The 71,492-nt window shown below is 47.5% G+C and overlaps 1 protein-coding gene and 1 long non-coding RNA gene across 4 annotated transcripts; one reads left to right on the plus strand and one right to left on the minus strand.

Annotated features, from left to right (window-relative positions):
• Window positions 1–5,253: 5,253 nt before the first annotated feature.
• Window positions 5,254–37,878, minus strand: Bend4 (BEN domain containing 4). 2 transcript variants are annotated; one of them, XM_052735061.1, is made up of 5 exons: window positions 37,246–37,878; window positions 27,970–28,536; window positions 18,739–18,827; window positions 12,940–13,180; window positions 5,254–11,263 (listed from the first exon to the last, which is right to left on the minus strand). In XM_052735061.1, exons 1-5 carry the CDS (start codon window positions 37,775–37,777, stop codon window positions 11,046–11,048), a joined length of 1,647 nt encoding a protein of 548 aa, XP_052591021.1. In that variant the 5' UTR covers window positions 37,778–37,878; the 3' UTR covers window positions 5,254–11,045. The 2 variants fall into 2 exon arrangements, with proteins under 2 accessions (XP_052591021.1, XP_052591022.1); XM_052735062.1 differs by having other exon boundaries at window positions 11,146–11,263; window positions 13,011–13,180.
• Window positions 37,879–37,952: 74 nt separating this feature from the next.
• LOC128108487 (uncharacterized) lies at window positions 37,953–51,374 on the plus strand. Of its 2 annotated transcripts, none has more exons than XR_008217488.1 (4): window positions 37,953–38,066; window positions 45,355–45,490; window positions 47,650–47,826; window positions 49,257–51,374. It is a non-coding gene; the product is annotated as an uncharacterized LOC128108487 (long non-coding RNA). The 2 variants fall into 2 exon arrangements; XR_008217487.1 differs by lacking the exon at window positions 37,953–38,066 and adding an exon at window positions 38,322–38,816.
• Window positions 51,375–71,492: the final 20,118 nt, after the last annotated feature.

Here is a 71,492-nt window from a genome sequence, read left to right on the forward strand (position 1 = left end):
TAGAATTGGACGGAAGCGAACGTGCCTTAAGCCTCACTATGAAGACTAAATCTCTGATAATGAGAAATATCCATTGTACAGTTCCACTGGTTTTGTTCTTCCTGCTTCCACCCACTCCATCCCATGTGCGTTAGTGATACCAATGTTGAGGCAGTCTCTTTGGCACAGGCTGTCCTCGAACTCGCCATGTATGGGAGGAGGATGCTGAGCTTCTGATCCACCTGCCTCCACCTCCTCAGTGCTGGATTGCAGGCATGTACCATGAAGCCCCAAGTATGCAGTGCTGGAGCTCAAACCCAGGGCTCCCTGCATGCCGGGTGAGTACTCTGAGTGCACCCTAGTCCCTCATTAGTGGGATTCTTAAACATTCCTGTGTTTTGACAAATATTTATTTTTATACCAAGAACAGGGAGGGGAAATGCCATGAAACAAAATTAATCTCCATTCCTTTGTGTGCGTGAAAGGAGGATGAATGTGGACATCAAAGCTGTGGCTTGAAACCATGATTTAACCCAATTTGTTAAACATTGACAACTGTTAAGTACAAGGATTAAGGCACTTTATTCCAGGCATGTTTTATCCCACCCTGCTTATTTAATCAAAGATGTAAGCATGCCCCCTTTCCATAACAACTTTACTTACTTGCATTTTTAATTGACAAAACAATGCAAGCCTGATGTTTTGTGTGCATGTGTTCCTGTCTGTGGAGACGGGAGGTCAGCCTTAGATGTTGTTCCTCAGGTGCCTGCTCTTGTTTTGAGACAGGTAGGGTCTGTCACTGGCTTGGAGCTTGCCAAGTGGATTAGGCTGGCCTGCGAGCCCTGGGAATCACCTATCTTTGCCTCTCCAGTGCTGAGATTACAAGCATACTCCCCCATGCTTGCCTTTAAAAGTATTTTATTTTTGTCCGGCAGTGGTGGCGCACGCCTTTAATCCCAGTACTCGGGAGGCAGAGGCAGGCAGATCTCTGTGAGTTCAAGGCCAGCCAGAGTGAGTTCCAGGACAGGCTCCAAAGCTACACAGAGAAACCCTGTCTCAAAAAAACAAATACACACACACACACACACACACACACACACACACACACACACACACACACACACACCGAGTTTTAAAAAGCATGTGTATATGATTGTGTCCATGAGTGGGTGTGTAAGAGCTGTGCCCACAGAGCATATCAGATCTCTTGGAGCTGGAGTTACAGGTGACTGTGAGTGGCCTGATGTGGGTACTGGGAACTAAACTTGAGTCCTCTCCAAGAGCAGCAAGCACTTTCAACATCTTTCCAGTTCTGTCCCACCCCCAACCCCCTAAAGGCAGGGTCTCACCATGTTGTATGGCATATTTCTTTAACATTGTTAGAGTTTCTATTGCTGTGAAGAGATACCATGACCACAACAACTCTAAAAAAGGAAAACATTTACTTGAGGGGGTGGCTTACATTTTCAGAGGGTTAGTCCATTATCATCATGGTGGGACATGGTGGCATGCAGGCAGACATGGTGCTGGAGTTGAGCGTCCTACATATTGATATGCAGGTAACAGGAAGTGGTCTGAGACACTGGGAGTGGCTTTAGCATATGAGATCTCAAAGCCCGCCTCCACAGTGACACACTTCCTCCATCAGCCATACCTTCTAATAATGCCACTCCTTTTGGGGACCATTTTCTCTCAAACCACCCCAAACATGAAGGCTACTTCTTTCCTTGGCCTCCTGGTATGAACACAGACTGCCTATGAACAATGACCTCCGCAATACTCATACACGTTTGGGATTTTTGAGGTCCAGCCTTGGGGGTCACAGAGAAAGACGCATTCTTGTTGGATCGGCCAGAGCTGGGGAGACTTCCAGGTAGGTATTGTTTCACCGGCCTCATAATCACCACACCCTCACCTCAAGTGATGAAAGTCTTAAAGAGACTATCGTTGAGGACTGAGAGGCCAAAAGCAGCCAAGCAGAATCAGTCTCCTACCTCTTCACACTGGAGCTCCTCCAAGCACCAGCTCCCTCATCCACACAACGGGACTGGGACATGAATTAGGAAGACTGAAGGAAGGAAGATCATAGAATCCTTAACCCAGTGATCCGTAAAAGTCAACCATTCCAATGACTACAGGCCAAGCGACTCTCAGGTGCAGAAACCTTTGAGTCACCTGCCTCGCCTCTTATCTGTGTCTTTTTCCTCTGCCTCCCTGTGTTGGGGGGGGGCAGGCACAGGGAGGGTGGGGCGCTGGCTGGATACAGTGGGCTGTTCACACCGTGAGGCTTCCAGTGTGTTCAATTAGAGATGGGAAAGAAAAGGGTGGTTGCAAGTTGATCCCCAATCTGGCTCCTTCCTTGCCATCGTGCTCCTCAGATGGCATGGAGATCGGATTTCCCAGCAGGGAGCCCTCTACAATTTCAGCCCCACTGCCAGCCTCGCCCCTTCCAGCTGCCAGTGCCCTCCCAGTCTGGCCAGCGAGTTATGAGGAGTTTCAGGCCACCCTGCGCTCACCCTCTACTAAAGTCCTGGGTTCAAATGTTCTCTGCAGCTGCCGGCTGAACACCAGGCGTGGTATCACTAAGACAGGCTAGGTGAGGTCTGACCAACAGACTTTGAAGTGGAGAGAGAAAGGTGAGGAGAAAGTGACCCAGCCAGCATTTGGTAGCACACCACACCATACAGGAAGTGATGATGTAAGTGACCGGGCTGTGGCCATGTTGGTCAAACTTGGCTTGTGTCTGACAGTCACAGACTTTTATGATTTCCCCTGCTCAGGACAATTTCACCTCTGGAAACAAGTTGCCAGTGGACCATGGGGTTTTTCTCATCATTAGTCGATCCTCATCATTAACAGTTACCCAGCCATCGGCTTACAGCACAGTTTGCCAAGAACTAGGTAGGCCACTCCTGAGGCACATCAGGCTGCAGACAAACACGCTGCGTGAGTGTGTAACCAATTTCAAAGGGACTGTTTTACATCGGGTTCCTTAATTGGGCCAATGGTGTCCTGAGAAGCACTAGGCTGTGCCTGTCCGGAATTTTGACTATTCTGGGCATTTCATGGAAGTGTAATTGTGCAAGAGCTGGTCTTCTGTGTCTGACTTTGCTCACTTACTGTATTTTGAAGGTTTATCCATGTAGTACAGTGCCGTCAGCGCTCAGCCTTTAACAGTCAATGTATGGAGATACACACATTACCCGCGTCACTTGGGCGTGTGTATTATTTCCACTTTTAACCACGGCATACCTAACACTATGTACACCTGAGAACCTATTTGATTTTCTTGGGTTCTGTGATGGTTCCTATCAACTAGAAACACCAAGGGAACTAGGTTCTGGGCATACCCTTTCAGGGAGTGCTGAGCTCCCCTCCAGGGGTTAGATACTGGATCCCAATTCATCTCTGCAGGAGGTGGCTATCCCGTTTGTCCATGTCACTTGCTTCAAAGGCTCTTCTTCCAAGGAACCATTTCAACATGTTAATTGACAATTACCATAAATGTAGCCCTCATTCTGTTGGGGACGGAGGGGGGCTTTCTGTTCCCATGAATCCTAGGACCCCTTGGCAGTTAGCCTGGCAGCAGCTGCCTGCTACTTACTGACCAGAGCTGGGATCACTGCATCCTAACAGTCCACTCCTTTATTGAACCTTTAAGTCTTAAAGTTTCCTGATTTATAGTTTGCAGTGTTCAGTATATATATATATATATATATATATATATATATATATATATATATATATATATATATATATATATATGTTGTTGTTGTTGTTTTTCGAGACAGGGTTTCTCTGTGTAGTTTTGGTGCCTGTCCTGGATCTCGCTTTGTAGACCAGGCTGGCCTCGGACTCACAGAAATCTACCTGCCTCTGCCTCGAGTGCTGGGATTAAAGGCTTGAGCCACCACCACCTGGCATGTTTGGAATTTATTTTGTTTAAGTTTCAAGTATACTATTCTTCTGCTGCTACTGTAAGGGGAACTGCTTCATTTTTTTCTTAGACTGCCTATTGCTTGTGCATAGAAATAACGCGTATTTGTACTGGATTGTTTTCTTTTAATCAGGTTTATCCACAAATGTGCCGTTATCTTCCATCCTTTCAGTGCTAGAGAGCATCTTTCACTCCATTTTGACCCATGTTCTAATTCTAACCAAAATTACTTCGACTGAAGCATTGTTTTTCAGACAAAATTATTGGCTAAAATTTTGAAACTTGAGGGCAAAAATAAAAGACCTTTGTATTTCCTTGAAAATGAAACTTTAGCTTTTGACGTCATCTGGCTCATGAAATAACATTTGTCCAATCTTGTATTTCTGTAATGGTGGTCAGGCATACTTTCTGCGGTAATTAAGGGGGAAGCCACAACCATGTCCCTATCTGGCCACAGCCAATTTGCTTCTGTGCTTCGCACACTGTTCAAATACCATACACAGGCAATATCTGCGGATTCGGAGTTGTGAGTTTCAGCTCTATGGGCTTCCTGATGGCGCATGTTCTTTCAAATCACACGTCACTTCCTCCCTGCTGTCCCACTTAGTAGGTCAGATGAATTTCTAGTTACTTTCCTGGCATAACAGACTAGGGGACTTTTTAAAATGACATTTGTTTATTTAATGTGTGTGGATATGCATATGCTATGGTATGCATGGAGGCCAGAGGATAGAGACCATATGCAGGTCTTCATGCAGGTCTAGAGGATCAAACTGGATGTTTTTAGGCTTGGCACCAGCCACCTTTACCCGCCAAGCCATCCTGCTGGCTTTTATCTGGGTGTTCAGCATAGGACATTCCTTACATTTAGAGACAAGCAGGACAGCCTTAGCTTCAGGGGGAAAGGACTCTCAACAGGCAACCAGGAACATTTAGAACAAAACAAAATGAACTGTCAAAAGAGGCAAACAGCAAGCCAGGGGCTGGGAGGTGGGATGGCTCAGTGGCCAGAACATTTGCTGTGCAAGCAGAAGGATCTGAGTTTAGATCCCCAGACTTCAACACAAATGTTGTGTGTGTGGTGGCTTACCTGGAATTCCAGGTCTGGAAGGCAGGGGTAGGGGATTCGTAACAGCAATGGCCAGCAGGTAGGCCATATCAATGTGCTCTGGGATTGACTGTGAAACCCTGCCTCAAAAATAATATGGTAGACCCAGAGGAGGATTCTTAAGACGCATACAACGTGCACACATGCCCACACACGAGGATGCCTACACACATGCAAAAATACTATGCACACACAGCCGAAAAGAAAAAAAAAAGCAAGTTAAAACATCTAACAGATAACCTGACATTTATTGTGCAATTTTATCCCCAACAGAACATGTGGCATTCTAGAGGTATATGAGGTAAGAAAATCAATATTCCAATTAGAACACCTGAAATAATTAGCTCTAGTAACAAATGTCTCTTATAATTAAAAATATTGAATGCTTAAAAAACTCTTATAACATTTTAGGTTCCTAAAAGAAATGGCCTAACACTTAAAAAACAACTTACTCTTCTATATAAATTGTTCACAAAAGATTTTTGCTATCCTATATTATACTATGCATTTTTAGCTTTATTCACATATCCCTAGTGTGTGTGAATTCTACACAGTACAATCCAATAGAAAGTATTCAGAGAAGCCACAGGACTCCAACAATAAAAATATTAGGATCAATGGATTTATCACAGTTTCTCCACAAGTATTCATCATAGAAAATAGAGTAAAGGCAACTGGCCCCAGGGTTAGCTGCTACATGCCATTCTGCAGAGGAGCCACATGGAGGTGAGGCTTGGCCTGGGCAGGGTCAGGCCGAACAGTGACCGAGTCCCTGCCCACCTCCAGCAGGCCTTGCTCCCAAGAGGCAGAAGCCGGGCCCCTCGTGGCTTTGGCATGCTCTCAGAGGATGTTAAAGCTAAAACTACGGGGGCAGACTCAACAGGTCACTATATTCTTGACACAGTCTCTACAGTTCTCACAGTGGCATCGTCAGTTAAAGCCGCCCGTCCCACGGAATCACCGAGTGTCCCCAGGAGGCTGCGAAACCAGTCACACACAGAGATGGGAACGCTGGCCGATACCCAGGGCCATCACCAGGCGCTCCCCAAGATGCTCTAGTGTGTATGGGGCACCTAGAACACCAGTGGAAAGGAGCCAGACTTCTGATGTGTCCATTTCCTTTAAGTTTCCGGTCTCCCTCACAGGATGTCACCCCGGCCACGTCTCATGCCAGCCCTGTAAGAACTCCTGGAGGCCTGGGCTCCACATACTTGTTATTTAAGCACCTGCATGCTTCCAATGTAGATTTAGTGATATAAATACCAGCTTTTCCTCGATAGCATCAGGAAAAAAAAGTTCACTCCAAAGTGTTGGCACACATTGAGAGCGATGCTTGATTAGGGCAAACAGAAAGGGCCATTCTGCTTACTGAGCTCAAAGTGACCTCCAGTGAGCACCCTGGGCAGCTGTGCAGGTTATAAGGAAGGATGCATTAAAGTGCTTATCGAAGCTACTAGCACACAGGAAATCAAGAGTTACACTTAGGTTGCTGTAGTTAACTATTGCCATGGGAGTGCTTTCCAATGGGACCCAACCGTTCTGCAACATGTGGAGGGAGGCACATCGGGCCACCTGTACTGGTGCTACTATTCAGAGTGACCCAGGTTTGAGAATGGGTCTCGCTAGCAGATATCCTTTCGTTGCCATTTGGGAAACTGTGATTCAATAAAAGCACAGCCCTTACAGCAGCCATGGAAGCTCAGAAGCAAAGTTTTTGGTAATTTACTGCCTTCAATAGTCAAGGGTGACAAAGCCAGTCACTAAATATGAGAATTCCAGTTCTCACTATTTCCCAAAATTCAATATACTATGGAGAGTGTGCAAGAGACCTCTAATGTGTAAATGCATCAGCTAAAGTTTTAAACTTCACTTTTAAAAAAGCGGTGATGAGTATTATTTTTGTCCTCCACATTGCCGATGTCAATTCTTCCCTCTCCTGTAAAACACACACACACACACACACACACACACACACACACACACACACACACACACACACGCACACGCCCCCTGGCGGATAATGCAAAGTAGCTTTGTGATCAGCTAAGTGACATTTCCCTCCAGTGTTTCAAGTGTTATTTTTATCCAGTACTTATACGACTGACAGAAGTCACCACTGTGTTTACAAAAATACATCATAATGACACACACTGCTGTTTCGACACATTTGCACTGGAGTTGTGACTCAAGCATCCCTCCTGACGTGTTTGCCAAGCAGCTTTGGCAAGCGTCGCCACAATAAACACACACCAGCAAGACTCACTCCGTATGTGCAAAACCATTTTCTATGACATTTCTCCAGATTCACATGTGAAAGCTGTCACAAATGAACACAGACCTGTACTGTGAGATGGTACAGCACTGTCAGAGGAAACTATACATTTAAAACCTTTTCTAAAAAGTCACCAAAAAAGGACCTTCAAACCAAAAAAGGGAACTACTGTCTATACAGAAACTAAGGAGGTAGTCAGTGGGTGTCAGGGTTAGACGAGCACAGACTGAATGTTTAACCCCCTTCACCAAAAGAAAGAAAAATAAAAAAAAAAAAAAGAAACAGAACTCAAATGAGTGAACGCTTGTGTTCTGGACATGGTTCACATCTTCCCACGAGCTCCATCCACTTTCTCAGAGGTGAGAAAAGAGGCACAAGTCATTAAATGGCAGAGATATGTAGAAACCACAAACCTGCAGATTCCTAAGTCTGAGTTATTGTTTAGACTTTGTGTAAACATCTAATATTTCAAGAATCACTACTGGACTGAGTAATAATAAAGTCCTATTGCTATCCGTGACCATAACCTAATGCCATGTAGAGTAGTTGTGTCAAATACAATCGTAATTACATGTCTCCTTACCATCCTGATAGGGTCAGGGATGACACATGGACCACCCACTGTGACATGCATCCCTCAACACCTGACCAAGAGCTGACAGCACTCTTGTGCTCCTATGCTCTCGGCTACCTTCTTAGGGAAGTCTTATGAAACACATGGTCAAAGTCCCCCAAATGCTGTGATGGACGAGGAATAGGGCTAAGGCCTGGCACACACACTTTCAAGCAAGGAAAAAAAAAAAAAGCTACAAATTGAAACGCTTCAGTTTTTTTTTTTTTGATACCATGAGAGGCTGAACAGTACACCCACAAAGAGGCTGGTGAGACATGTGACCTTATCAAATCCTTGTTGAACACTGTTCCCTTCTACAGGTTCCTGGTCCCAGTCCCTGACAGGTCATCCCAGGGTCAGCCTCCTCTTGGCAAGATCTGTGCCCGGGGCATCAATCACCGAGAGGCAGGCATTTTAATTTGGAAAATGAAGAATACACCATGACGATGTCACTATTAACTATGGAACTTCTGATAGCCGGGACACTGGACCTACCTAATCACTGACAGAAAACGTCACATTTAGTCACGCCAGCCTGGCAACCACATTTTTCTCACCGATGAAACGGCACAGCTGCATCCCGAGCTGTTTTTAACTCAAGTCTCCTTCAAACCAACACTAAATGACTCAGGGTAATTCTAAGAGTTGACAGAGGGCTAAGTTTTGTGTTGGGAGAGCAATGTGTCTGACTGCCAGAATGACGTGGAAAATCAAACCAAGTTGACAAGACAACATCCTCAGACCTCCAAACACTAAATCAAAGGCTTGTGGAGAAATGAGAGCAGTCTGATCCATGGTGAGTTCTGAATTCCTGCCAGAGATGGCACCTTTTGCAGGCTGATTTAACACTCAGGTGACCACCCAGGAAACCATCATGACCTGAGTAGCACCCCAGCCTTAAATGGAAGAAGCCAGCAGAGTATTGAGACAGGTCTAAGGGATCACCTGTTGGTATCAGGTAGTGGACTAAGCTAAAGAAAACAGCAGTTGCATAGAGAGGCAGGAAAAACGGACACCTGACTGGGGCTGAAGACCGCAGGTCCTGGGCCCAGGATACACATGGAAACTGGCTGCAGATGCCGAGGAGGTCAGCGCTGCGGTTCTTAGCGTCCTCATGCGTACAATGGCCAGCATCACGCCACTGTTTCAGAACTGGTTACTTGTGGGCAACTGCTGACAGAGCGTTCACTGGGAGAAGGGAGCAGCTCAGGAGAAGGGCGGTGGCCGGCCTAGCAGCAAGGGCGCCCTTTCAGGCGGCAGAAACAACAGCCTGTCTGGAGGTTCCAGTCCCGGCCCCACAGCTGCAGTCAGACAAAGGCTCAGAGGTGCCCCAAATGCTCCTGTCACCCCTAGTGACAACCTGCACCACAGCGGGCTCCAAGAGGGTGCACAGAAGGTGTGTGCAGACACCTCAAACTCACAGGGGAAAGCTACAGCCTGCAAGTCTGCATTCCTTAAAAGCACCTGCTAACCATGGCTGCTGTAGCAAGGACCATGTACCCAGGAGGAAGAGGAACTGAAGCCCAGTGCAAAGGGGAGATGGGAAGGCAGATGAGGCGATGGCGGGCTCCCCCAAGGCTTTATGGCATTGGGAGTTTCCTAGGACAGACTTCCCAGACCTCTGATCACACATTAAGAAATACCCACTTCTCTTGGACTGCCAAAGACACTGCTCTCATCCACTGTAAATGACAGCTCACTTACTCAGTTTCTTTTACTTCTAAACTGCTCAGCTGATTTGTTCAAAGTCTGATGCTAAATATTGAATATAAAAGATATGTGATTTATTTTGGCAAAAACAGCCTCACCAAAAGTCCTTTTCTAAATGGATACAGACTGAATTTCTATCCCATTTTCAAAGTTGTTCACTGTGTTTGTAGTTGACATTCACAATCTTCAGTGAATGCTGCCCATTTAGCTCTTGGGTCCACAAAGAACATTAATCTTGACTTGTTTGGTAGAGTGAGTCTCATCCTTATCAGAAAGGATTATAGCACCTCTGTAGCCTCTGCTGGGAAGTGGTTCCCAGGGTACCACTAACCTCACGTACATTTCCACAGATTAACCAGGGAAGCAGAACAGTAACTCAGAGCTTAGGCTGCAGAGGACTTGTGGGGAGAGGAGAGGCACAGCTGGATGAGGCGTTTTCATCCATGACAATGGAAACAGAAGTTTCACCTATTCTAAAGCTCCACTCAGTCCAGACAGGTCCTCAAGTTTCAGAGAAATCCCCAACAAGCCATTGCAGTTGTCAGAACGGCCTTGAAGCTGCATGTCCACAATGCCAGACCCCTGACCAGCAGCAGATGCCATCAGTCATGCCCTGTGCTTGAAGATCTTACCAAACAGCTAGCTAGTGCGCATTCTCACTGAACCCTATGCTACCCTGGCATTTTGTTGACCAAGTATGACTTAAGGCTATGGATGCTGTGCATCAAGGAACTTATGAAAGGAGGCATGTGAAAATGGTTTAGATCCCGTTTCCTAAAGATATAAAGAAAATCTGCTTGTAAACCACAGAAACCAGGCTGCCTTTCTGATCAACACAGTGAGTTTTGTCTATAACAGAAAAATAGCTGACCTCCACTTAACCATCCATAGACATGGCCTCTGTTCTCTGGCTTCTAATCAGTAAGTTGTAATATATGGAAGCTTACAGTGTCACCAATCCTGTGTCTTTGGAAAATTGAAACAAGACTTACTTGAACTAAGTAAGAAAATGCTTGCTGCTTGTCCCTTAAAACAACTCTGTCTTCCCTTCCCCCATGCGCAGGAACACTAACTGAACCTTCCCAGGAGACCAGCTCTGCTCAGGAGGCCAGGCTGACCTGAAGACTCGGGACAGAAGACATCCTCAATGTCTAGCTAGTAAAGACTTTATGTCAACTGAACCTTTGCCTCTGTGATATAATACACCCCAAATCTACTGCCGGTGCCAGAGACTTCCCAAAGACCCCTCAGCTGGATTTCTATTTGGGAACCGTGGCAGTGGGTCACAGTCTTAAGCTCGAGAATTGTGAAGTATGACAGAGTAACATGCTTTGGACGCTAAGGTAACAAGGAAGAGCACATTCACAACTGGAACTCTGAAACAGAACAAAACAGAACGCCGCTGCGTGGGTGGGAAGACTGTCCGCTAGTCCCCCGATCCATCCTGGGAACTCTTGTTGAAGACCTCATCTTGGGAAGCCTGGTGATCCATTCCTTCATAAAACGAGCCGCCGTTGTGCAGGAAAGTCCCCACTGCCCGCCCCTGCCGGGCGTGACCCACGGCGTCGCTGAACACTTTGTTTATTTGCTCCTCCGAGGGCATCCACCAATCGGGGTTGGAGGTACAGTGCATCCTAATGAACTCTGTGGGGAAACAAACAACAGTAAGAGAGAAAAGAGCTGGCTCCTCTGTTGACAGATGCTGACGGACAGAAAGGCTGCTCTATCTACCAGACATGTTACGTGGGGTCCAGGGCAATGCCACGACTGTCACTCGCTACAACCAACCTACAACACCCCCACCCCTGTCCCCCGCCAGTGCTCCCCTGTGTAAGAGCAAAAGCCACCCTAAACCTCTAGGGAGTATCTGCTGCTGAAGACAAAGGTGTCTTCCTTAACTGCTCTTTGCCCAGCTTTTGATACGGATCCCGGGGATGAACTCAGCCCCTCGGGCTCATGCGGCAAGCGTTTTCCCCCCTGAGAACCATTTCCCCCGAAGGGATATGGTTGACTGAGTTTTCATCACTTTGGCTGCACAAGTAAGGAGCCCAAGCCCAACGCTGCCGCTGCGTGAGCAATGCTACCACCTTTGATGATGCTGGGGAATCAGGGGAATTATGATCGATTAGCTAAATAACAGAGATTCTAGAAATTTCCATCAGCTGGTCACGCTAAGTAAGTGGAATTTTCCTACTAAAGCCCACCGATCGCTTTACAGCACTGATACTCGTTAATGGTGGTGTTCTCGTGGCAGTGACTTCCCCAAGCAGGGGGCACCTGCATAAGAGTCATGTAGGATGACTGAGAGCCATGCATGCACCAACCCTTCAGTCCCTGCCCAACAGGAATCTGTGGGGTAAGCTAAAGATGCCTAGCTGCTTCCCAACAGGACATGTATACTTCCACAGCAGGGATTACAGAGCTCCAATGTCTAAGAGAAGGCTGTGTCCTGGGGTGAGAAGAGGCAAGCCTTCCAATCGTTAAAGCCTTAAGAGTGATCTATACCTACCTACCTACCTACCATCTACCTACCTACCTACCTAATAAATTGTGACTTTCACTAGGAAAAATTTAGATTCCTATCCAGATTAAATCAACATGTCTTTCTAGTCAATAAAATGAGTACTCAGCTGTGAAGGGTCTTCTGGTGTGTTTTTGGCTTTGTGTTCCAGGACAAGCAGTGTTCTGGGGACCCTATCATGTTCCTACTTGTCTGTGTCTGCTGAAACCTGTCCCATAAACTGCTAGTTCCCCAACCTTTGCCTGACCTGCAACTGTGGAGACCAAAGCAGTCACCCAAAATACTGACAAAACTGTGTCAGCGAAGCAGAATTTTAACATAGACGCTCTTTTTTTTTTTTTAAACCTAAAAAGGGTTTATGGGTAAAGTCTACTTCCGGTATACTTTGCATGTATTACTAAAGAAGCAAGCCAGATGATGGCCCATGGAAGCAAAATACCCTATAGCCAATTACAAAATGGCCCCTCTTCTCTCCCTGTGCCTGTCTTCCTATGCTCCAGTTTTGCTGAATGTGGCCTTCTCTGGCAGCAAAGCAAATCTGAACGGAAAGCGTGAAACATGAGGTGCTATGTGATGCCTTTGTACCATTATGTGAAGACGAGGCGAAAGGAAAGAGCCGTTCACAGAGCTTTTCAACACCAAGGAGATGGGCCACATGAAGCTTAGAAGGTCTTGGTGCAAAGATTTAAAAAAAAAAAAATCAAAATACAGTAAGGGCTGCACACTTGTGTGGGGAGCCACAGCCAATGCAGTGAAATGGGGTCACGGATGATGGACACTGAGGGGAAGGATGCGGTACCTCGGAGGCACGTGACTTTAACTGGATCCAGAGGGCGTCTTTCAGGACCTGTCTCTCCTGACTGCACTGACCTTTTCCTTTTCCCAAGGCCGCATGAGTACTTAAGCTCATCGGTTGTGAAAACAAATCTGATGAGGTATCGGAGGAGCCGTCTCCCATCTTTCTTGGAAGAATTTACAGCCTCGTCCCACTGTTTGCTCGTTATGTAGACAGGATAGTTGTTCAACAGCTGCTTGCTTCCCTGGAAAAGGAAAATATTTTCTCATTACCTACTGAGCCAGCCAGCCAGAAGCCAAATGATCTCCATTTCAAAGGCAAACACGCTTTTAAAGCAAGTGGCTATGCCGACAATGAACCGGGCACTGAAGAGCACGAGTAATTGCTCACACTCAGAACGGGCACTTTTCAAATTACATTTGCATTTTCTATAACAAGAGCCAATGAGGTATAATGAACACCTTTGAAAGAGGAGCTATTTATAACTCGCCTTTTAACAGGTAGGTTAAAATGTGTCAAGATCCAATGACAGGGAGCACTCTTTAAATATAACCTGTAACTTTCCCTTTCAATCTATTAGATATGCAGAAATGACTTTGAAGAGTGTGATCAAACAGGCCCCTGCATCCTCTGGCTGCCAGTTCTGTTCCTAGAGAAACGGTGCCGAGCAGTCTATTTCGATAGGCGTGACTTGTGTCTGAGGCACCGAACACACACACACACACACACACACACACACACACACACACACACACACACACACACACACACGACTGTCGTGGTATAACAGAGCAAACATGAAAAGAGTGGGTTTAAAAGGAGGAAACTGGAAAAAAATAAATGCAAAACAGCTTTTCTCAAATTGTAGCTTCTGCAAATGCCAACGTGTCAACTAAAAATTTTCTTACTTTTCACCTTCATAATTTATGTCTGCTGTAAAATTCCCAAGCTAAATGGCTGCAGTGGGACTAATTACGGGGACTTCTGTAACATTTATAAGCCGTGTTTAGTCAATTGCACCCACGCAACCATTACTTTAGTTCTGGCTGTCCATAAAATTCTACAGTCCAGGACAAATTAATTAACCCATGATCTCAGTTTTAATAAACTTCTTCCCCAGTAATTAAGGTGTACAAAATGAAAAAAAAAAAAAAAGGGAAACCCATTCAGTTTTACAACTCTGAAAATTTACTGCGGGTTATAAATTTCGTACTGTTTGAGTCTGGCAGGGTTGTATTTCAAAAACTGCTTGCTTAGTTAAGCATGGAGCAGGTATTGGGAAGAACACCAGAGCAGGACAGCGAGGATACATCTGACTTGGAAGCAGGCACTGGACAGTGCACACAGAAACTCATCTCTTCAACGTTCTCCTGCCGTGACAGTGAGACTTAGTTCCCTTTAAGGAAGGCAGCTGAGGTCACGGTTTGTGCACCGAATTTAGAAGACAGGCGAGCTTTAAAATGAACTGGGTTCCATGGCTTACTAACTTTGACAAAGCTACCTGAACTTGTTGGAGTGGCCATAGGTAGTCAACAGGTGGTAGCATCCAAAACCCTGGGCTCTGGGACCTTGTGCACACGTGTGATCAGAAATCAGGAGCCCAGGGCTCGTGGGTTCTTTCTGCTGCCCTTCAGTAGGAGGAGGTGAGAATTCGACATGAAGGAATGGGGGAGCCAGGCCAGCAGTGTGGTTAGCCAGCCTGTAGACCACAGAGTCCTACTTGAGGGAAAGGGTGGTGAGCCGCATGGCCGATGCAGAAGGGAGAATAATCCACTGCTCCTCATGGACACAGGAAGGGGCTTAGTGGATCTCCAGCAAATGACCTTTCCACCCAGGCAGTTGGCGGAGCTTGAGGCGGGTGGACTCCCAACTGGCCCAGGACCACTCCTCCTAAAGCATTTTACAGAAGTCCCTTACGAACAGCTGCACTACTTACTGAACAAACAATTAACCATCAGTCTAAGGCACGGCCCCAGGCAGTGCAATTGGAGAGGAGGGGCAGGGAGGGACTGGCACTGGAGAGATGGCTCAGATGTTAAGAATACCAATTGCTCTTCCAGAGGGCCTGGGTTCAATTCACATGGCGGCTCACAACCATTTGTAATTCGAGCCCCGGGGCCTGAGGGGACTAGGTAAACACATGGTCCACATACACAGGTGAAAACAAAACACCCATTAGCGGAACCAAACCCAAACAACGCAATTATAAAGTTGGGCCATGGGTTCAGCCCTGGAGAGACTATTCTCAACTTCAGTTCTTTACTGTCAAAAGGGGGTCAACAATACCACATTCACCAAACATGATGGCCATTCACATCTGTAACCCCAGCACTCTAGAGTCTGAGGCAGGGGATCTGTTCAGAGTTCAAGGCCAGTTTCAGTTATATAGTGAACTCTAGGGCAGTTTTGTGAACAGAGTGAGATCCTGTCTCAAAAGAGATAAGAAAACAAAGGGACAATTGCAGATTCCCAGTTTCTGTTGAGGTGTGTCCATCCATCTCCCACCACAGACTCCGAGGGCCGGGACGTGTGTGCTCCATGCAGTAACCTCTCCGAGTCACGAAGCAGGTGCAGTACACTGGCCAAGTGAGTGATGTGGCCCAAGATTACTGACGTGACCAGCACAAAGCAGATGCCTGGCAACAGTGGATGTAGTTAAGAGTTTAAAGCCAGGGGCTGGAGAGATGGCCCAGTGGTGCAGAGCAGTGGCTGCTCTTCCACAGGACCTGCACTCAATTCCCAGCACCCACATGGTGGCTCACAAGCATCTGTTGCTCCAGTCCCAGGGAATCTAATGCCCTCTTCTGGCCTCTATGGGCCCTGTATGCACACAGTGCAGACATATGCAGGCAAAATACCCACACATGAAAAATAAAAATGAAGGTTAAGAAAAAAAATCAAAACCCCTCCTCTTACAGTCCCTGTGAACACATTCATCATTAACCTTAGAAGAAAACTCCACAGCTACTTCTTGAACTCTTTATTTTCTATCATCATCATCCTCACCATCATCCTCACCACCATCATCATCACCATCATCCGCACCACCATCATCATCACCATCATCCGCACCACCATCGCCATCACCACCATCACCACCACCACCATCATCACCACTATGACGATTATCATCATCATCCTAATATACCTGTTTCCCTGGGGTTGGGGTGCTTACCCTCAAGGAAAAGTTATGGCTATTTTACCAAGGTTGTATCCTTCCCCAAAGAGTCACAAGTTCTTAAGTGAGGTGGGATGGGGGAAGGCTGAGTTTTTCACTCATCCCTTAATACTGAGCTGTGCCCCTAAACTGTGTCCATTTCAAGATGAGGGTGTTCGTGATTAGGGAGCTGGTAATCAAATCTTTGAGAAAATCATAGCAGAGTCCTATGCAACTCCAAACCACAGCAGCTCAACATAAAACATGGATCTCATAAAATGCAGAATTACCATTTGGAGGTAATTTTATCAAGAAACAGAAGAAAGAGAACCAGTAATTTATAGCCCCAAACACAACCTAGGAAGCCCTGTGGGTTATGGATGAGAGTTATAATCCTGTTTTAGCATAGTTAAAAGGAATAAAATGTGATAAATAATAAAAATGAGAAAATTCTCAGGTGCCTGAGATGACAATAAAAACAGTATAGTAATAATGATGATGACAGGCAATGAAGTTTAAATGGCCCTATGCAAGGGAAACACAGGCAATCCTCTGTCCTTACCTATTTGTGTGGGGGTATGCATGCACTTCTATGCCTATACACGGGGAGGGCACGGTTCGATGTTGGGGTTTTCTTTAAATGACTCCCCACCCTAACTTCATTTCTTTTCTTTCTTCTTTGAGGCAGAGTCTCACTCTGTAGCCTCGGCTGTTCTGGAACTCACTCTGTAGACCAGGCTGGCCTCTGCCTCATGAGTGCTGGGATTAAAGGCTTACAGATGCGTGCTACCTTGCCCAGCCTTTCCACCTGTATTTGGAGACAGGGTCTCTCACTGAACCTGGAGCTCACAGACTGGCAAGGCTGCCAGGCTAGCAAACCTGCCCCCCACCTCCCAAGTGCGGTGGGTTACAGCTGCACGCCCTGACCACACCTGCTTTCCATGTGGGTGCTGGAGCATCCCACCTGCACTTCATCAGCTGAGCCACTCTCCCAGCCCCTCCTTCTGTTTTGGGGGGTTGATCGTGCACTTCAGTTAGCCATGGTTACTAACCCTCACCTATGGAGTCACGCTGAAAACAGCCCTCACTGTACAGGTTTACAATGTGCTCTGAGCACAGGCAGGGAGGGGCGGCCAGAGACACTTCCTGGACAAAGTACATATTTCACTTGTGTTTTATACCATAAAATGTCAGGTTAACAAATGCAGTCTTCAATTATGGATTTTAATTTAGGCTTGGTCTTTAATTGAGAAAGATAACTTCGTTTTGTGCAAAGAAGAGAGAGGTAAGAAGTGCTAAGACCAGAAAGGAGAAAATGAACACGGAATGTTGGGAATAAGACGAAACCCAGGGACAGGGAGGAGCTTCTGCCTGGGTTTGGTGAGGCCTTTCCAGAAGGAAAATGCAAGGACGGCTGGGGACTGGAGCAGGTGGTGCGGAGTGAGGAGGGTGTGGGCCGCCCACCGCCAGCCCAAGCAGATGTGGACTTGAGCTGTGGGACCTTTTAGACTTCAAGTGGCAGAGAAGGGGGAGGGGGGGAGGAGGTGGAGGAGGAAGAGCACCCCACAAACTGACTGAGACAGTAGAGAGGAAGGAAGGAACCCAGGAACAACGGATGACAAAGTCAGGGGCATCAAGGACAGCCAGCCAGACGATGGCCCTGACACAACGCCCAGGAGGGAAGCGCGAGCTTGAGCAACCAGGCTTGAAAAGGGCTCCTGGACCAGACACCCAGGAAAGGCACAGGGGTGGGGGTGAGGGGGTCCCTGCAGATCACTGGGGAGCAGTGAGGGGAGTGAGATTATAGGGTAGAAGGGTAATGAAAACAGAGTGGAGATCACTGAACAGTTCTTAGACATGTTTAATCATTTTAAAGTGAGTCATCATTCAGAAAGCATCAACTGAGAATCCAGGGTTCTCAGAATCCAAGAGGCACTAGGGTGCTAATGGGGATGAGGAGTGTGTAGGAGATGTGTGGCCGTGTGGCATGGGAGTGCTGGCAGAGGGTGCTTTGGGAGCATGCTCTGATGGAAGACGGAAGGAGGTACAGTAACTGAGGAAGGCAAGGAGACTCAAAGCCATGTTCTAAAGTCTGAAAACAGGAAGGTAGGAACATTCTCCAGACCGAGCTTTGAAAATTTGGTAAATACGTAGTCTGTTAAACACCCTAGCATCAAGGGACCACTGTCCTATACAATGGGGGACTGGTTGCTTCTACTGTGGCTCAGAGAAAGAAAACAGCTTGTGTGTGCTGTCTGGGATATAACGTCAAAGCCCCAGAGAATGTCAGACACCCCAGAGCAAGACACATGGAGAGCAGGGCTCTACCTGAAGGCATGCTGGATGCTGTCTCCATTTCCGACTTCCCTGCTCCAAAGGAATGGGGAGACTTGCCTATGCAATGTAAGCTGCTGGCTCCCCTTCCTTTCCAAGTGCAGATGACTCTTTGTCAATTAAGTCCGCACGTGGTCTTTCTCCAGAGTATGCGCCCACGGTAACAGGCCCACCAACTCCCCGCAGGCAGCAATGTGCTTGGTCAGCCATCTGCTCCAGAGAGACTGGAAGCTGTGAGCAGGCTTCCCCCCCCCCCCCCGGGGGAATTCCACCTGCAAGCCTGCGCCCCTCTTCCCCGCGGCGACTCCTACCTCGGTGGGCTGGTCGGCGGGCTGCGGCAGGAGCTGGTTGTGGTGCAGGAGCACTGTCTTTAGGTAATCTAGGACGGTCTGGCAGGGCACTGTGGGGAGGAACAGCAACGGCACACATTAGCTGGCTTTCAACATGGGGGCGAAAACCTGGGAAAGGGGAAATCCTTTTTCTCCAATGGAGGCTCAGTGGGTATACCAACCAACACAAACAAACCCCATGTTTTTTTTCTTTTTTTTTTTGGTTTTTCGAGACAGGGTTTTTCTGTGTAGCTTTGCGCCTTTTCCTGGAACTCACTTGGTAGCCCAGGCTGGCCTCGAACTCACAGAGATCCGCCTGGCTCTGCCTCCCGAGTGCTGGGATTAAAGGCGTGCGCCACCACCACCCGGCCCATTTTTTTTTTTTTAAATGGACTTGCTGTCTCATTTTGTTTTTTTGTCTTACTGGTCTTTTGCTTGTTTGTTTTGATATTTGTTTACTTACTTTTGGGGGGGATTGAGAGCACAAAGCTGGGGAGGTTCTGGGAGGAGTTAGGGGAGGGGAAATGATCAACACAGACTGTATGCTCATCACATAATCTGAAGACAGACAAGGTGGAAAGGGAAAAGGATGGTTTGGGACAACAGGAAAGAGACCCCTGCCTACCCCTAGTCTCTAAGGGAAAACAGCTAAATACCCAGTCAGGGTCCTTCCCACACTGGAAGACTTCTACAGTAGCCCTTGGGCACTGCTGTTTCAGGTGTGCCGATTCTGACCTGATTTATGCAACCCCGGGCAAGTTACCTGACCTCTCTGAGCTCCCGTGCTCAAGCCTGTCCGACTGGAATGATTACTCCACATAGTTACTGTGAGGAACAACTGAGGTAATGACGTGAAGCAGAAGCAAAGCCAACTGGGAGCTACCAGCTTTTCAAGTGCCGCAGTCCAGTGAGTGCCTCAGAGGCCTCCTAACTCGGCTGCGACCTCAGTGCCTGGACTGGGTAAGCCACTTTCACGTAAGCCTCTTCTAAAGAAACTGTTAGTTTCGGTTTTCCCATATTAAGGCCGAGCGGGTCTTCAGCTAACAGTTTCAGTGTACCAATAGTATTAGCCATGTAGCCTCGGCTGGCCTGGAGCTCGCCATGCTCTTGCCTCAGCTTCCTGAATGACTGGATTACAGGCCCATGCTACCACACCCAGCTGAAATCTTGGTCAGTTTATCTCCTCTCCTCAAGCACTATTTTGTCTGTCTTCTTAGTCAAAGACTTCAAACTCCTCAAAATATTACTCAATAGTTTTACTGGAAAGTTGAATTTTTTTTAATTGCTGACAACCCTGGCTGTTATGTTTAATAATCTTCATGTAGCCTCACCATATTTATTTTAGTAACATATAATAAGTTCCTCAATAGAAATATCTCAAACCAAATGGTCAGCACTAAGTATTAGCCTCCTACAGCTGCATGGTTGGAGTTCAGATAAAGACAATGCCCTGTTTCAACAGGGACAGGGACATCAAGATGATAGGTGTCCTCTCTGCCCTCAAGCACTGTATAGCCCCTTATCAGGACACTTACTCAAGGTAAACACAGGCTTGAAAACAACTTTAACAGAGGTATGTATGGTGTGCTTGGAGGTTAAGAAAGGTCTCTCACAAGGAGGAATGTCTTGTTTCAACTGGGCACTGAAGAATGCACAGGAGTTTCTCAAGAAAAAGACAGCACATTTTGGGGGTGGAAAGAACTGGGGTCAGATAAAGTGTCTGGTTGCCCAGAAGTCCCAACTGTCGAGTGAAGTTGGACATTTGGTGTACTGTGGGCACTGAGGGTTGAAAAGTCTCTAAGAATGTTCAGGAAGAAAGTCACGCACAGTGGTGCCCGGCCTGTAATCTCAACTCTCGTGAGAAGCAGGCAGGAGGACCACCTTCAGCTACACAGGTAGTCATGGGACCCTATCTCCCCCGGACAGGACCCCAGAGAAGTGAAGACTGACTACAAGCAGCAGACACCAACCTGAGGCCTGCTGGCCTCTTTCTGAAGTCAGACACCGCTTCTAATCTGGAAAAGCACTGGCAGTCTCTGTCCTGCTAGGCACACAAGTTTCACGCTTCCTTTCTTGGTTAAGATGGGGGCTCACTACATATCTGTCGCACAAGGGTCTTGGACTCTCTCATGTCCAAGCCTTTTTGGCTCTTGGATTACAGACTTGCTCTACCAACATCTAGAAACGATTTTTCTTTCTTCTTCTAAGATTTGTTTTATGTGTCTGAGTGTTTTGCCTGCTTGTCTGTATGCACACCATGTGCATGCCTGGTGTCTGTGGACGTCCGGAGAGGATACTGGACCCCCTGGAACTGGAGTTATGATGTTTGTGGGCCACCACGTGGGTCCTCTGGAAGAGAAACAAGTGCTCTTAACTGCTGAGCCATGCCTACGGCGTCAGGAACAATTTTTCTTAGAGGTGATGCTGTGTTCATGAGAAGACGTACTGAGTCAAACACTCGCTAGTCCTATAATTGTGTTATTTTTGCCTTAGAGAAGGGCCACTGAGGCTCAGCACGGGCAAATGACGGTCAGGATCACAGCCATCAAGCAGCACCCGTCTACAGATGCAGCTACTCTTGGGGGCTTTAGTGTGCTCACAATCCCTTCACCCCTAACTGGTAGTACTGGTTACCCGTTTAATGACCCAGGGAACTAGTGGGGTTAGCTCTGCGCCTGCAGCTCAGTGAGTCACAACTCCTTCTTGGATTCTGTATTCGCAAGTCTGTGAAGTTGCTTGCTAAGGTATGCTTGGAACTCCCCAAACCGGAACTTTCACAAGCCATTTGCCGACTCGTGCAAAAATGTTTGGAATTTGAGTCGCCTGACAAATGTCCCAGCTGTGACGGTCTTGTTTCAGTTTTTATGCTGGAAGCAAGTGTCCCTGTCGTGGTTTATTTAGGGATGTCCCTTATATTTCTGTTTGGGAATTCCTTTTTAAAATGGCCCTCCACCGTGGTGCCGAAGTGCCAACAGCCAGCGCACAGAAGAAACAAGGTCGCACACTTCTTACTTGACGGCACTGTACAGAAGGCCCTCAGAGGCCTAAGCTTTGTATTTCTGCCAGAAGTAATGCCAGTGTTCACTAACTCCTTGGCTAATTCATACGGTGATCAGACAACGTTAACTACCCTGGCAGTGAGAACTCACTCCAGGCTGGAGGGTTACAAACTGGACACCCAGTCAGAAAGCCTGGACTACGTAACTTCCCATCTACAGCTGCTCTCCCGTCTACTATACCCCAACTTCCTTGTCTGTAAGATGAAGTGGACGGGTGGTGTGAGCCTGGAGTTAGAAGAATACATCATAATGACAGAACTTCGGCAGGGGCAATGGCCTGTGCCTATAAACCTAGCCCTCAGGCGGGGAAGGCAGAAAAATCAGAAATTTGAGGGCTATATACTAAGACCTTGTCTCAAAAAGGATGAAAGTAAGTTTTTCTTTTGTTCACATAAAGACAGGATCTCATTATGAAGCCTGGGCTAGCCTGGACCTCCATCTATAGATCAGGCTGGGCCTGAACTAAGAGGTCCATCTGCCTCTGCTTCTCCAGTGCTGGCAATAAAGGTGTGTGCCAGCATGCCTGGGAGAAGTAGAGGCTTTTATAAAAATACTGGCAATATTAATCCTGGGAAAAACTGAATTTTCTTCCATATTTTTTAAAGGCTTATTTTTGTTTTGTGCATGTGTATGCACCTGAGTGAGTAAGCACATGTGTGTGCTGCAATGTCTGGGTGCCATGTGGGTGTGGGCTGCAGGTCAGGAGGGTGTTGGACCCCTGGAAGTGGAGTCACAGACAGTTGTGAGCGGCCCCAACGTGGGTGCTGGGAACTGAACCTGCGTCCTCTGCAAGAGCGCCAAGTGTTCTTAACCTTTGTATGACACATCTCTCCAGCCCCGGAAACTGAATTAAGAAATTAGACTGAAAACTTATATACAAAAATCAACCACCGATTCATAAAAGACCGTAAATATTAAAAACTACAGAGGAGGCCTAAATAAATGTAAGACCAGAAACCATAAAATTCCTACCAGAGGAGGCAGCCAGGTCAAGGAAATGTTTTCCTTACAAGCATGAGGACCCGGCTGCAGCTCTGGCTCCCATGTGAAGGGCTGGGTGAGGTGTCGAAAGAAGGATCCCTGGGCTGGTGGGCTGGCCAGCCTAGCCTAAATATGAGCTACCGGCCAGTGAGAACCCCTCCCTCTCCCTTCCCTGCCCCGACCCCCTCCACATAACCCAGGCAGGAGCCAGGCACAGTGGTACACACATATAATCTGGGGACTTGGGGGCTGACTGTTTCAAAGAGGGCAGCAGGTGGGGACCCAACATGTTTCTCCCAAGACATAAAAATGGTCAAAATGCAGTCAATGAAAGGTGCTCGGAAGTCATTAACAAGGAAAACAAAACACAAACCCACTGCCAGGCCATCTCATAACGTTTGGAATGGACATCATCAAGTCCAAAGGTGATACACGTGGATGAGGGGGTGGAGAGAAGCAGCCCTTGTTCACTGTTAGTGACAGTGACTACTGTCCTCTCTATGCAGACTAGGGGGGTTTCTAAAGAAATTCAGCACAACACACCATATGACTTGGAATCAATCTCCCTTCTTTGAACACATTAAAAGGAAATAAAATTGCCACCCTGTGAAGACATCCACTCTGTGTTTACTCCGAAACGGAAACGACTTGACTTTCCAGCAACAGAAGAACAGGCCGAGGGAAGTGTTCAGGGGGCATTACTCATGTCTGGTCCAGTCTGTCTGTCTGAATTTTTACTCTGTATGTGTTCGCCTTCATTCGTGTGTACCACACGTGTTCCTGGTGCCCATGAGGCCCGAAGAGGGAGTCCAGTCCTCTGGAACAGCAGTTACACTTGGCTGTGAGCTGCCACGTAGGTGCCAGGAACCAAACCTGGGTACTGTCTGGTTCCAAAGCAGTGAGTGCTGTTCACTGCAGAACCACTTCCCCAGCCCGTCCGACCTAGCCAATGCGTGGCATCTTAAAGAAACCAAATAAGCCAGGCATGGTGGCACACACCTTTAATCCCAGCACATCTGAGGCAGAAGCAGGCGGAGCTCCGAGTTCAAGGCCAGCCTGGTCTACAGAGCAAGTGGCCAGCCAGGGACATACAAGGAAACCCGTCTCAGTGAATCCATTAATTTAAAGTTACTTTAAGTGGTGCACTTGGTGATCTTAGGACAGCTTTTCAGGCTGAGGATACAGTGCTTGCCTAGCACATGGGAAGCCCTGGGTTTATTCTCCAGCACCACATATAACTGGAGGAGAAAACAACCCTGAAAGCACCTCCCAGTACTCCAGGGGCAGGAAGAAGGAATTCAAGACTATCAGTGGCTACACAGCGAACTGGTAGTCGGCCTGAAAACCAGATTGTCTTAAAAAAATAAAATAAAATCCAAATACACACCCCACCATAGGTTTTCTTATTTTGATATCTATGGGCTTTGTATTAAAAAATAATTGTAACAGACAACTGTGATGTATGGTGCTACTTCTTCTCATTGGGGCATAAGGATGGGTATGGTTTACATTTCTTTCTTTCTTTCTTTTTGCTTTTTTTTTGGGTTTTTCAAGACAGAGTTTCTCTGTGTAGCTTTGCGCCTTTCCTGGAACTCACTCTGTAGCCCAGGCTGGCCTCCAACTCACGGAGATTAGCCTAGCTCTGCCTCCCGGGTGCTGGGATTAAAGGTATGTGCCACCACCGCCCGGCTTACATTTCTTGGCATGTCAGATTAATATGGAATTTTTATATTCATTCCCCATGAGCACTCTTAATTACTGTGACTGGGAGCTCAGTAGACGATACCCCACCTGACCCCCTCTCCATTGAGAAGCTCCACCCATCAGTGCTTCCTAATTTCCTCCCAAGCACTTCATATGCCTGGTCCAAGTGGCTCTATTTATTTATTGTAGTTTCTTCTTTTTAACCTGTTTTCATCTCTTACTAAAAAACTGAAAAAACTGGGACAAACTTCCAAATTCCTAGCGGAATGATCCAATACAAAAGGAAAAGTGCCAACGTCACTTCCTTGGGGTGAGCTGCCGGCACCCGAAAGGACCTCTCTGGGAGTGTGAGCACCTCCCAGCTTCTGGCTGGCAGACGCTTCACCAGCAACACACAGCACTGGTGGACGGCCCTCCCTCAACTGCTCTGGGTTGGATCGAACACCTTCCCTTCCTCTTGTGACCCCAAGTGAACGATGATGGGCCCGCCCCCTTTAGTTCACTTCTGCTCCAGGCTTTACTTCAGGGGAGACAACGAAGCAAGAACCTCCGCGTCCCGGCAGGGGACCCTGAAGACACTTGCTGCGTTCCCACTGGGCTATCTGCAGCACCTGCTCAACTGCTCCCCACCTTCCTCCTTCTCTGCTGTCTTCTCCTCTGTGCTGTCTGTCCCGGATGTCCGCTGTCACACACTGACTGTCAAATAGGGTAGTCTACAACACGGCCCCAGGTCCTCCTATGGGAACGCACTGTCTCTAGGACGGTGGGGTCCCCCTGGGCCCATTAGGGAGCAGGGACAAATAGAGTCACTGCTTGACAACACACATGGAACCACCTATCACTTTGTACTTTTCTTCAAGTGGGTGTCTAGAGGCGAGTTTTCCTAAAACTGCAGTCACTGAGAGTCAAGGACGGGTTCTTGAATGATCCCCAACTTGTTGCTCACCCAATGGAGGCTGGGAGGAAGGCAAGAGGGCAGTGCCACCCTTGCCTTTTGGTCAAGTTTCTATCTTTAGGTGACACTTGCAATCTCTTTCTCTTGATAGTGACCACATTCGACAGGTCATCACCAATCAGCTTGATGGTCTTCATTTATCTGTACATAATTCATACCTTGATTCTTCATGTGTATTGCTGGGTTTCCACAGACATAAGGATGACAGGGTCTCACGTAGCCCACGGCAGCCTCAAACTTGCTATGTACTTGAAGATGGCCCTGAACATTGACCCTCTGGCTTCTGCCTCAGTGCTGGGATTGATGTACCACCATGCCCAGCTCTCCATACATGTCTAAAGTAATCACAGTTCTGTGTGAAATGGCTGTTGGTTCGAGGTTCATGGAAAGTTCCTCAACAAGCCCGGGGTAGCCACAGTAACTCTAGTGACCATTAGACTACCTCAGCCAGCGTCATTCGGTATCTGATCATCAAGGGTGCTCAAGAAATTGTAGCATTTTCGCCTTTCTGGGAAGTTCAGTGACTAGCAGGCCACCAGCACCTGATCTGGATGAACCCCAAATTTGACAGGTCAAGAACATGTCCACATATTTATGACTAGAAATGACTAATATTCTGGACATTTATGTCACCTCTTCCTACACTCTGGAACGTGTAACCCAGGAGGCTGCTCTGAGTGGCTAGCTATGGTTCTGAACGGCTGATGTCAACCTCCACAGAGGCCCATCTCTACGACATGCTTTTCTCTCTGCCCTGAAGAGGGATGGGAATAAGATAAATGCTGGAGGTAAACTTCTAGTGAGTGGACCGTATCTGCAGGGCTGGCAGTGTGTAAAACCACAGTGAGCTAGCTGTGACCCCTCTCCCTGACCCGGGGATACAAGCGACAGTGTGGCTTCACACAGCTTCCCAGGTTCTTCTGGGGTCTCCTGAAGGCATGACAGCCGGCTGGGAAGATCAGGAAGACTGACTTCCCTGGCCTCTCCTTCCAAGACAAACACACAGTCAGATCCCACAACGTTCTGAGCCCAACCTCTGCTCCATTGGGAGAAGTCCTTTAAGAAACAGGGAAGGGAATCTTTAATTTTTAACTTGGCTCTCTCTATGCATATGTGTGTGTGTTCATTTTCCAGACAGATTTTCATGTAGCTCATGCTGGCCTCAAATTCCCATAGCCAAGGATGACCCTGAACTCCTGATCCTTCTGGCTCCACCTCCCAAGTTGTGGTACTGCAGGTACTCTGTTCTGTGTCCTAACAAACTGATGGGAGCTGTCCTCAGCATTTCCCTCTTTCTACACGAGCTACCAGTAACATGGCACATACACACACACACATACAAAAAGCCAGGCTTTAACGGAAGGCATAACCAGTTTACATGTATTTTGTATTTTCAACATATGAGTATAGCTGTTTGAGTACACAGTTAACCATAAACGTGAAGATTGTGGGGATGTGGCCCTGCCTTTATCATCGTGGAGGGGTCAGTGATTAAAACAGCTCAGAGATCTTGATGTAGCTAATAATCGTGGTGTCAATCTAAGTCTCCCACACACGGGGATGAAGTCGAAGACGCAAGTGAAATTAGTGCTTTTCTTTTTTAGAACCATTTTTAAATGCTGTACTTATTTTTATTTTATGTGCATTGGTGTTTTGCCTGCATGTATGTCTGTGTGAGGAGGTCAGATCCCCTGGAACTGGAGTTATAGATAGGTGTGAGCTGCCATGTGGGTACTAGGAATTGAACCCTGGTCCTCTGGAAGAGCAGCCAGTGCTCTTAACTGCTGAGCCATCTCTCCAGCCCACGTGTACTTTTCTTCACAGCAGAGAAAAAAGCACTAACAGCAAAAACTCAGGTCTTGTCCTAAGACAACTCCAACTCTAATACTATGAAAATGGAGGGTGTTTAAGAGGCAGGAACTGCTTCACATCAGGGTCACAAACAGTTTAATTAATGGTTTATCTTTGACCTACTAGTTTACAATTTCTAAATGAACTTTTCGGGGACGGGGTTGGACAATGAAGCAAGGGAGGCCAGGGAAAGGGCTGGACAGAAAAGACCATGTCCTTTCTTCAGTACCGAATCCCGCTAACGCAAGGGCGGTTTTGTTCACATTTGTACCAGGGGACACAAAGGCCGTGGTAAATACAGACCACTTTTAAAGGGCTCTCAGATTTCTAACAGCTGATGCACATCAATGTCGAGGCATCGCATCCAGGAATTACTTATATACGGATGGAGACATCTTTCATGAGGACTATGAAACTTCCATGGGCTTCGGGCTTAACCCAAAAGCATGTAACTTAACACAGACAAGACAGGTTAGTGCTTGTCCTGGAATTTCTGCCTGGACTGGGCAAGCCAAGGACATCTTACACATCCTGCTTTTTCAACTTTTCAACACCCTGGCTCTCACCCCCATCACTAAAGCCGCACACACATGTATACACCGAGGCAGTCAGGACAACTATGGATTCGAGCTGCTGCTGTCTGCTCAAAGTGTGGCTGCATACCTGGGATGCTCTCTAATTTCCGTCGGAGCTCTTCATTTTCTTGTTGTAACGAGATAACTTCCTGCTCCAGCTCCTGGCATCGAGGACAGTAGCCTTCCTCTTCCTCTTCTTCTTCCTCCTCTGGCAGCGTGGAGGAGGAAGGGTGACCATGGGACTCAGACGTTGCTGGGGAGGTCCAGCCACCTAATGTATGCACCGGGGAGGTTGAGAGAGGGTCCACATCAGCCAGGTGCCCATACTCACTGACTGATGAGGTGTTGGGAGTTGGGAAGCTCCCCGAGAGCAGGTAATTCTGGAGAGAGTCAGTGAACACTCTCAAAAAGGCAGAAGTTTGTTGTTTTCTTTGCATATATTGCATCTCTATGTCTATGCTGTCAGAGGTCTGACTCTGGATCCCTTTTGCGATGTGACACTGGTCCTGTCTTTCATTATAACTAGAGCCTTCCTGCTTGACGCAAGAAATCATGGACTGAGAATGGTTGGAGTCCAGAAGTTTTCCTCCACAATTTAAGAGACTAAGAACACGGCTGCACTGCTGGGCAAAGGCATCCAAGATCATACGGCTTTCTGGAATGGAAGGAGAGAGACATGAGTGACCAGCAGGCAGGCACGGAAGAAGCAAAGTCCTCCATTTCCAGCTTAACCTTCCAACACAAAAGGCCCAGTGAACCCACCACAGAAGGGACACACAGCTCCCCATTGTTCTGAAACCAGTGGGTGCCTGAGCCACCCCAACCCCTAACTGTGAGAAAAGGCTGGGAACTATGCGGAGAGGGCCCTCTCTGGCCTGCACCGGTCTGAACTCACACCTTTGACTTCATTAATATCCTTACTCTAATGAATCGAGCGGGCCACCGCAGACTCAATTCCTCATTGATAGGAGGCCATACTGCAATCATTACTGCTATTTCTGGAGTGCCCTCTTGCCCTTGCTATTCATCAGCTGAGACAATCCCTGCCACGACCACGAAGCTCACAGATGCAAACTGGAGAAGAGAGCCGAGTCCTTGTGAAGGGCTCACCAGAAATCTAAGGTAACCCAGAGGGCTCTACAGGCAAGAGGATGAGCGTGAAGCAAAACTGTCACTGGACACCTGCACTCAACAGTCTTCCTAATCTGGAACTCGTGTCAGTGTGTAGAGTGATGTGACAGCACCATCTGAAAATGGGCTGACGCCGGGCGGTGGTGGCGCACGCCTTTAATCCCAGCACTTGGGAGGCAGAGCCAGGCGGATCTCGGTGAGTTCGAGGCCAGCCTGGGCTACCAAGTGAGTCCCAGGAAAGGCGCAAAGCTACACAGGGAAACCCTGTCTCGAAAAACCAAAAAAAAAAAAAAAAAAAAAAAAACCAAAAAAAAAAAAAGAAAATGGGCTGACTCTCTGCTCAGAGCCATTTACACCGGACTGTCAAGTCTCTCCAAAGGGGCAAAAAGCGTGGTTGCCACGAGGCCCCCAGACCTCAATTCTAAGCACACTGTCAAGCAGTGGAAAGTAAAAAGGGAAGAGAAACCAACCAGCTTGCTACAGAGACAAAGGAAAAACCTCTCCCAAATCCTGAAAGCATTATTTAATGTTGTCCAATGCACCTGAAATGTGACTGAAACAGGGGACTCCTCCTGTTTGTCACCATGTAGACACATCTCACTAGTACAGAGTGACACTTTTCAGGCCATATTCAGCAGATTTCTTCTCCTTATGCAGAATAATGGTAACAAACAAAATATTGGAGAACTCAGGGGCCAGAAACTCTTATTTGTCATAAATATGTAGCTAGCTTTCTCTGAAAAACACTGGCTAGGTGTTTTTGTTTTACGTGGCCTGGGAAAGAAAAAGAAAAAAAAAGATTTCAAGACAGGGTTTCTCTGTGTAGTTTTGGTGCCTGTCCTAGATCTCACTTTGTAGACCAGGCTGGCTTTGAACTCACAGAGATCTGCCTGGCTCTGCCTCCCGAGTGCTGGGGCTAAAGGCGTGTGCCACCGCCACCCGGCTGGTTCTTTTAAGTAAAAAATAGTGAGATGCTTAGGTCTTCTTTGAGGTTGAGAAAACAGATGCAGTAAAAACCCCCAAGAAAACTCAGCATGTATGGGGAATGAAAACACAGCTCTAGCAGTCTGTGTTATCCGTGGACAGATGCATTGCCCTAGCTACTCTGGAGGCCAAACAGGAGGATCATTTAAACCCAGGAGTTGGGGATCAGCCTGGGCAGCAGTGAGGCCCCTTCTTAGGAAAAATGGGGTGGTGGCAAGAGGCAGGGGAAAAGAGGTTTTGTTTTTTTTTTCTTAGCACATTTTCATGAAGTGAGTAGGTATTAGGGAAGGGTGGTCCAAATGTCCTCTTTCAATTACTTAACTGGAAGACATAAAAAGAAAAAAAATCCCAGCAGTGCCCCCAGTGCACAGGAAGTATCCATCCCCCAAGTCTGTACAATGCTACCATTCTGGGGAGTCCTGAGCCAAACTCTTCTGTCCAAGACAGGATAGACTACACTGGGCTGGGAGAGTCGGGTTATTAGTGCTTCAAATATACCCACTCAAGAGTGGATCAATACATACCACTGATGAGATAGATCAATTGGGAAAGTGCTTGTCACACAAACACAAGGATCCCAGCTCTATCTCCAGCATCCACATAAAAAGATGGATGTGGGGGTTTATGCTTGTAATCCCAGCACTAGGAGAGGAAGACAGAAGGGTTGCCCTGGGGCTCCCCGGCCTGCCTGCCAGCCAGCCTAGCCTCATGTCTAATCAGTGAGACCTTGTCCACAAACAAGGCAAAGGCTGGGGAGACAGCTCGTGAGTGAACAGCTTGTTGCAGAAGCAGGAGGACCTGAGTTCCAATTCGAGCACCTGAACAGGAAGCCAGCAGGGCAGCAAACGCCTCTAATCCCAGCACCGGGGAGGCACAGACCTGGAGCTGACTGACTAGCCAGTATAGCTAAACAGTAAACTCCAGGTTCGGTAAGGGACCCTGGCTCAGGCAAATGGGGTGGCTGTCTGTACAAGAACTTCCTGACTCAAAAAGCCCCACCCTTAACTGAGGAGCTACTGGCAGTTGCTAGCTGATGGAGAGTAATTTTGGGGGGTGTGGACACTAGCACACTGTTCATTCTGCAGTGAACTGCCACATCCCCACGCTCAGGTAGACAGCGTTAACCGGACTTGGTGGATTATTACAAGAGAAGACACTCAGTGGGGAGATGCACATGTGGATCAGGACAGGGAGGAGGAGCTGGGAGGGGGTAACTGGGAGGGGGTAACGGGACGGGGGTAGATGCGGTCCTATTTCATTGTATATACCTGAGTTCTCAAACATAACAAACAGGATGGGACAATGGAGGAAGACACCCAGCGGTGACTTCTGGCCTCCCACCTGCCCCCCATGGTTGTCTGGGAGGCCGATAAATACAGAACTTTTCGTTTTTATAGTGTTTTCAGATTTACTTGATCGGGGCTGGAGGTGGGCACAAGACCACCACCACCTTTGAGAGACTGAAATCCCAGACTGCTTTCTTCTTGGTATACTTCCTTAACTTTCTCTTATAAAGAAACCCCACCTGTGTTGAGAGAGGTGTGTGCCACATCACATGTAAAGGTCAGAGGGCAATCTCAGGTGTCCGCACCTCTACCTTGTTTGAGCACTGCCCAACAGCACCCAGAGATTCTCCTGTTGCCATTTCCTATCTTCTATACAGGGGTGTTCGATTATAGGGGTGCTACAGCATTTGGCTTTACCTGGGTTCTAGAGATGTAAACCGAGGTCCTTACACTTCCAACCCACTGAACCATCTCTCCGGTCTACTTCCTGTTCCGGAGAGCAACACTACCCTACCCTTCCTCAGATTCTCCTGTGACTAGGTCAAGACCTAGGAATCCTTCCACAAACCTCTCAGAAGGCCTACGCTGGGCCCCTCACCTGAGTTCTCCAGTCAAATACACACCATGGTGCCAGAGCTCAGAAGTGTGGACCATCCCGGTGCAGATAAAAGGAGAATTGGCAGACACCACGGGGCAGCTCAGAACCCTGACACAAGCCTGGTCACTGATGAGGTGCAGAGTCCTGGGCTGTACCCATGTCCTCCGTCCTACCGACCCTTGGGTGCCATTTCTTTACTGACCTAAACCAAACTAGGAAGCCAACAGACCCACACAAGTGGAGAGGTGTCCCACTCTCCTTATTTTACTTCCCTGTTTTTGTTCTTTTATTGGTAAAATCAAAGGATGGTATTGATCGGGAAGGCTCAATTCTAGCACAAGAGCAGTTTTCACCATTTAATCCTATAATCCCACGCAAGACCTTAAGTTGTATTTACTGTTTGCATTTTAATCAGCGCAGTCCCAACTGATTTACAGCCCACACCTTTAACATAACCTTGACAAAGGGACAAATGAAAAGGAAAGGCTTAAATAGAACCATCTAGAAAGAGCTGCTCAAATACATTTGTTCAGTGTCCTACAAAACCCTGAGTAGTTTTAATCATATTGATGAATCGCATTACAGCATAGATTTTAAGGGGGAAAAAATCTGACTTAGGGACAAGCATGATTTGTTTTCTTAATTGAAGGATAAACTCATAACATGCTGAGAAAAAAAATCATTATGTAATATACTACATTATGAAGATAATCTATTAAAGTGCACTCAGAAAATCAGGGAACAGCGACGGTCACCAAATAGTTCTTGCCTGCAGACCTGAAAAGGCATCATTCTGAATTTGCTCTCAGAACTGATCCATAGAAAAACGGCAATTGTGAACCTTTAAGGTTGAATTTTCCCTCTTTTCAAAACCTTGAAATATCTGGGCAGTATATTTTAACACCAACATACAAAAGAGTGTGATAAAAATATCACCACTGGCCGGGGTGGGGTAGGGGGAGAGAAGGGCAATGTGTACCACGATCAGCAATACTTTAGCTTTCTGGACAGACTAAGTCAGAAATGCAGGAACTGTGCAAGCCCCTTACCGCTAAGAAATGGAGAAAAGTTCCGTTTCCTATGAATACCACTGTCTTAAGTGAGCAAAGCATAAACATGGATTTTCTTAACTTTTTTTTTTTTAAGTCTCTCGTCATTGAGTGCCCCATACTCAGGGGATAGCAGAGAAAAACAAAATCAAGAGTGGACAAAGGGACTTTAAAAACATCTATCCCTAACTTCCCCACAATGTTAATAAATCACAGTTCCACAGCCCTCTGAATGACCACTAATTTAGTATGCTTTACTGTGCACCCACTGAGAGAGAACACTGTGTTGTGTACTGTGCCCACCCTGATTCTGAAGTCTAAACTCATGGTTATTATTATTATTTTTTTAATTAAGATTTTCATTTCTTGAAATTCTTTTGCACTTGTGTGATCTGAATCCAGCCTAGGAGGCAGGATGGGAAGCAGGCAATCAAACATCGCCTCTTCTCTCTACTTTGACGGCCTTCTTCCCAGGGAAAGCTGCACACAGAATGTGTCCATCATAGCCGACCCCTCAAGAGAATTGCGTCTCTAGGAGGGAGATCACAGAACTGAAGATTAGTGGCAACCTTTTGATTTTAGCTCAGCCAAGGGTAAAATATGTTAATATTAAAGATGCAGGAGCAGAAAAATTTTAGCAACCTATTATGTATCCACACATTACATCTACCAAAGGACTCCCAACTAGTTCAGAATAGAGGATTCCCTTAAAACATTAACTTCTTCTTAAGAGGACTACATGGTGTGGTACAGGAGACGGAAGTTAGGAAATTAAAGCGTCTTGGAAAACAGCACCCTTGTCTTGAATCAGTGAAGGATGTCTTTTTTAAAAAAAAAATGCCATCCATTTTTTTTTCATAATGGCAAACGTCAACACAGCAAAACAGGATGCAATTTTTCTAAATAAATAAATCAATGATGTGTCAAAAATTAACAGATGAGTTAATATACTCGGTGCTATCAAAAGCAGGTGGTGCTTCCTAATATGCATCCTGCTCAGTCAATCCCTGAATATTTTCTGGACCATCAGTATATAAAATAGGATGCTGCTATTTGTGACGGCAAACAAAAGCAATCATGCCTGCCAAGCACATACTAGAACAGGCAGCATTTCAGCTCTGCTAGACAGAAAGTAATTAGAATGCTTTTAATGTCCAAAAGAATGATGCTGATAGGCTGCCACAGATGTGTAGATTTATGAATATTTATATGGTGGTTTATGGCTGACACTTTTATCAGTTGAAGAAGATAAAATATCTGCCTGACTCAAAAGCTTGACAGTCAGGTTAATAAAATCTCATTAAAGAGAATGACCTATGCAATTATATAGGATTTATTGTAATTCATTTTTGATTGTACTCTGCTTAAAGATGCAATTTCCCATTTCCTGATGCCAAATTTAGGCTGCATATCAAGATCTACGTGGGTTTTAACTCTAAGCCTCCCACAGAGGAAAAATATGCTTTTAAAAACCATGGTGTATTACCCCTTTTAAGGGAAATTATACTCTTCATGAGATTTTTTTATAAGAATGTCGAAAAATCTATTTTTAATCACGTATTTCTTTTCTTAATGGCTTGTAGCATTTAATGGCAGATAAGATTCACTTCAACCCTTTCATCTTTTCCCCACATTCACCCTGGACGGTCAGCCATCCCTCTTCTATGCCGAGCTCACACATCACACTGCTGTTGGACTATTTTCAGCTGACAAGGTGGCCCCGAACCCTCACCACAATTACATGTGAGATGGCAACAGGCAAAGCCCCACCTGCCCCGCCCCGTGTGTTTAACCGGCCCTGGTGAGCACACAAGCTCATTGGCTCAAAGTGGCCCCATTAGTTCCTCCAAGAACCAATCAGCTCTCCATGTGGCTGCCCCTCTGATGGCCACTCACATCACTGTGCCTGTTGAGAGAGGGTCTGTCCATTAGTGATTAATATTGCCTTAATTCTACGGCTCCCCCCTCTGCGTCCGGAACATTCTCTGTGACACACAGAAGAAACCTACGATCCAATTCCCATCTTTCCAACACCACTAGGTAGACATCCAGCACACGCTCCCATCCTATCGACCTCACCCTGGAGACCCCACTAACAAACAAAAACCAACAATTAAAACAAAACAAAAAAACCTCCACAAGAAAAAACCCCAGACCAGAACAGCCCTGAGAAAACTGGTAATATGGGAAAGTTTGGGGGGAAAAAAAGCCCCTTCCTATCTTTAGATTCAGTGACAATGGTTTCTAACTTGCAACAGAGATAAACTAAAATAGGATACTAGAAAAAATACTCAGAGGAAGAAAAAACAAAACCAAAAAAACTCCAAATGAAGATGGCAGAGAGACTTCCGGAATGAAAGCAGCCATGGAAAGGACGATAAGAAACTGAGGCTGAAAGAAATCACCCGGCGACTGTGGCAGGGAAGAGCAACATATGGATGAAAACGGTAAGGAAGGAGTCGGTGGTCAGTGTTCTGGAGGAAGGAAAAGACCGTGACAACCGCCGTGAACAAAGTGCATGCCCGAGGACAGAAGCAGGCAGAGAAGGGGTTCATCCCCAAAGCTGTGGTTGGAACCAACATCATACCAGAGTGTAAAATACAGGCAATGGGAAAAGGACCCAAACTACGGAAAGACAGCATACAAAAAACGCTGAGCTGGGCTAATGGGTACACTCAAGTGGTATAGAGATTGACTGAGGCCTGAGAGCCTCTAAATAATGAGTTCCAAGCCAGTGTGAGAACAGCCAAGACTCTATTTCAAAAACCAAAACCAAACAGAACACAACAGCTGGGGAGGGCCTAAAAGTGAATGTGAAACACAATGGGTGGGATACTAGGGTAAGGGCAATGAAAAAAAGAAAAAGAAAGAAAATCACCTCAGAAACATTAAGGAAGCCATGTAAGAACCCCGATACAGAATCTCTACCATCTCCAAAGCAGGGGGGATATGACAGCAACAACTCTTCACTGTAACCTGTAATTGGATTTTCTCTCTCCAAACCAATCCTTCACACGTCAAAATATTGACAAACAGCGGAGCTCTTAGCATGGGCATCTATAACTCCTTCAGAGACAATGCCCGCCTATTGTCACTAGGGGAAAAAACAAAACAAAACAAAACAACAACAACAACAACAAAACACCACCAGAAAGTCTTAGATTCGCTGACAATCAGAAGCTGGGAGGCTCCTAAGTGCCCTGAAAGGCCTGAGCAGGGACTTCAGTTCTGATGAACCATAAACGCGGCTGTTATGTCCTTCCCCCTGGAGCAGAGCCGGTGCAGGCCATGCTCAGTGCTCTCGCACTCCCTGGAGGAGGAGATAGCAATCTCGACCTCTGGATGGGCGAGCCCCACGCGACTCAGCGACACAGAAACCAGCGTCTCCCAGGCTGGGTGGGTGGGGATTGGAACTCTGCTCTGGGGATGCCCTCGAACCCGCGGCTGGAGCAGGAGCGACCCTCACCAAACAAACAAACAAAACTTCACACACACACACACCCCCCCCCGCCCGCCCACAACCCAGCCGAGCACCAGGTCCACGGCCGACTGCGAGCGGAAGACCTACGTGTCTTCGCCACGGATAAAGCGAGGGGTGTGCGCCATCAACACCGGAGCGCACAGAGAAAAAGAAACCCAGAGACCTCCGGAGGCCACCAAGTGGCCCGGGTCCGGCCGAGGGAGGCGGGGATCTTCAAGAGGGCGAAGGACAGGCCCTTCTGGGTCAAAGAACCGCCTAGAAGGAGAAGCAGGCGGCGGGCGGGAAAGGGGAAGTGTGGAAAAAGTCGAGCGGCGGGGGATGAGATGGGCGTCTCGGTGGAGTCGCCTCGGCCTGCTGTCCCGGGGCCTATCCCCTCCCCAGCATCCACCACCCCCAGGGCCTGCCATCCCCGCGGCCCCCCCCCTCCCCGCACCCAGCCCTCCCGGCGGCGGCGGCCCAGCTGCTGGGCCCGAGCCCGCACCCGGGAGCCACCTGTTAGGCGCGCGCGCCGTCGGAAGCCCGGGCCCCGCAGCGGCGCCGGGAATCTTTCCGAAGTTACTCCTGCCCGAGCGCTGCACTCGCTCCCGAGGCCTCCCGAGGCCCACCGACCCCCCGCGTGCACGCACAGGCCTCCCCGGACCCCTCCACCCTCCCAATCCACCCCAACCCCCGATCCCCACGCCACCGCCGGAGCTCCGCAAAGTTGCGGCCGGGGACTCCGATACTTGCAACGGACCCCCCCACCCCACCCCACCCCCTCCACCCCCCCCCCACTCCCCGGGTCCCCCACGCCACCGCCGGAGCTCCGCAAAAGTTGCGGCCCGGGACTCGGTACCTGCACTGAGCTCCAGGCTGGCGCCGTCGCTACCCGCGCCGCGGCCGCCCGCGCCGCTCACCGGGCCCGGGCCGTACCTGACGACGGCGGCGAAGGACGACGACGACGAGGCGGCGGGGGCCGTGGGCGGCGGCGGCGGCGGCGGCAGCGGCGGCGGCGGCGCCGGAGTCCTCGGGTGGCTCGGGGGCGCGGCGGGCGTGCAGGACGGCGACGACGACGAGGCGGCGGCGGCGGCGGGGGCCCGGCCTGACCCGGCCGGGTAGGACGGCTGCGTCGGGAACGGCGGCGGCGGCGGCTCGCTGCTGCTGATGGGCACGGCGGCGAGCGGCGCGAAGGGCGGCGGCGGCGGCGGCGGCGGCAGCGGGGACGGCCGCGCGGGCGGCAGCTCCAGCAGCGTGGGTCTGTCGTAGCGCTTGGCCAGCGCCGGCCGCCGGCTGCTGGGGAACGTCTTGAGGACGCTGTAGGGGCCGCGCTGCTTGTAGATGCGGGGCGCGCTGGGCCCCTCCTCCGCCGCCTGCATCTCGGGCTCCATGCCGAGCCGCAGGCCCTGCCCGCCCCGCGCGCGGCTCCGGGGGTGGCTCGGCCGCCCGGTCGCCTGCTCTGCCCCGGCGCGCGCCGGCGGGAAGGCGTGTGTCTGAGCCGTGGCCGCCGCCGCCACCGCCGCCGCCGCCGCCGCCGCCAGCGCCGCCGCCGCCGCTCCTGCCTGTCGCCGAGCCTGGCATCTCCGAGCCCCCGCGCGGGGGGCTGCCGCCCAGCGCTGATTGACAGCCCGCCTCGCCAATGCCTGGAGGGAGAAAGGAGGCAAGGAGCAAGTGTTTAGGGTAATATCTGCTAATGATGATGGGGGGCGGGGCGGGGCCTGGCGCCCGGGCGGCCCGCGCGATCGGAGTCTCGGACAGGGTCGTGGTGGTGGTGGTGGTGGTGGTGGGGGAGGAGGGGACGGGAGGCCGCGGCCCCAGGGGACCCGGTTGGCGGGGAGCTGGGGGTGGGGGTGGTGGGGTGGGTGCAGCGGGGGATCGGGGGTCGGGGGGGAGAACGGAACCTGGAGGGCGTCCTGGTGGGGACAGGTGGAAGAGGTGGGGGTCCCGGGTCTCTCGGCTGTGGACGTGAGGCGGCCGCGATCGCCTGGCCGGGTCCGAGCTTTGGGAGCGAGTTCCCGGCGCCCTCCTGCGTGACCTCCCAACTCTCGGAGTGCACGAAGGGGGTGGTACCTAGAAGTTAGGGCGGGGTCGCCGGAGTGCAAGGGTGGGACGGTAAGTTCTTCTAGAAGGAAGCTACACTCACTCTCTCTCCACCCCCCCCCCCCACCTTCGGAAAAGAAGATCTTGAAGGACTTGGTATGGGCTGCTGGGAGGTTTGTCCGGCCTTAGGGTCTTGGCTGCTTGCTGTCTGGCGGCTGAACATGAAAGCGCTCAGGGCCTGGTGCTTGCATACTGTTTTCACTTGCTCTCCATAGGGGGCTGGGAGAGAGCCAGAGGGGGCGCCGTCGTTTCTCTCCATTCTACAGATTTGAAAGCTGAGGCTCTGCAAGATTAAAGGGAATTATCCAGATCCACACGGAGGAGGAGCGTGTGAGTGAGTTGCTCGGATGCAGGCAGGTCTTCAGAATTTAAAATAGCTGGTAGACCGTGCGATTAAAGGGAACAAAATGACCTCACGCTTCCCTCGGGGATGGCGACTGCCTTGAACATTATTATTATTTATGCATATACTTTGCACGACCAAGGTGGCCTGGGATCTCTCTTCCTGCGTTCTCTCTTCCTGCGTTGCTCATTCTAACTGGCGCCACCAGGCTCGGGGTTCTGGGGAGCACAGGATCTTAATACTTGTTTGAATGAAGGAAGACTCCAGTAATTTACAGGAGGAGCCTCATAAGGTCCTTGAAATACAAGGAAGGGTTCTGGCCGCTGCCAGTCAGTCCTTTCTATCCCAAAGGAAACATCCTTCATTTGGGCCTACTCTAGTCCCAACATCCCCTCCTCCCAAACTTGGGTGCCAGCCTCGTTCATCATTATCCAGGTCCTTGATGGATGACCCTCATCCCTCCAATCTGGGAATTACTTTCTTATTCAGAGCTATCCGTTTAGTCTTGGGAAAGTGACCCATTTTCTTCTGGGGTCCGGGTCTTTGACCTCTCATCTCCCAGATCTCCCTTCCTTCGGAAGAAGTCTTCCTTGCTGTTTCAGAGCCTGTCCCCCCACCCCCTCGTCCCCAGACTGCCTTCCTCTCCTCTGCAAGCTCCTCAGATGGTGCTGTACCCCTCCTCCATTTATTAGAGATGAAATAAATAATGCCATAAATAAAAGTATTTGGGAGTCCAGGAACTGTCAGGGCTGATTAGGGCATAGAGGACATTTTCTTTCTCATTATGCAAAAGCATTTCATGGGGAAATAAAAGAGGTTTCATTGTAACTCATGCATGTCATATTTCAAGGAATTCAAGATATTAATCATATTTAACATTATTTGCAACGTTTCTTCTCCCTGGCTTCTGAAAACTGCTAAATGAGGACACGTGGATCACCAGGAAGAAAGGGAGAGGGACAGTTAAGAAATAATGAAATGCTGGTGAAAGACAGAGAGGGAGATGCCAGAGAGATGCTTCTTAGGCACATAAGTGAGAAATGGGGGAGTGACTTCTGAGACGGGAGGCAGACGAAACTGAATGATAGACGGAGGAAATAAATGATAACAAGCCTCCCCACACTTTCCTCTCTACCGAGCAGCTCTGGATTTTGTACTGAAATCTTTTCCCTCCCACTTCGCTCCCTGGTAACTCCTAGCTTTTGAAAAGAAGTTAGGGTGGCGATGGTGGTGGTGGTGGTGGTGGTGGTGGTGGTGGGGTTTGGTGGGAAGAAAACCTTCAGCCCTCTGGTAAAGAGTTGATTTCTTGTCCCTGGGGGTGGTGGAGCTATCGCTTTTATGCAGATTTATTTATTTATTTATCTAGGATTTGTTAATTTTATTTGCATGAGTGTGTGTATGTGCACTGCATGGGTGCCTGGTGCCCGAGGGTCTGGAACTGGTGTCACTGATGGTGGTGAGCCGCCATGTGGGTGCTGGGAATCGAACCTGAGTCCTCTGCAAGAGCCACAAGCGCTCTTCACCACTCAGCCATCTCTCTGGCCCTTAATTATTCTAAATGTATGCCATCCTTGCCACTCAAACAGCTTGAGAGACTGGGAGCGGTAGTTCCTTATGTTTTACTGGCTAAAGGGACCATCTATCATTTATAGCCCAAGTGGCCATTTCTATAAAAGCAAATACTGAAATGAGTGGTTGCTATGGTTGGGATCATCTCTAAACAGACATGTTGGGAACTTAGTCCTTTTAGTCTAGGGAGGTGGGGCCCCAGGGCAGGCATTTATTACAGAAGGGCTATGTCAAGCCTGGATTGGTGCCTGCTATAAAAGAGAGCGGGGTTGTGAGTTTGAATTCTCGGGTGCTCATGTAGGTGATGGCCTCTGCCACATTATGGTGCATGTTACAACAAAAAGTTTCTAAGCAGGTGTTGTTGCCCATCAACCCTGGACGTCTCAGCCTCTGGAATGGCAAAAACAAAGCAAAACAAAAAACCCCACCTACTTTCCATTCTTTGTAAATTGCTTAGCTTATGGTATGCTGCTATAACAGCACAAAGCAAACCTTGTAAAGGTAATGAGTAGGGGATTATTGCAACAACGGTTTCTTTACAATGTAGGAATGGCTTGGTAGTAGAGTATGGAAGAATTGGGGAGCATACACGTGAAAAGGCCTAGGTTGGTATGAATGAAGCATTGATGGTGACTCTGGTGAAAACGCAGAACTATAGAGAAAGCGTGGGATGTTTACAATGAGTTAAGCAGTTTTGATCAATGGTAGAAAAGTGAGGTCTGGTGACTCGCACCTGTAATCCCAGCGCTAACCCCCTAATCTAGCACTCATTTGGGAGGCACGACCAAGAGGCCTGACTTGTAATACATATCCACACCCTATCTAAAAAAAAGAAAAAAAAAGAGGGAGGAGAGAAGGCAGGAAGGCAGGGCAGGCTGATGGCGAAGGGCATTCTAATGAGTCTCCAATTGGAGTGGGGAATCAAAGCTTTAGAAGCTGGAGTACAGGCCATCTTGGTTCCACAGAACTCTGCCTTCGGAGTGTGTGGAAGGCAAAGCTTCTCCATAAAGAACAATGAAGTACAATGTCTGGCAGAATAAATATCTAAGCAGCCGCAAAGCCTTCAGAGGGCTGCATGGCTTCTTTTGGCTGAGAGACCAGAGACGTGATTTAACGATGGAATTTATAATTAAAGGGGATGCAGAGCAGAAAGATGGGGAGATTTGCAGCCTGGCATGGTAAGAGTGAAAAAGCATGCCCAGGAGAGAATGCTGTGGGTAGAGCCGGTAACCCTTTACTCAAGAGATGATTGGGATTCCCTTGCTCAGGGTCTGTTCATCAGGATAATGAGACAGGGGCCTTAACTGAGATCTTTGAGACAAGCCAGCACCGTGAAGACAAGGTTTCCAGAAAGGTGTCTGTTGCCCAGAGCCACCTTGGAAGGCTTCTGCGTTCTGGCGCAGCATTCCTGGGATACTCCTGATATGCCTCAAGCTGGGCCAAGTTAGATCAGAAGGGCAGAAGTGGTGAGCTTTGAAGTAGCTGTGTGTGCTGACTCAGTGTAAAGCTGGGGGACCAATGGTCAAAGATATGTTGGACAGTTTGGGACTTCAGGCAGGGACTTGTCACAGGGGCAGGGTTACCACAGAAAACCCCAACTCGGGCAGTGCCTAATGTAGGCCTGGGAATAAGGTCCTCTTTAAGGCCTCCCCCAAACTGTAGAGTGATTGGTGTCCAGCCCTATCCTGGGAAAGCTGAAAGCAGAGGCTGAGCAATGGGTACCTGATGCTTTGGGGGCCAAACAGTTTAGGGCATCTAGGAAGTGGCAGGTGGTTATTCTGGAGTTTTAAGATTTAAATGTTCACTGGGCAGAGGTGGTGCATGCCTTTAATCCCAGCACTCGGGAGGCAGGGGCAGGCAGATCTCCGTGAGTTCAAGGCTAGCCTGGGCTATTGAGTGAGTTCAGGACAGGCTCCACAGCTTACACAGAAACCCTGGCTCAAAAAACAAAACAAAACAAAACAAAACAATTAAATGTTCACCCCTTTGGATTTGGATTTGCCATCTCACCATATTTGTGGTTTTGGGATAGGGTCTCACTGTAGCCTAGAATGGCTCTGAAAGTTACTGTGTAGCAGAGTTCCCGACTAAAATTTGAAGTGATCCTCCTGCCTCGGCCTCCTAAGCACTGGGATTACTGAGTGCTGGGGTCACAGACCTTAGCCACCATTCTCGGCCCATAGTTGTATTTTGGAAGTCGATAATACAGTGTTTGAGTTCACTGACTCCCAGATGGAGAAGAATTGGCCTCAGGATGAATTAAAGTACCTGATTTAGATGCCAGTCTTGGACTTCGGACTTTTAACTTGCCACTGGAATGAATTTAGACTTTGGGGGCTTTTGAGATGGACAGTTGTCATTTGTATGTGAAAATAACTTGCATTTTGGAGGACAGGGGCAGAATTACTAGTGATTTGAATGTGTCCCCAATATCATGTGGTGGAAACAATCCCCAGTGTGACAGAATTAAGAGGTAAGGCTCAATGGAGGTGGTTGGTCCTCGGGGCTGTCCCCTCGTGGATGGGATGAATGTGGAGTAAAGGTCTAGAAGCTTCCAGGGCATCTGTTGCTTTCCCTCACCCACATGATGCTGTCTGCCATGTTACAGCATAGGAGAGGAGTTCTAACTAAGAGACCTGCACCCTTGGGCTTCCCAGTCTCCAGAACTAGAAGTTAGAGTGTTTATAAACTACCCCATCTCTGGAATTCTATTATAGCATCACAGAAATGAATTAAAACGGTGGCTTAAATCCCAGCACTCGGGAGGCAGAGCCAGGCGGATCTCTGTGAGTTTGAGGCCAGTCTGGTCTACAAAGCGAGTTCCAGGAAAGGCGCAAAGCTACACAGAGAAACCCTGTCTCGAAAAACCAAAAAAAAAAAAAAAAAAAAAAAAAAAAAAAAAAAAAAGGTGGCTTAGCTTTGCTTTTTGAAAAAGGTCTTCCAGAAGAAAAAATGTTAGAAATGTAAAGTGGTCACTTTAAAAAAAATTTTTTTTAAATATAATTTATTTATTTTTATTTTATGTGCATTGTTATTTTGCCTATATGTGTGTCTGTTTGAGGGTGTCAGACCTTGGAGTTACAGGCAGTTGCTAACTGCCATGTGGGTGCTGAGAATTGAACTCGGGACATCTGGAAGAGCAGTTAGTGCTCTTAACCACTGAGCCATCTCTCCAGCCCCCAGTGGTCACTTTTCATACCTTCACACAAGGAAGTTCCCTAGCCAGCATCACAGGAAATGGCGTTCTTAGCTGAGAGAGAGCTCCCGAAAAGAATCCTGACAGGTCTCCTGAGTTCAGTCCTCAGAAGAAAGAGAGGGAAAGAAAAACAGTCAAGTTCTTATTAATTACCCCTAGAAAGTAAAATGGACACTCACTCCCAAGTGTGGAGCTGTATACCCCTTTACACTTGGGACTGCTGCTCCTCCCACCTGGGTTATTCTGAACTCAGAACTGTGTGTGAAGCGTACAGCAGAGCTCCCTGAAGAGGAGGCATCTATTGTAGTAAAGATCCTCAGACTGCTTGACCTTGGCTGACTAGAACACTGTGGCTGTGGATTGATGGACACTCAGGGCCAAAAGTACTCCGAGCCTCTTAGGATCCTTCATAGCCATTTACTTTCAACCCCTGTGTCTGGCCTGACATCCTTGTGACCAGATTAAGCTCTCAGTGTGTCACTAACCTTCGTGGACCTCTGGCTTCCGCCAATCTCTTAAGCTAAGGAAATTCTAGCATCTCAACCTGTAGAAAGGACTTTCTGCCTGGCAGTAGCTCCTCCACAGCTGTCTAGTGTTTTTGTGTATCTGTTTATCACCTTCCTTGTTCCGTGGCTGTGGCTACCTGGAACATGTTGTTCAGAGAAGACCAAATCTGTGTCCTGGACCATGGTCACTCGTCTTTGGCTAAGAATAAGCTGTTTTCTTTTCCCCTTGAATGCAAATCGTTGCTTTACAACTCTTGGTACAAATGTAATAGAGCCAAGCACTTGCACAGTCCTTTGTAAGTAACACTCAGTAAACATCTTGCTCTGCTCGGTGGTCTAAATCATCGGACAGTGACTTTGCTGCTGCCTGTTCTTGGGTGCTTTACAGAGTCTGCTAGGATGGCAATTACATTCCTGCTTTAAATCTTTTTAGATATTTACTCTTATCTCAAAAATAAGAGATGGTGAACTTTTGAAAGCCAAGGGGCTGTATGTGGACAGGGTACATTTTTGATTGGCAGGATGTCAACTCCTTGAGCCATCCAGAATATAGCTTTTAAATAATAACTCAGCCATGGGAAATGCTTTTTATTGCACCAATTTCAATGATATTTAATGAGCTTCTGATTGACTGTTTGATCTCCCAATGTTTTGTGCTACTTTTAATTCATTTCGTATAATAGAAAAAAAAGTAATTGGAATAAAATTTTGTGACAAGATAATGACCTTCCACTTTGAAATTAAATGTCTGATTAGCTTCAACATTTTAATGCTGAGATGCTGCAGCAGCAGGCGGAGTGTGCGTACTGTCTTTCCATGGAAAGTGTCTGAGGAATGGCTTTGTTTATTGTAGAGCCGAAGGGTGTGGTGACTCTGGAGTCAGACACACAGGCCTGGAAGGGAAGGACACAGTCTGACTGAACCGGTGTCTGTGGTTTGTAACAACTCTGACACGTGGTTGTACAAACCTTGCTTGGCTGCCAGAGATGGAGATCTCACTATCTCCAGATACAACATCCGTTCACCCAGCTGTTAGTCAAAAATACGTACTGTGTGTCTACTATGTGTTAGGTGTCTTTATGGGTTCTGAGGGATGTAATGGTGAAACAGATTCTGGGGGCCACTGAGGGAATGAGGAGCAGATAACAAATTAGTCACCAGGTTAAAAATATTTGTTGAGAGACATAATTATTGAGAAGAATGGGGTAAGAGTGTTCTCATTCATATTATCTCTTTTTCTCTCATGTTACCCAGGGAGCCTCAGACTTGCTATGTGGCAGAGGATGACCTTGAACTTCTGACTCTTCTGTCTGTACCTCTCAAGTGCTGGGATTATGGTTGTGAGTTTTTGTACTGATGGGGAGTCGAACTAGGGCCTTGTGTTTGCTTGGTAAGTACTCTGTCACCTGAGGTACACCCTGAAGCCTGTATGCTGATTAGTTTTATGTCAGCTTGACACAAGATAGAGGAGTCGTTTAGAAGACCAGACCCCAAATGCACCTAATAGGTGCGTTGTCTAGATTATAGATTGATGTTGGATGGCCAAGCTCACTGTAGGTGGTGCCAGCCCTGGTCCTGTGGTTCTGGGTGCTGTAGGAGAGCAGGCTGAGCAAGCCATAAGGAGTAAGCCAGTAAGCAGCACTCTTCCATGGCTTCTGAATCAGTTCCTGCCTCCAGGTTCCTGTTCTGACTTCCGTTGATGATAGAATGTGATGTAGAAGTGTAAGCCAAATAAACCCTTTCCTCTCCAAGTTGTGTTTGGTCATGGTGTTTCATCAGAGCAGAGGAAACCCAACTAAGACAACGGGCGTTAACTTTGACAAATGGCTGATAGTTCACTTTGGGAGAAAACCAATCCATAACAACAATCCAGGGCAAAGGACAACAGGTACCACAGCCGTTGGATGGGGTGATTGGAGGAGCAGAAAGACAGGCAAGAAAGAGGTTAGGAGTGTGAGGCAAATGGCAGAAGGCTGAGCAGAAGAACACCAGGACTCGTTCTAACTGCGGTGGGACTCGGGCGGGGGGAGTTAAGCTGGGGAGTGACATGACCAGGTTTACGTTCTTAAAAACTAATTTTCAGGAAAGGTACAACCATAACTCTTATACAGACACAAAAGCAAAGGTGTTAAAGATTTTATTTGGCTTACTTGGTAGCCTCATGGTTTCAAAGGAAATTATACGTTAGTGTAGAATAAAGGAAGGTTAACGAATGTATAGATTCATTTTCCAGGGGAAGCGGGCAAAGGAGGGAGCCTTTTCCGATGCCTAACAGTTCTCTAAGCTTGAAAAGTTAAAAACAAAACAGCGAAAGACATTGGGAGAGTCCCGCCAGGGGACTACAAAAATGAGTCCCCATCGCAGTTAGACCAAGTCCTGGTGTTCTTCTGCTCAGCCTACACCTGCGCTCAGCCCCGCCTGCTGACTACAAAAATGAGTGTCAGGCCTGGGCGGTGGTGGCGCACGCCTTTAATCCCAGCACTCGGGAGGCAGAGCCAGGTGGATCTTTGTGAGTTCGAGGCCAGCCTGGGCTACCGAGTGAGTTCCAGGAAAGGCGCAAAGCTACATAGAGAAACCCTGTCTCAAAAAACTAAAAAAAAAAGAGTGTCATTCCACGTGACAGTGTCCTCATGAAACACAGTGTTTTTTTTTTTCCTGCAATGTTGTTTAGAAAAACAAAAGCATTTTTAAGATTATTTTAGATTCACGAGAGGTTGAAAAAATGATATAAAGAAATTCCAGGTACCTTTCATCTATTTTTTGCAAGGAGTACACCTTGTGTTCTTCTCGATATGTCCTTTGCATGAAATCTATGTCCTTTTGAGGTTTTTCACTTAGTTTAATATCCTTGAGACTGACCCATGTGTGTTGCATGCATCAGTTGTTGCGGGACGTCTTTCTGTACTCTATGAATATGTGTTACTCCCATTGACTAATAAATAAAGCTGCATTGACCTATGGCAGGGCAGGATGGAACCATGTGGGAAAATCCAAGAGAGAGAGAGAGTGTAAGGAGAAACTAGAGTAAAGGGAGACGCCAAACCACCCCACTGTCCAAGGAGCAACATGTAATGGGATGCCACCAAACATGTGGCGATACAACAATTAATAAAAATGGGTTGAGTTATGTTATAAGAGCTAGCTAGTAAGAAGCCTGAGCCATAGGCCATACAGTTTGTAAATACTATAAGTCTGTGTGTTTACTTGGGACCAAGCGGCTGTGGGACTCGGGTGGGAAAAATTCATCTCCACCATGGGGCCAGGTGGGGACCAGAGAAACACGGGACCTCAGACTGGGTAGGACGGGAGAAACTTCCAGCTACAATCAATAGTTTCTTCCTTTTCACGACTGAGTAGTAGTCTGTGGTGGGGATGTACCACAGGCTTTTGGTCAGTCCTCTTTTGAGGGACTGTTAACAGTTTGGGGCGATGACATGGGCGCCCGCTCTGAACAATCGTGTGGGGTTTTTGCGTGGAGGTAAATTTTATTCTCCGGGGCCAAGTGGCTGAGAGTGGGTGTGCCTTACTGTGTCTTCTTACTTTTTACAGGATCTGACTAGCAGAAGAGACAGTTCGTTTCCAAACCAGCCGCTTCTGGGTGACTGACCATGCTTCTGCCGGATGTAGTGACACACGCCTTTAATCCCAGCAGAGCCAGGCGGATCTCTGTCAAGTCGAGGCCAGCCTGGTCTACGGAGCGAGATCCAGGACAGCCAGGGCTACATAGTGAGACTCTGTCTGTCAGACAAAAACATAACAAAAACCCCACACGTATAATCGGCTTCCATTCTCCCCTCCACTGTCGTGTCCATCCATCTGTCCGTCTGTCCCCGCCCCCTGTATCCAGGGTGAAATGCAGAGTTGCAGTTGCTGACGAAAGGTCCTCATGATCTGCGGCCGCCACCCCTGGTCTCTCGAGGCCATTCCTTCTCCCTCTCTGTTCCTGTCCCCACTCCAGTCTTACTGGTCTTTTCGAACAGGGCAAAGGTATCTTACGGGAAGTGCTCTTTCCCAAGGTGACCGTCCGCACAGCTCTTCCATATCTCCTGTAGACTTCGCTGTGGCATCCCTGCTCAGTGAGGCCTTCACTAGGTCCCCTGCTTACAGCTGTGACCCTGCGCGCGCGTGCGCGCGCGCACACACACACACACACACACACACACACACACACACACACACACATACACACCTTCCTTTCTGGTACTGGCACTGTCTGTCATGCTCTTGAGAGGAGATTATAGGCCCTTACGGGAGGTTTGCCGAGTCCACAGTGTGTAGAATAATAATAGTGCCTTGCACACGGTAGAGGCCTGATGAACTTGTCCACAGTGTGTAGAATAATAGTGCCTTGCACACGGTAGAGGCCTGGTGAACTTGTCCACAGTGTGTAGAATAATAGTGCCTTGCACACGGTAGAGGCCTAGTGAACTTGCTGTGTGAGGGAATGAGTTTAAGGGCTGTGGAAGCAGTTGGAGGAGACGCTAGGTGGACATGGGACACAGTGGCAGCGGTCACGCGAGAAGGAGAACACAGACGCACACGTTCTGTTGTGTTCAGCTCTGAGCAGTGGAAAGGGGGTCTCTGTTTTGAACTTAAATTTTCTCGCTTGCTTCGCCTGCCTTGTTGGCCCTTCCGATTACACAGGGAGGCTCAATCTTCTCCTCATTCTCTCTTCCGAATGGAGTCTGTGGCAGCTTCCTCTCCTTTCTGTAAAGGAGGGTCTGTAGAGCCTATTTGGGAAGGTGATACCTTTTAAAAGAGTGCATAAGGGCACTCATTTTTAAAAATCGAATTACTGGTTCTTTTCACTAATAGTATTCTAGATTCATGAGAGAAGCCCAGGTCCTGGGATCCCCTGAGAACCGGAGCCCAGGCCCTGGGTTCTCAGAGCCTAGGACCCAGGTTCCCCTGAGAACTGGAGCCCAGGTCTCAGGTTCCCAGAGCCTAGGACCTGGGTTCCCGTGAGAACTGGAGATGGTCTGGTGCAGAGTAGACATGCATGCTCCTGAGATGTTATGAGCCATCCGCCTCCATGTTCCTTCTGCCTGTTCAGTTCCTGTGTCCATTCATCCTGGTGGAGCCTGCCTGTTCCTTGCTAGTCGGCATGGCCCCAGAGGTTGTCAGCTGTGTGCAGAATGTATTTTTTTTTTTATCAGATTCTGAAGTGTCGGCATTGATCGCCATTGCCTAATTGGGTCTTGATGATGGATCGTTTCATCCGTGAACACCCCCAGTATGACAGTGTGAGCATCACTTCCCTTGAAGCAAAGAGGACTGGGGAACAAAGAGTTGAAGAGATTTCTCCACACTCACAGCCAATTTGAAGAGTTTAACTGGAAATTCTTCTGTTTAACCAAAGTAGCCAGCATCCCTGGTGAAGATGTGTAAATTTAACCTTTTAGTCTCTTCTTCGTTACTTTCCTTCAGTTCGTAAAGAAACATCCCTCTACCCCGAGAGCAGAAATCACCATGAACAGAAATATTCAATGTCTGGGATATTTAAGAAAACAAACGGGATGTTGAAGCGTAGGAAAAGAAGAAAAAAGAGAGTTTAGAAGATAGATAGCAGAGTGATAAAATGTGTGTGAGCCAGTTCTCAGGTTACTATGGCAAGATCAGTTTCCCTGGCCTCTGCTAGCTCTCTCCCTACCTAAGGACTATATTGTAATTGAATGATCAGGTCATACTCAGTTGTAGTGTTTAAGCCAAGGTTTGATCTCACAGTCACAGGAGCATGGCCTTCCACGGAGAGGGTCCCGGAGTGAAGCAGTGAAATACATCCCTAGATACTGGCAACTTTAGTTTTTGTGATAACACATAGAATATATAAATTAATCCATGCCATTTGTCCCCCGGCCCAGAAAGCAACTGGGTTTTTCTGGCTGCTGGGGTATTTCATAGCTTGCTAACAAAGCTGATGTGGAAACCAATAGAAATACGTTTTTATTGCAAAAAATTAATTTTGTTCTAAGTAATTTTTTTCACTATCTAGGTTGCTAGATGCTTCGGGTCTGCCTTCAGGGCTAGGAAATGCGCTGTTTTGTTCTAAATCTCTTCTCTGTCTTTGTAAAGCAGCTGGTGTTGACTTCGAGAGTTGCATGAAGATTAAAAATGACTTACTAGGCAGTGAGATTGCTCAGGGGGTGAAGACGCTCGGTGCTAACCCTGATGACCCGAGTTCAATCTCCACGGCCCATGGGACAGAAGGAGCGAACCGACTCCTGCAAGTTGTCCTCACACACTAAAATAAATAAATTAAAAAAAAAAAAGAATGAGTTACTGTTTCTTGCCACTGAGACTTCTGGGGGTTTCTCCTGACCATTGTGACATCAAAGGTGACTGTTGACAAGGTCTTAGCTGCTTTGTTTTCTTAGGCACTTTACGAGCTTCCTAGGGCTGCTGGAGCAAAGTACAACAGACAGTGTCTTGAACAAGATTTATTTTCTTAGGGTTCTCGGGGTTAGAAGTCCAAAACCCAGGCTGCATGCCATATTGGGTACATGTAGCCCAGACACCCAAGAAGGCTGAGGCAGGGTCACTAGAGACCAAGAGATCAAGGCCAGTCTGGCGAGCACAGCAAGACCCTATCTGTATTATTGACTTTTCTTCTTGTTCTGAACACAGTACTTGATCAAAACACTTTAAAAAGGAGGAAGAACGTATCTGGTTCACAGTCTTAGAGGGTTTGGTTCGTGATTGCTTGATCCTGTGTGCTTGGGCAGAGCGGCATGGCTCCAGCAACAGATGGAGAGCATGTGTGAGAAGAGAGCTGTAGCTTCATGCTGGACAGGGAGCAGAGATCGATACCGGAAGACCCAAGAGCAAAAAAAGACACCCTCCCTCCCCCGAGAACGTTGACAGACTTCACGCAACCGGCTCCACCTCCCATCCTCTGACTCCTTTCAATAATGCCATTATATCAAGAACCCAGCAAAGAATCAGCCCACTCTTCAGGTCGGCACCCTTATTATCCAGTCTTCTCGGGGAAACCCACTGCAGACCCAGCCAGAGGCGCGCTTGACACGTTTCTCAGTCTAGTCAAGTTGGCAAGAGGACCCAAACAAACAGCATCAGCAGGACTGGTTTCTTTCTCTCCCTACCTTCTGCTGCCTGGATGCTGGCAATCTCCAGGGTCCCTACCCTGGTCCCGGCCTTTACCTTCACTCGGCATTTCACACTGTATTTGTCTTTGTGTCCAAGTTTCTTTGAAATTGTTTGGTTTATAGTACTTTCTTACTGGAGTCTTGGTAAATTAATACATGTACCATAGACTATTTAGGTTGCACCGATCTTTACTATTTAGCAGAATGAAAAAGGGGGGAGGTCAAATCTCGATTTTTAAGCTTTTCAGAATGTTTATAATTTAATCAATCTGGATGGAAGACTTAAAGGTGCACACAGCATGGGCATAGCAGTGAGCTCTCAGTAGGCCACAGGACACAAGGCCAATGTGCGTGTCCTCCGCAAACAGACATCACCACACATCTGGCAACATTGCAGGGAATGCTAAGGACAAACCGTTCCCTGCTTTTTTCCAGCCCCACCATCAAAAATCATGGGCAGCAAAGTTAGTCTAATTTGGGCCCGTAGAAAAATCACTAAAGATATGCTTAAATATAATGAAATCAGCCAGTCTAACTGTCTGGGAAAGAATTTTGAAAATACTGATAAATGGACCGCTTCTCTAGATTAAAATCAAATCTCTGGGATGACACCTTGGCATTGGTAGTTTAAAAATCTCTCTAGGAAGCTAGGTATGGTGGCTCATGTCTAAAATCCCAACAGTTGGTAAGGCTAAGGTGGATTGCCATGAGTTTGAGGTGAGTCTGGGCTACAGAATGAGACCTGTCTCAACAAAACAAAACAAAACAAAACAAAAACCCCTTTAGTCTGGCTGGCTGTTCTGGTGTTCACTGTATAGCCTAGGGTAGCTTCAAACTCATAACTATTGGCAGCCTCCTGCCTCAGCCTTCTCAGTGCTGAGGTTATAGCGTGTGTAAGCAACCATGCCTGACTACACAGTTATTTTCAGAACCACTGTTTGAAGTAACAGCATTGTACACATCCAGGCATAGGCTGATCACTAGGAAGACCAGGATGCACTTGGGATACCTGGGCACATTGTCATTTGTGACTAAATACACATCTCTGAGGATAAAGGTACTGCAGTTAGAGAGCAATCACATTTTCTTCATGTCTGTGCTAGGGACAGAGCCCAAAAGAAAGAAATGAGTTCAATGCAGAGGACCGAGGCTCCAAGGCAACATGTTTATTGGTATAAAAGAAGCCGAGACCTTTCTAAGAGAGGGATATGCATTTGGCACAGGTGGGCGCCTTCCGTGGGAGGTCAAGGCAGCAATTTAAACGTTTAGTTCTTTATATTATTACACTTGGTTGCAAGGGACAGAAATCCAAGTCAGACTAGATTGAAGGTAGAGGGAATTTATTGGGTCCTTCCATTCCCAAGGTTTCTAAGGAAGGAAGATGTCCTTCGGACAAGAAAAAGGCTCACCCATTGCAGAATTCTCTCTCCATCTAATTCTCACCTCTCAATCAGCAACCACAATCTACGACAGAAAGACAGCTGCCCCAGCTGTCCTGGAACCTTTCATTATTGACTGAATCATTCCATGGGTAACCTGGGGTCCTCAGGACAGCCTTGGGACTGCATATGGGGAGATAGGGTTTCCTCACCAAGGAATCCTGGGTAGACAAACACACCTGCTTTCTCCTGTATCTTTGAGAGAAAGGAAATGAAATGTTTCTCTTTCAAACTTGAATAAAAACCATTTCTGAGAGTGATAAAAATGTTCCCTCAGCCAAGTAGATGGCCTCCTGTGCAATTGTAAGGCAGAATGAAGGGATAAAGGCCATGGATGTCAGAAGTGGTGATCAGATGAATTTTGATTTTGCTCTCCCTAGTTGGAGGAGTTCAGAGGGGTTGATCCAGACTAGTTTGTTCACAGACTCGGGAGTGCACGCAGACTGTGTGTGTGTGTGTGGGGGGGGGGGGTGTTACTTCGGTCGTAGAGAACCTGACCCTTGAACTTAGGAGCACACAGGTCTTCAGAGCTGAAGCTAGCGTAGGTGTTCCGGACTTCACAGAACTACTTTCAAATACAGATTTGATTTCCTGTGGAGTAATGTTGAGAGCACCCCCACCCGGTATGAGCTCATAAACTGCTGCATGCAGTGGGGGAGTGAAGTCCAGTGGTAGAGTCTGGAATTCGGAGGTTGTGGACTGTGCTCAGCACTCTTGGGAGAAGCAGTTCCACAGAGAGGTTAGGAGCCCGGCCTTCTGGAGCCACATCGGCTGCTTCACTCTGCAGCAGGTTTGGGTTCCTGTGTCTCTGAGCTGGTGTCCCCATCTGTGGAGGGGACAATCCTAGTGTGCGCTTGGCTGCATTGTTCTGAGGAACCTGATCAGTGCCCGGCAGGGCACGGAGAGCAGTTAGAAAGATTAGCTCTTCCTCCTTCCTCGACCTCCTCCCCCTGCTCCTCCCTTCTCCAACCCCCTCCCCTGCATCTCCCTCCTCCAACTCCCTGCCCGCCCCTCCCTCCCTCTGCTCCTCCCTCCTCCCCCTCTTCCCTGCTCCTCCCTTCTTTGACCCCCCTCCCCCTGCTCCTCCCTTCTCGCTCTGCTCCTTCCTCCTCCAACCCCCTCCCCTTCTCCTCCCTCCTCCAACCCCCTTCCCTTCTCCTCCCTCCTTCAACCCCCTCCTCCTGCCCCTCCCTCCTCCAGCCCCCTCCCCCCTGCTCCTCATTGGCCGATTCAGATTAAGTCCTGGGTGTGTACCCCCAGGGCTTCTGACAGTCAGCATATGCTCCTGGCCGGTTCTACAAGCCGCACAAAGTTCTTAAACTTGGGAACCAGATCCCCGGATGCAGATTCTCATTCCACCCTTGTGTGGGATATCCTGCGTGGGTTGTATAACCCTAGATGGGTTAGGCATGACAGTGCATCCATTTTCCAAGCGGAACCAGAGTGACCCCTCGAGCCCCACTCTTACATGGGATGAGTAGTCCATGATTGCCTGCTGTCCCTACCCCCTGCCCGAGGGGAACACAAGGAGGGTAGGTGAGGCCACTCAGAATCCACCCCGGTCTTTCTTTGCCCCGTTGGCTGGCAGGGTTTCAGTAAATGAATGACACCCACCCTACACTGAGATTCCTGGATCTCCTAGTTTGGCCCTGTCTGGCTCCCAAGTATTTGCTATTCTGGATTTCAGAAAATAGTTCAGTTGCCAAAATTGGTTGAATGAGCTACTTTTAACTGCTTTGCAGGGTCGTTCTAACAAGTCTCCTTCACAGAGGCATCCTGCAGGATAATGTTTTGACAAGAGCTGAGGACTTAGAAAGTTAACATCAGGAGACCTCTTCTGCCGTCCCCTCCCAGGAAAACAGACATTCCCTAAGTCTCCTCCCAAACTGGAGGGGCAAGATAAATGAAGGCTTGGATCTCCGTCAGGGAATCTCACACCCAGGTATCCAGAAGATGGAGACTAACACCTCAGGTCCACAGTGAGGTCCTCTGTGGGCTGCTGGTGTAGTCCTCTCTGGATGGCCTGAGGCTGTAACCTTAGCTATTTAATTTAAAATTGGTTCAGGAGCTCATGTTTATGGATAAATGAGCAAAACAGTAAAGGTCAAAAGCAAAAAATAAAATTACTATGGAATTCAATATTTCAGAAGCCCGAGCCCAGTGAACGTTAGTGAAGTGTGGTGTTCGGGACAGAGGCCCCCACTTATGATAATGCGCCTAACAAGGAAATGAGATCCACACTGCGATTCTCCCGTTTCCCTGTCCCCTGAGGTTAGAGATTATGCGGTGCATGTTGCTGTTTTTAGCTGCTTTGGTAATTCCTAGGGTGAGAGACACGACACTCTGCATATTTGTCACGTTGCTCTTTTCTCAGGTGCCAGGGTCTTTGAGGTAGCCCGGAAAATGCTGTTCTCCTCTGAGCGATCAACTCCCTCCCTCCCCAACCCGTAGTTGCCTAGTGCCCCTTTTCCCAGGGCTCCTTTCTTTCTTTCTGTTCAGTTGCTAGGGAATTCCATGAGTCTGTCTAGCAGCACTCGGTGCCGGGTGAGAGGCTGTCTAAGGGAGCCCTGGATTGATAAAAGGCTTATCTTCGTTTGATGCATCTTGCATATCCCAGGCCTCTCAGCAGGGAGGGAAGGTGAATTCGCTGCAGGGAGCTCAGCAGGAGGATGAGTGAAGAGCAGGCTGGGTAGGCATTTTTATGACAAGACAACGTGGCTTGGGATCCAGCGCTTTGACAATTGATTTTTTAGAGCTGGGGACTTGGTAACAAGTGTCCTCAGTGAACCTAGCTGTTATTAGTCAGGGTTTCCCAGAGGAAGAGAACATCAGTCCATAGGCTGGTAGAGAGACAGGTAGATCTGACTCGGTTTTATTGGCAGTTTATGATGAAACAAGAGAGAGCTTAAGGGCTTAGCACTTTTTGTTAAGGAGATTAGAAGATACATTCTGATCCCCAAAGCCGGGGCTGTGCTCAGACCCGTCCACTTAGGATTTGAGGGATGTGCTGCCTGCCTGCCGTATATTCCAAAACCCAAGGCAAGTTGCACACCTGAACAGTGTGGCCCAGGAGCTGCTTCCAAGTGTGGCCAGGAGTATGCAGTCTAATTCATGAAGCAGCTCACAGGAACTTTCTGGAAAGTGAGTCGTTTGTATTAGAAACCATGTTACACTTCCGTGCTTTAAAAAGAAACCTTCAATGGTCCAAGTTCATTGTGGAAAAGGCAAAAAGAAAAATACAGTTTAACAACAAAAGTATTACCCATAATACTACTATCCACAGATGGTGACTGTCAACACTTTGACTCACGTTCATCTTGCTGTTTCTCTTTTTTTTTCCTTTTTAAAAAAAATATGTGTGTTTACATGCTCAGTAAGTAAGGAATTCTATCATACAGCTTGTCTAAAGACACACCCCCTCCCCCCTTTTTTTTTTCTCCTTTCTTCCTAAAAATGCTAGCGGTGGCTTAGGGGTGTGGACAGGGAGCTGACCGGTTTGAGTGATGAGGTAGTGTGGAGTGTTTTATTTACATGGCCTTCCTCAGTCAGGACACCAGCCCAGGAAGCCAGCAGCAGCAGCAGCAGCAGTCTCAGGCCAGACCCCCGGGCACTTTTTCTGTGCTCACTGACCCTCTTCATGCATGGAAACTCTGTTCCTTGTTTCTTCGCTGTCTTTTCTGGCAGATGCTGCAATGTTTTTAGTTTATAGCTTTGTGGGGTTTTTTATCTGGACTCTTGTTTCTTTGAGAGAGGGGTTTGTTATGTAGCTCTGCATATGTCCTCACAGGCAGTGTGTGCTTCAGTCTGGGGAAGTAGTGTTTTGTTATTTCATGACGATTCAACCTTAGGAATCATTAGGTCTCTTCCTCTCATTTCTTTTTCCCCCATGTTTTCACTGTACGCGCCCCCCCCCCCCAACTTCCGGCTAGACTACAACTGATTTCTGAATATGGTCCAGGGTTGTTTTTAACAAAATCTCAATCATTCGATTTTTACCAACAAAGACTCGGGAACTAGATGCTGGGGTGAGAGCCTGCTAGTTCAGAGAGGCAGAGAAAACACCCAACTGACCTTCCTCCTCCACCGACATCCCATAAGCCCCCTTTCCCTATACCAACCCAAACCTCTCAAACTCAATGTCCCTCCCTTCTACTTCCTCTGTTCCTGTCTATCTGTCCTACTGATTTCCTTCTACTCTCTATGGTTTTTTCTTAATAATCCTATGTTCATTTCCTGTTAACTGGTTGCTTGCTTCACCTCTTGACCTATGGTTGACTTTATTTAATCCTGTTAACAATATTCAAGCAGAAAGCTCTTGGATTACAGGTGTGTGCTAGGGCTGAGCCACACCACAACTAGAAACAGGTTTTTCCAGTAAATAACACCATCTTGGGGTTCACAGTGTGATCAAATATCCTGCAACAGCCCAGGATCTGTAGTTCCTAAGATCCACGTGCAACCTCACATTGGGAAGAGACACTCATTTTAACCTGTGCTGTCTGGCCATCTCTGTAGTATATTTAAGTGACTGAAATGCTGTTTGGGGCATTTTTGGAAAATGACCTCTCAGCTCAGCTTTGAAAACTTCAATAGGAATGCTAAAGATGAGTTGATGGGCATGGAGGAACATTTTGGAAGTCCTTTTTTTTTGAAACGGTCTTGCTGTGGGATATCTTTCTGTATGCTGTGAATATGTGTTGCTCTGATTGGTTGATAAATAAAATTCTGATTGGCCAGTAGCCAGACAGGAAGTATAGGCAGGGCAAGCAGATGAGGAGAATTCTGGGAAGAGAAAGGGCTGAGTCAGTAGTCGCTGGCCAGACACAGAGGAAGCAAGATGACAAGGCAGAACTGAAAAAAGGTACCAAGCCACGTGGCTAAACATAAATAAGAATTATGGGTTAATTTAAATGTAAAAGTTAGTCAGTAATAAGCCTGAGCTAATGGCTGAGCAGTTACAAATAATATTAAGCCTCTGAGTGATTATTTTATAAGTGGGCCATGGGACTGCAGGGGCTTGACGGGACCAGAGAAAACTTCAGGCTACACAGTTTCATTGTGTAGCCCTGGCTGTCCTGGAACTCACTATGTATACCAACTGTTCTCAGACTCAGAGATCTGCCTGCCTCTGGCTCCCAAGTGCCGTGATGAAAGGTTCTCATTTTGGAAGTCTTAACCTTCATTTTATGGCTTCCAGGGCCTGTAGCTCTACCGCCACCGGAGTTTAATAAAAGTACCTTGGGTCACGTCCCTTCTCTGCTCCAATCTGATGGTTTCCTTTCTTACTCAGGCCGCATCCTACACAGCACAAGCACATTCTTGTCTGTCCCTGATCTCTCACCCTCTCTCCTCATCATACGCCATCATGTGTGGCTGTTTCTGGAAAAATCAAGGAATTCATGTTCTCCATTTGCTCTCCCCTCTGCCTGGGGCTCTCCTTTGACCCACACCGCTTCCTTCTCGAGTTTGTTGAGTCTGTAGTTAGATTCTCCGGGTAACCATGCCCCAGGAGGAGATCACAATGCCACCTCTCAGTGAGACCTCCCCGAGGCAGCAGACCCAACTGCCAAAACCTTCCCCCTGCTTTCCTCGATTTCCTACAATCCTTGTGAATGATCTGCTTTCCTCGATTTCCTACAATCCTTGTGAATGATCTGCTTTCCTCGCTTTCCTCCAATCCTTATGAATGATCTGCTTCTCCTCCCTAGCACGTGAACTCCAGGAAAGCACACGGTTTTGATTGCTGCAGTAGCCCAAGCACCTGGAACAGCGCCTTACTTGATAAATATTTGTTGAACGGATGAACCAGAAGCAATTTCCTCAAGGGTCAAATGCCCATGACCAGGGAACCCTTCCTATATAAATACAGATGTCCGCTCGCTAATGGCATAGATGGCCTTTTGCAAAGTCACTGGAACATAAAAATCTGTTTGCGTCTTCATCCTCATTGTGGACTTAAATATGTATTTCTGTGGAGAAAAACTTTCCCAGGAGATTAAACAAGGACTGGGAAGGCTTCCAAGCCTGTGGTGCTGCTGGCCACTGTCAGGCCTGGTGCCTGCTGTCAGTGCATTCAGTTTTCAGTTCTTGATCTTTTTTTGACACTTGGAGCCCATGGTGGTGGTTCTCATGGGATCCCTGTCTCCAGGGAGGGCTTTTGTTTTTTTGTTTGTTTTTTTTTAACTGTCCAGATCCCTTCACTCCATTCTCTTTGTGTTCTGAACTTCCCATTCTCTTTCTTCTTCTTGGAGTTAATGTGTGCTATTATCTAAAAGTTGCTAATCACGACCTCCCAGACACAAGTGAAGTCACAGCATTAGATATGCAGATTTCATGTTTGTGTCCTCCTCGGCCTTGAAGCAGCGCTAACAAATATTCCTCGGAGTCCTCCGAGGCGAGTCCTGAGGTTTCCATGCCAGCTGTAGACAGCTTACTGGCTGCCATGTCCTTTTCTTCTGCTTGGGCTCTTCTTAGCTGAGATCCGTGACAGAGACCACCCTCATGGTCGTGCACATTGGAAACGGTCACAATTTCTATGTCAGTATTGCTGCCTTTTGATTCTCCCAAGGCTGTGGCTCTCCTAGTGCCAGGAAGAAGTGACATGTAGAGAGATGGCCCATTGCCTCTGGGCATTCACATGTAAAGAGATGGCCCAGTGCCTCTGGGCATTCACATGCATTGCTTGTTTTTTTTTTTGTTTGTTTGTTTGTTTGTTTACTGTCTGGTTAAAACTTTGGAATGACAGTTGGCCTAATTTCTGTTATTCCTATTGAAGTTTCAGAAATCGCAAGGTAAGTTTGGCTCCGACCTCAAGCCTGAGACCCATGGGCTTCCTGCCCCATGTAGGTGCTACTGCAAGAATTTGAATGCTTGGCTGAGGGAGCCTGGGATGGGAATATGGGCATGCCTTGTTCCAAAGAGTCACTGTTTTTATCTTGTGTAGGGAAACTGTTACCTCAATGAGCCCGGCCTTTTGCGAATAGCCACGGTGGGGAGCTGGCGAGATGGCTCAGTGGGTAGGAGCACTTGCTCTTCAAGCAGGAGGACCTGAGTTCGAATCCCTAGCACCCACATAAAAAGTTGGGCAGGAGTGAATATGCCTATGACCCCAGCACCGAGGAATGGATCCCAAGTTTGCTGGCCGGCCAGCCCATTGGCAAGCTTCTCAGTCAGTGAGAGCCTCTGTTTCAAGATGATAAGGTGGAGAGTGACAGAGGGAGACACCTGATGCCTTACTCTGGTGCCACATGTGCGTCCATGGGTATGTGTGCACACATGTGTGCAGACACACACACACACACACACACACACACACTATGTATACACTTACACACACAGTACTTACAGTGGTGTCAGCACATGATTCACGTGTTTTACTCATTTGCTTCTTTATTTTTCAGATTGAGTATTTACTTCCTGCTGGAGGACAGGACTACAACAGTGAGCCACGGAGCCTGACTCCTACCCATCTGGAGCTTGCCTATACTCTCGTGGGGGAGACAGCTATTAAACAGACAAATGCACACAGTGAATCCAGGGAATTATGAGCAGTAAAGGCAAAGGCCAGGCTTCCCGAGGCTGTGTGGGGTGGGGGCAGTGGAAGTCTCCTGGGCTGGGAGAAAGGAGGCGGCACGGCATCTCTGAGGGATGACAGCTGACAGGAGAACTGAGGGGCGGCCATTCAGAGTGCCCCAGGCAAAGGAAACCACACACTCTTTTAAGATCAAGGGTTCTATAACACGACAAACTGTAAATTAGAACAGAGAGCTCCAGCAGGTAAGCTTCAGTTCCAATCATGAGTTGAAGTCATGTCCAGAATAGCCTATGTCATTTCTTGGGACCTATTTCCTGCTCTGACAAAGCTTGTGTTAAGAGAATGACAAGACTCTCTGGGCTGAGGGATTTGGGTTTCTGATCTATGTATCTCTCTCTCCCCAAACCTATTTACCTACATACCTTATCCATCCATCCATCCACCTATCATTTATCTATCTGTATTGTGTGTGTATGTGTGTGTTTTGTGACAGAGCCTTGCTGTGTGATGTAGGCAAGGCTAGTTTTGAACCTAAGAGTCTACCCATTGAATCTCCCAGGTGCTGCTGGGGTTACAGATATAAGCCCTGTGATGTCTGGCTCCTTTGTTTTGTAAATAAATAATATTGAAAATATTAAAAGAAAGAAAATGTTCCACGGGCCGGCCTGCCTGCAGGCCAATCTTAGGGAGGCATTACTTCAATTGTGATTCCCTCCTCTCCGATAACTGTAGCTTGTGTCCAATAGACAAAAAAACAAACAAAACCAAGCAGGACGTGGAGAGAGAACAGGGAGATGGGAGCGTCCAGACTTACACAGGGCAGCCGGGGAGACTTGAACTAAGTATGAGAAGCAATGTGGCTTTGTAAGGGAAGACTGTTCAGCTAGAGAGCGGGAACCGAGGAGCAGACATCTGTGTTCTCGGAGGAATGCTAAGGACTGCCACAGTCCTGGAGTGCTTCATGGGGACAAATGACCCGGCAGGAGCTGTGACAGCAAAGATGGACGGCTATGATCAGAGTAATCTGGGCAAGGTAGGACTGTTGAGTTTTTGATTTTAATTTTTATTTTATGTATGAGTGTGTTGCCCTTATGTATGTTTTATGTCCTTGGAGGCCAGGACAGGGAGTCAGATCCTCTGGAACTGGAGTGACAGACAGTTGTTAGTGAGCAGCCGGGAACTGAACCCCGGTCCTTTGCAGGAGCATCAAGCGCCCTTAGCCACCGAGCCATGTCTCAGGCCCCTCCAAATTGAGTTTTAATCTTGTGCAGGAGATGGTTGGAAGGTCTTTCCTGAACTGTGACAGCCTCTGGTGTGTGTTTTATTCAAGGCTGTCAGGAGTGGCAGGGACCCTGCTTGTTAGGCTGGGGTGGTTGTCGCTAGCAGGGTTACCGTTCCTCACCTGTGTTCAATCGGGGCAGCTCCACTTTTGTCTAGTTCACATATTGGCTTCTGGGGAGTTTTTTTTTTTTTTTTTTTTTTTTAAGATTTTCATTGCTTTAAAAACTAATTAAAATTACCCTTTTATGTGATGTTTATGAAAACGCGTGGAAAGTGATAGGAAATGAATATCCTCTGCGTTGTGCTCTGTTAGGAAAATGTGAAAATTGCTAACTGGTTAGCCTCCCTGACGTCAGTGTACCACCATGGCCATTGGCGATCACGGAGTGAAAGGCAGGGGGAAGGTTACAGAGAACAGAAATGCATCTCATGAGGTGGAGTGTTGGCCACACATAGTGATTGACACATGCCTGTCATCCTAGCACTCAGGAGGCTGAGGCAGGAGGATCTGTAATTGGAGGCTGCCCTGGGTTACGAAGTGGGTTAAAGGCCTGCCTGGATGCATAGCAGGAACCTGTCTCAAAAGCAAAACCAGAATAAAATAAAGTAAAATGTGTGTGTGTGTGTGTGTGTGTGTGTGTGTGTGTGTGTGTGTGTGTGTATGTGTGCGTGCATATCTCTGTGAATGTATGTATGTATATATATGTGTGTGTGTGTATGTCTGTGTGTATGTGCATGTGTCTCTGTGTGTGTGTGTATGTATGTAAATGTGTGAGTGTATGTCTGTGTATGTCTGTGTGTGTATTTCTGTGTTTGTATGTATGTATATGTGTGTGTATGTGTGTATACGTGTGTATATGCATGTGTGTATGTATATGTGTGTGAGTGTGTACATCTCTTTCTGTGTGTCTGTATGTGTGTGTATGTATGTATATGTGTGTGAGTGTGTATGTCTGTCTGTGTGTGTCTGTGTATGTGTGTGCATGTGTCCATCTTCAGGACCTGGTGTTATGATCTGGAGATGTGCTGAGCAGAGGATTAACAACATGCCACATGTTGCAGACAGAACTTGTCCTTTCTGCTGCTTCTCCTTTGCGTTACAGAAGCAAACGGGGGGTGGGGAGGATGTCTAACGACCAATGTTTTCATCAGTCTAAGAGATCCCGAGACGCTTAGAGACTCTTGGCCTGAAAAGGCCTCACTGTCGCCAGACATTTACTAAATAGCAACCATGTGCGAGCTTCATGGGTTCGAATGTGATTTATTTAAAAAGAGGCAACTCCTCTAGCACATGGAGCCTCAGGAGAAAGCTGGGGAGATCTTAGGGGGCAATGCACTAGCCGCATGAGCGTGGGGACCAGAGCTTGCGGGGGGGGGGGGGGGGGGGCAGCTTGACTGGAATCCCTGCAATGGGAAGACAGATGGGGACCCCTGAGCAAGCTGTAGGCGACTACCCATACCAGGGAGCTCAGGCGTCAGCTGAGAGGCTCCGCCTTAGTGAGTAAAGTGTTTTCCAGTTAAGGAAAACAGGGTGCAGCCTCAGGCCTTCATTACCCCCGACATGTACATGTGCGCCTATTCGCCTATTCATATTTGTGTGCACATACACATACAAACCCATACGTGCATACAAGCTACACACACACACACACACACACACACACACACACACACACACACACACACACCATACCACACACATGTACATGTGCACCTACTCATTTGTGTGCACAAACACATACACGCATACACATTACACACACACACTACAACACACACACATGTACATGTGTACCTACTCATATTTGTGTGCTCATCCACATAAGACACATACACACATACACAACACACACGTGTGTGTGTACACATGTGCATTAAAGAACAAGAATAAAAAAAACTTCACTGGATGTATACATTTACTTACAGGCCCCCACTTCCTGCTAGGTTCTAAGTCAGGCATTTTGCTGGCCTCCACTCGATTTATTTCTTTTTCAGTTTACTTGTATGGTGCTGGGGATGGACCCAGGGACTCATATATGTCGGGCAAACGCTCACCACTGAGCTATATTCCTTTCTCCATTCACCCCTTAAGTTCCAGGCAACCAAAGCTTGGCATGGCTTCACTCACTCCACGGAGAGCTTCCACCCTGCCTTAGCTCCAGTTTCTACTGCTGTGAAGAGACACCATGACCACGGCAACTCTTACAAAGGAAAGCATTTAATTGGGGTGGCGGCTTACAGTTTCAGAGGTTTAGTCCATCATCGTCATGGTGGGACATGGTGGTGTGCAGCCAGATGTGGTGCTGGAGAAGGAGCCAAGAGTCCTACATCTTGCAGGCAACAGGAAGTGATCTGACATTGGGTGTGGCTTGATTATATATGAGACCTCAATGCCTGCCCACACAGTGACACACTTCCTCCAACAAGGCCACACCTCCATTCTGTGGCTGTGGGAAGGGTCATTTGTCTAGGAACTACTTCAGGGTGTGTGAGGGTCTGCATGGCAGAGAAAAGTTTCACATGCTCTTTTCCTTTATTCTGGCAGATGCTGGCGAATGAACCCAGGGCCTTACACATGCTAGACAAGAGTTTTACCATTGAACTAATAAACTTCTATCTAGTTACAGACGCATAACAGCGTTGCCTACATTCTCTGGACCTTAAAATGTAAAACATAATATCGATTAAAGGTTATGTATTGACACTAACTGGGAAGGACCAGACATGTCCTTAGGTCCTAATGCAGTCAACAAACACTGATGGAATTTGACATTCTTCAGTGGTTGGGCTGACCCTGCTCTGGAGTCTGTTTGCTCAGTGTTCTCTGACCTCTCCCCCTGTCTCTGCCTGTCTCTGTGGCCCTCCCTTCATCTGACAAGAAAGATAAAGAGTAATCAACAGTTTTGTTTAAGCGGGGCCTGGGCCCGGCAGATGTTTAGAAGACACTGTGAAGCTGCAGATGTTTACACAGAGCCTGGGCCGGAATCAAGCATCAGACGATGATGACGACCACAAGGTCATGAGGCAAGCTCCCCTCTTACACGGAGCTTTACTAAAGACGCCTACAGCTTCTGAAAGGGAGGACTCGTCAGTCCGTTGGTAGGCACAACTGAGAATAATCACTCGGGTCTGAAGAAAAGACTGTGGCGTGTGACTACTATTGTCCCTCTAATGTTGCTTTTCGCTTCCTTAGAGGAATTTACACAGAACCGGTCAAAATCTCCTAGTCATTCTGACTGACCCTTTTGGGTTGACCTAGAGTAAACCTTACTACCCATAATACAAAATTTTCTACCCAGAAGACTTCACATCGACCAGTTTTTGAGCATGCAGTGCATGAAGAAGCGGGGCTTTGAACTGAACAAGCCCAAGAATGTACCCGTCAAACCAGTGAGACGGCTTCGTAGGTAAAGGGGCTTGCTGCCAAGCCTGATGGTCTGAGTTGGATTCCCGGAGCCCACAGGATGGATGGAGAAAACCAATCCCTGCCCGTTGTCCTCTGACCTCCACCCTAACGCCGTGGGTATGTGTGGCTATGCGCTAACGGCTTGTAAAATACAGAAGAATGTACCTCGAGAACTCCTCCGCCTTGCAGTGACATTTGGGGGTCTTCCTGCATTCAGATGCATGCTTTTCCCCGGGAAGGCCCCTTTGTTTGCTGGGGGATACGACATTGGAATTGTCCCCAGGGCTTTAAGCAATACACCTCTCTTTGTTCTTTTGTTCTGTCTGGCTTATCGGTTTTGCAGCCGCTATCAGAGAAGCCATGGTGTTAGGTTACAGTTTCCCTTAAAGGCCTCTTTTTCTTTTAAAACTGCCGTCTTGGGGATGGGACTTAAAAGTATTTATGCAAAGTAAATAACTGGAAATACAGACAAAAATCTTTATAGAGAAGTGGAATTAACAATCAAAGCTACTTAATGTTATAGGAATTTCCTCATTATACATAAAACTATAAGTAACCAAAGATGATCATAATTTTGGTTATATATCAATAAAACTTTTTAAATGAATATGGACAAACACACACATATATGAATACTAAAAAAAATCAAAGTATTTGTAGTGATTTTCATTGACATTATAGGTGATTTTATTTCTATCATTAAGTGTTTTGAAGTTCTCTGAAACTTCTACATATGTTCTCTATACTCTTTTTTTTTTTTAAAGAGAAGATTCGGTGAAAAAACAGTTAAAGATGTTCTCTTTGGTTTTTGACAAATTGGAAGCAAATTTTCCTTGGATGGTTACCCAGTTAAATGGTCAATCTTCAGTGCTTCAGTGTGAATTAATTTATAAATCTCTTGTTTGTAGCTAGAAGCCAGGTAGCCAGAGAAAGAAAGCAGAACAGGAAAGTTACATATGCAATAAAATAAAATGAAATGAAAACAATTGCCAACTGGGTTGGTATCCTGGCCAGTTTAATCCATCCTGGATGCTTATCTCTTCTGACTTTTAAAGAAATCAAAACACTTTCTGTGGGCCCTTGAAAGGACCATAGCATTGTTAATATTTAACATGCTTCATAGAGGAATGCGCCCTGGGTCCAGGGGAGAGGCGCAGAGGCTTAAGGGACCAGCACTGGGTAGAGGTAGAATTCTTGTTTTGTACTTTTTTTTTTCTTAGTCTGTCCTGGAATTGTACCAGCATACCTGGTGGGACCTGAAATGTTAGGATGAAACATTGCCTTCTGGGCCTCCTGTAGCCTTGAGCAACTTTAATGGGTTGTGAGTCCTGTGGGATGGTTAGCTTCAATTGTCTACCCTAGCTACAGTTACCTCAGAAGAGAATCCCAAGGAGGGATCCGTCTACTTTGGGTTGACTGGGGAGGGGCACGTGTCTTTAGGGGGGATACTTACTTAAGTTCATTGATGTAGGAAGAGACAGCCCACTGTGGGTGCATCATTCCCTAAAGCAGGGGGTCCTGAACTGTGTGAGAGAGGAGAAACGGAGCTGAGCACAAGCAAGCCAGTGCGTAGGCAGCCGGTTTTCTCCGCTCCTGACTGTAGCTATGATACAACTGTTTGAAGTTCTTGCCTTGACTTCCCCCACAGCGATGGGCTGTGACTGGAATTTAAGCTGAAATAAACCCCTTTATCCTCTGAGGTGCCTTTTGTCAGTGGGTTTTATGGAAGCAATGGGCATAAAGTAGGACACTTTGTATGAATAACCCAGATTTTAAGTTATTTAGGGTCCTCTCCAAGCCCTGTTCTAAAATGTGCCTCACATTCCCAAGGCCTTTGCTTTGTGCGTGTGCGTGTGTGTGTCACACACACGTGCGCCCAGGTACACACACAGTGTAGGAGTGTGCGAACATCTGGGTGCATATGTGTGAGTGCATTCATGTGGAGCCCAGAGGACAACCATGGACAACATCTGGCTGGTCATTAAACCCAGGGGTCTGCTTGTCTTTGCCTCCTCAGGACAGGGATTATGAACACACACCACCCCAAGTAGCTTTTCACCCTTTTAATGTGGGTTCTAGGGATCAGACTCAGGTCATGGCTGTGGGGCAAGCCCTTTTATTAACCAAGCTGTCCTACCAGCCTCCCAAGTTCTTTTATTCCTTTCCCTTTTCTGTTTTATTCCCAAAGCCTTTTATTGGAAGATGTGTTAGACTCAGGTGTGACTTTCTGTGTAGGGTCAGGGGCCCTGAGAAGACGTGGTGACCATTATTTTCTGCCGAGGAAGTCTAGGTCAGTGGTGGTCACTCTTCAGTGTAGAGGACATAGAAGAAAGAAGGTTTCATTTTAGGTACTTTGGATTGTATGGTAGATGGTAAGTGCTCTACCATGTAGCTGTACCCCAGCTCCCTGGACTGGCATTGTGTTCTTAGCAAGATTGTCAATAACTAGATAGATAGATAGATAGATGGATGGATGGATGGATGGATGGATGGATGGGTGGGTGGGTGGGTGGGCGGGTGGGTGGATGGATGGATGGATGGATGGATGGGTGGATAGATGGATGGATGGATGGATGGATGGATGGATGGATGGATGGATGGATGGATGGATGGGTGGGTGGATAGATGGATGGATGGATGGATGGATGGGTGGGCAGGTAGGTGGATGAATGGATGGATGGGTGAGTGGATGGATGGATGTCAGACTCTGGACATCAGCGTGAAGTTGGTGGTCGATGGCATGAGTATGGGTGAATGAAGAGCTGTGGCATGGGACAGAGTCCCAGACAGCCATCAGAGGATGCTGCCGTGGGACCTGGAAACAGGAAGGGAAGGCTCAAGAGAATGAAACTGACAGGAAGCACTTCTGAAGGAGGAGTAGATTCCGTTTCACAGGCTTGGAGACATTTAGCAAAATCGGAATGAAAGGTAAGACAATGTGCAAAGTAATAGTTATCAACAATCTTGTCAAGAACGTCCAGTGCCAGCCTGGGGCACTGGGGTGCAGCCACATGGTAGGGCACTGAGCCTGGCACATGCAATGCTCTGTCTTTAAGCTCAGCACCAGAGAGTTTGAGGACAGAAAGAAAGCAAGACTACTCCAGTGAGAATCTGGGAAAGGGAAGAAGAAACCCGAGTGGGCATTATTATTGTATTGGTTTCACTTGTAAGAGGGGGGATGGCAGGATATGTACATATTGAGGGATTATGAACTTGGATTGTGCTTTCCAAGCTCACGTGCTGAAATCACGATGCCCAGAATTTCAGAAAGAGACCTCCTTTAGACCTCCTTGGAAAACAGTTTTGTCAATGTAATTAGTTAAGACGAGGTCACAGTGGGATGTGGCACGTTCCAAATCTAGTAAGGTGGGTGGTAGGGTTTGGATGTGGTTGGAGCGTGGCCTCCGAAGTTTCTTAACTTTGGTAAGTTTTTTTTTTTTTTGTTTTGTTTTTTTTTTGTTTGGTTTTTCGAGACAGGGTTTCTCTGTGTAGCTTTGCGCCTCTCCTGGAACTCTCTTTGGAGACCAGACTGGCCTCGAACTCACAGAGATCCGCCTGGCTCTGCCTCCCGAGTGCTGGGAACTTTGGTAAGTTTAAGTGCAGGTGTGGTGGTGTGAAAGGTTTGGGAACTTTAGGAGGTGGGGCCTGGTGAGGCCCCTGCCCTTAAACAGATGAATGGAGCCTGTGGGGGATCCCTAGGCCTTGAGACGGAGCCTGAGCCCTGAGCGGTTTTCTTGGGTTCCGTTTTGTGGTATGGTCTTTTCCCCCACATTGGTTGCTCCTAACACCGCCTTTAGTACTAGATGAGGCATCCAGGAAAGGCTTCACCAGGGCTCAATCAACGCCTGCCTGAGTCCTTTGGGCTCTCAGAATTGTGAGCTGAGTAAGCCCATTTTCTTTGTGAAGTTACCACATCTTGGTTATTTCATTAGAGTAGAGAATGGGCCATTGCAATTGGCATTCTTATGAAAAAGGGAAATTTAGGTGTGGACGTACAAACAGGGAGAATGCCATACGAATGTAGAGGCAGGACTTGGGATGATGTGACCATAAGCCAAGGATCACCAAAGATTGCCAGAAAGCTGCCCGAACCTAGAGGAGAGGCCTGGGTCAGACCCTCCCCTGGCACCTTGGGGAGAAGATGTTTTCAGACACTGTCTTTAACATGAACCCCTAGGACTAAGAGACAAGACATCTCTGTGTTCAAGCTGCTCTGAGGTAGTCATTTGTGCCACTAGGTGTTATCAGCCCTTGTGGGCACGGGGGGCGGGGGGGAGGAGGAGAGAGGGAATGAGTAGAGACCCAGAGTCGGGTAGAGAGTTAGTTCAAGACTGGTTGGGGATAGTGCAATATTCTGCCTAGTGAATACCACTGTGGGGAAATGGACCACAGACTACATGGATGTGCCCCTTAGTCAGATGAGGTGACATTAGGAAGGCTATGGTCTTGTCTGAATATGAAATATCCCCCATAGACACTTTTTTTTTCAAGACAGGGTTTCTCCATGTTTTGATGCCTGTCCTGGATCTCTTTCTGTAGACCAGGCTGGCCTCGAACTCACAGAGATCCGCCTGGCTCTGCCTCCCGAGTGCTGGGATTAAAGGCGTGCACCACTGCTGCCCAGCTCCGTAGACTCTTAGGTTAAAGCCAGACCCCAGTTGGTGATACTATCTTGGAAGGTTCTGGAAACTTCAGGAGGCAGAGCCTAGCAGTAGGAAGTAGGTCGCCAGAGCCTGGGAGATGTGTCCCTGGGAGCTCTCTCTTCTCCTGGGACCTCCTCTTTTCTCTCTCTTTGTTTCTTGTGTGTTGTGAACTATTCCACTCTGCCTTGCCTTTGCTACTTTGGCCTGAATAATGAGACAAAATGAATTATCCCCTAATGTTTACATCAGCCATTTGTCATCGTTAATGAAGGTTGTGCTAGAGGCCACACCCAGGTTTTTGGTGGTATGCTTTCCATCTAGAGGTCATTTCTATATTCCACCCTCTAGAGACAAAACTTACTGTGAGCTTTAGAAAAAATTGATCTCTTTCCTGTTGCATAAGACCAATAAAATCCAGTATCACAGGGCTTAATTCATAATGCTTTCAGAGATAGCAGTTACCGTAAGCCGGCAGTATAAATCTGGGAGTATTGACAGAAAGTGTTCACACAGATGTTTTCAAATACCTCAACTGGAGCAGAAAAGTGGGAGTGAACAACTAACAAATTGCACTCAACAGTAGTTTAACAAATTGATTTCCACTAAAATGAAAATGAAGAAAGATTCATATCTTGGCTGAATATTAATTCTTATGCTCTTTATGGCGGGCCAAATTAATCTTTAGGGTGAAATTCATAAGTCAACCAAATGAAAACTACAGGCACCAACAAGGAGAGTTTGAAATTTATTCAATGAGATGAAGCTGTTGCTTGGCTCCTAACTCATTCTTCATTTATTTGTTTTTGGGGACACCAATGTATTCCCAGATGATCGCTACCTTATTTACTTTGTAAATGATCTTTGATGATGATTGTGCTAAAGAGATACAAAGGATGTTCTAGACAGGAGAGAGGCTGTTTTGTGCTCACGCTCAGGAAAATTGGGTGGGAGAAATGTTCATGGCGGTGCGTGCTCAGTGAGGGAGGGGAGAGAGAGGCAGCCTGCTAAGCTGCGTGATCGTGGGTAACCTCTCGGGGGCTATTTCCTCATTTTGAGGACACAGAGCTAAGACCTTCCTGCTGTTGTGTGTGAAGGCATCCAGGAGAGGGTCCACAGCAGTGTAAGGATGGGAGACATGAGTGCCTCTCCCATCTGAGGATTCTTAGGGGAGGCGATATTGGGAGGATGGAAAGTAAGGGGGTCATGGAATTGGCTGATCCGGATAACCATTTCAGCTCTGCTTCATTCCAGTGTGTGGTTGACAATCACACATTGAGCTTCCCTGAGCTTTTCTTCACCTGCAATCCTTATTATATAAGGTTGTGTATCAATGGCAAGAGATGCCATAAAAGACAGCAATTGACCTTTAATCCCAGCACCCCGGAGGCAGAGGCAGGTGGATCTCTGTGAGTTCGAGGCCGGCCTGGTCTACAGAGCGAGTTCCAGGAAGCCAAGGCTACACAGAGAAACTCTGTCTCAAACAAAAAACAAACAAAACAAGCCACAACAACAACAAAAAAAGCTGGCCTGTGTGACATCTTTATATGAATTTAAAAAAAAATCCACCTTTTCCCTCAAGTGACTTTACTTCTGCCAGCTAGATACTTGTCAAAATATATTGATAATCAGAACAAAACACTTAATTGTCATCTGCAGGGACTTGTCAGAAAAAAAAAATCCAGATCTGTGGTGTCTAGACTTTGAATGTGTACCGCACACAACTCGCAGAGACTTGTTACGTGGTATGGCACAAACTGTTGACATAATGCCACATTTCCTAGTCTTTCCCTCATTCTGCCTCTTGTCTCTCTTCCAGACAGAACATTCCCACTGTAAAGCCTTACCTGAGTCGCCTATATCCCATGAGGGATTGTGATGACCCCTAGTGAGGCATCTTTGTGGGAAGCAAAAAAAAGCCAAGACGGTTCTCCACCAACACATCAACTTTGCTGGCTTCAGCCTTACCCAGAGGCAGGCTGACATGTC

Source organism: Peromyscus californicus, unplaced genomic scaffold, assembly GCF_007827085.1.
Source record: "Peromyscus californicus insignis strain IS unplaced genomic scaffold, ASM782708v3 Scaffold_13__1_contigs__length_99412109, whole genome shotgun sequence".
Classification (NCBI taxonomy): domain Eukaryota; kingdom Metazoa; phylum Chordata; class Mammalia; order Rodentia; family Cricetidae; genus Peromyscus; species Peromyscus californicus.

Coding starts and splice junctions, on each gene's coding strand:
- Bend4 (XM_052735061.1), bottom strand. CDS start 37,777: ATGGAGCCCGAGATGCAGGCGGCGGAGGAGGGGCCCAGCGCGCCCCGC. Junction 18,828..27,969: donor GAAATTAGAGAGCATCCCAG/GTATGCAGCCAC, acceptor TCCTCCCCACAG/TGCCCTGCCAGACCGTCCTA. Junction 11,264..12,939: donor TAAAGTCACGTGCCTCCGAG/GTACCGCATCCT, acceptor GTTTCCCCACAG/AGTTCATTAGGATGCACTGT.